Source organism: Pristiophorus japonicus, chromosome 1, assembly GCF_044704955.1.
Source record: "Pristiophorus japonicus isolate sPriJap1 chromosome 1, sPriJap1.hap1, whole genome shotgun sequence".
Classification (NCBI taxonomy): Eukaryota; Metazoa; Chordata; class Chondrichthyes; family Pristiophoridae; genus Pristiophorus; species Pristiophorus japonicus.
In genome coordinates, this window is record NC_091977.1 from 234,384,285 (window position 1) to 234,456,373 (window position 72,089).

General features: G+C 48.0%; 2 protein-coding genes across 2 annotated transcripts; both read right to left on the reverse strand.

Annotated features, from left to right (window-relative positions):
* Positions 1 to 21,398: 21,398 nt before the first annotated feature.
* On the reverse strand, positions 21,399 to 34,536 carry LOC139261465 (solute carrier family 46 member 2). The gene is given in 6 exon segments (XM_070877068.1): positions 21,399 to 21,559; positions 26,181 to 26,264; positions 33,384 to 33,492; positions 33,494 to 33,845; positions 33,885 to 34,395; positions 34,398 to 34,536. Coding segments are annotated over 6 exon segments (1,356 nt in total).
* Positions 34,537 to 34,786: 250 nt separating this feature from the next.
* On the reverse strand, positions 34,787 to 41,469 carry LOC139261625 (solute carrier family 46 member 2-like). Its single transcript, XM_070877079.1, has 3 exons — positions 40,974 to 41,469; positions 36,203 to 36,409; positions 34,787 to 34,878 (listed from the first exon to the last, which is right to left on the reverse strand). The coding sequence occupies exons 1-3, from the start codon at positions 41,467 to 41,469 to the stop codon at positions 34,787 to 34,789; spliced, it is 795 nt and encodes a 264-aa protein (XP_070733180.1).
* Between the last annotated feature and the right edge of the window lie 30,620 nt (positions 41,470 to 72,089).

Below are 72,089 nucleotides of genomic sequence, written 5' to 3' on the forward strand. Positions count from 1 at the left end.
ATGCAGGTTGCCCATGGGGGATCGGGAGTTGGACAAACCTCCCCCCAACCTGAAACGACCTAGAAGTGGGTCGACTAGGTGGGATGGTGGCCCCATCTGAGGAGAATTATTGTAAAAACTATTTTGGTATGCTCAGCTAACAATCGTGACCCGCACAAGAGAAAAGCTCCCTTGGGATGTACCCATCCACCAGAGGGGCCGTGGAAGTGAGTCCCAATAAATTTCATTTGGGCCCCTGCCCACCACTAAGGGCAATAAATACTGTTCAATCCTGGTGCATAATTTCAACAAATGGGAAGAAGCTTTTCCCTGCAAGTTGGTTACAGCATTGTAGACAGCTAAGACCCAAATCTCGGACGTATTCGTCAGATGGGGACTTCTTCAGGTGGGAGAATCAGATCAAGGCTTCATGGGTCAGGTGATGCAAGCCACTCTGAAATTGCTCGGAATTGAGGGACAGTAGCACGTGACCCACAATCATCTCTCTTTCTTTCTCCCCCCCCGTCTCTCTCTCTCTCTCTCTCCCTCTCCCTCCCTGTGTCTGTCTCTCTTCCCCCGTCTGTCTGCGTCTCTCTCTCTCTCTCTCTCTCTTTTCCCCCAGTCTCTCCTTTTTTCTGTAGGGGAGGGAAAAAAAAACCCTTCATTTTACCCAGAAGGAAAAGGGCTGTGGGATCTGTGCTGCAATGTGAAATTGAAACAGACGGTTTGACCTTGGCAGAGCAGTGATTGGACGGGGGAGGGCTAATGGTCAGCCTGAAGCATGGGGCTTTCAAGCCAATGGGAGAGCACTTGCTCAAACTGTGGGACTGACTCATCGCCATTATCGGGCTATTGTCTTCCCCATGTTTACACTATGGAAGGAAATTATGTCGACCTTCAGAAAACAAGGGAAACCAAGGGCCTACACAATGGCTACAGGAGGCCAACGCAATCAACACCTACTCAAACCTTAGGTAGGTTAACATCAGTCGAAAAAAACCCCGCAATAATCTAAAACTGCTGCATTTTTCAAAATCACAAAGCCCACCAATGGGAAGGATCGATTTCAGCACGAGAGGCGGACTGGATAATCTGGCTATAAAAAGGGGTTTCTGAAACATTATGTGTGGTTCCCTGCTCTCGTGATCCAACAACTAGCAAGCCTCTCGACACTGAAGGAAAACCAGTGTTCGAAGACACCGAAGATAGAAGAAACAAACCACCAGACTGCAGAAGGCACAGTAGTGAGTATAACCTCTGGTCCCTGGAACTCCCAACTCAGTTAGGCCAGGAAAGGTGGGAGGTTGGGCATTGTACTGCTAAACTTGTGTAAAGATTTTCGTTGTGTCCGTTTAGGGGGATTGTTTTGTTGGTGTATTACTGTTTGTTGAGATACACCTTGTCAAATAAATTAGAAGCCTAAGTTCCTCTTGGAATCACCTTGTCTCAGTTCTATTGTATTACATCTCCTGATCGTGAGTCTTATGTCAGAACAGTGTAAGGGAAGCTAGGAGCGCCTCAAACGCTCAACTGTGTGTCACAGGCTAGGGAAGAAGGGGTTAGGAGTGTTTGACACACTCAGGCTAGGCATAAGCTGTGGGGACGCACGAGTCTCAAAACCCCCTTCATAAGCTGTGGACACGGTCTCGCCAGGGGTGCTCTTGTAGCACTCAGTGTACCTCACAGGCCAGGCATAAGCTGTGAGGGCAGAAGCCCAGAGAGACACCCAAGGCACAGCAACACTCCCCGAGAACCCCTTACATTTTGCTACCCCGTTCTCTCTCTCTCTCTCTCTCTCTCTCTCTCTCACTTCCCTGCCCCCCCCCAGTGTCTGTGTCTCTCTCTCTCTCTCTCTCTCTCTCTCTCTCTCTCTGCCCCAGTCTGTCTTTCTCCCCCAGTGTGTGTCTCTCTCTTCTCCAATGTCTCCCAGTCTCTCTCTCTCTCTCTCATCCTCTCCCCCAGTCTCTCTCTCTCTCTCTCTCCCCCGCCGTCTCTCTTTCTCTCTCTCTCTCTCTCTCTCCCCCCAGTCTCTCTCTCTCTCTCTCTCTCTCCCCCCTGTCTCTCCCTCTCTCTCTCCCCCTCCCTCCCTCCCCCAGTCACTCACACTCTCTCTCTCTCTCTCTCTCTCTCTTACTCTCTCCCCCAGTCTCTTTCTCTGTGTCTCCCCAGTCTCTCTGCCCTGTGAAGTCCTGATTCTGCAGTACAGACTGACACGAGGCACATACTGAAGTCAAGGTCACTCTGGACCTGCACCTTTATTTCACAGCTCTCGAGTGCCACACTTGCCTGAGACCTGCCTTTATATACCTGTGTGGAACAGATATGCAGTGTCTCCTGCAAGTGCACCCCTGGTGGTAAAGTATGCTTGTGGCTATAGATAGTATCTAGTTAGAGTCATGTATAGCATAGTAAGATACAGTTATATCCAGTAGTGTGAGATACATGACATCACCCTCCCCCAAGGTCTTATTGTCTTTATAGATTCAGTCTTTCAAGTGGTCTATGCTCTCGCGTGGAGTGTCTTAGTTGTGTTTCAGTTGTTTGCCTTGGTGCCTGTTTTTGTTTCGGTGTGATTGCTGGTATCTCGCCTGGGCTGTTGAGATTGCCCTTTCCTCAGGTTGTTCCCTCTGTCTGTCCACCAGGTGTGGTGTGAGTTCCACATTGTAGTCTGTCTCTGGTTCTGCAGTGTTGTTGGTGAATCTACTTTTGACTTGGTCTACATGCCTCCGGCAGGTTTGGCCATTGTCCATTTGTACAACCAGTAGCCTGTTTCCTTCCTTGCCTGTTACTGTCCCTGCAAGCCATTTGGGACCCCTGCCATAGTTTAGCACAAACACTTTGTCCCCTATCTCATTACACCTCCCCTCTCGAATTTCGGTCATGGTACTCAGTTAGCTTCCGGTGCTTTGCCTCAACAATTTCATGCATGTCTGGGAGGATTAATGAGAGCCTAGTCTTTAATGTCCGTTTCATCAATAGTTGCGCGGGGGGAACCCAAGTCAACGAATGCGGACGAGATCTGTATGCCAGCAGCAGTCGCAACAGGCGGCTCTGCAGCGTGGGACCTTGGATTTTTAGCATGCGTTGTTTAACGATTTGCACTGCTCGCTCCACCTGGCCATTGGAGGCCGGCTTGAATGGTGCCGTCTTAACGTGATTTATGCCGTGGTCAACTATAAAATCTTGAAATTCTGCGCTGGTGAAGCATGGACCATTATCACTGACCAATATGTCAGGAATTCCGTGCGTTGCAAACATGGTTCTGAGGCTCTCCACAGTGGTGGAGGTGGTGCTCGAGTTTAAAATGGTGCACTTGATCCACTTTGAAAATGCATCGACGACTACAAGGAACATTTTGCCCATGAATGGGCCCGCATAGTCTACATGCACCCGGGACCACGGTTTGGTGGGCCAGGGGCTTAGGGGGGGGCCTCCCTGGGGGAATTACTGAGTTGGGCACAAATGGTGCACCGCCGGACGCAGAGCTCCAAGTCCGCGTCAATGCAGGCCACCAGACGTGGGATCTGGCTATGGCCTTCATAAGGACAATCCCCGGGTGCTCGCGGTGGAACTCCCGGACAAATGTCTCTCTGCCTCGCAAGGGCATACCTACTCAGCTGCCCCACATCAGGCAGTCTGCCTGTAGTGATAGTTCATACATGTGGCTATGGAAAGGTTTGATCTCCTCTGAGCAGGCATCGCCAGCCTCTGCCCAGTCACCAGTTAGGACACATCTTTTGACTAAGGATAACGTGGGGTTGCTGGTCATCCAGGCTCTGATTTGGCGAGCCGTCATGGGCGAACCTGTGGATTCAAAGGCATTGATTGCCATGACCATCTCACAGTCCTGTTCGTCAGACCCTTCCGTGGTCGCCAGGGGTAGCCTGCTAAGCGCGTCGGCACAGTTGTCTGTGCCTTATTGTGTAGTCGTAAGACGCCAGCATGAGTGCCCACTGCTGAATGCGTGCCGAGGCGTTGGCGTTTATTGCCTTGCACTCGGACAGCAGAGACGTGAGGGGTTTGTGGTTGGTTTCTAATGTGAACTTGGCCCCGAAAAGGTATTGGTGCATCTTTTTGACACCATACACGCACGCGAGCGCCTCCTTCTCAACCATACCGTACCCGCGCTCCGCCCGCGAAAGTGACCTGGAGGCATAAGCAATGGTTGTAATTTACCCGCGTCAATGACATGCTGTAAAACGCACCTGACCCCATACGCTGATGCATCACATGTAAGAACTAGCTTTTTACCTGGGTCAAAAAAGGCTAAAACACTCTTGGAACATAGAAGGTTGCGTGCCTTATTGAAGGCGCGTTCTTGGGCGTCCCCCCAAAACCAATTGCACCCCTTTCTGAGTAGCACGTGGAGAGGCTCCAGCAGCGTGCTCACATTCTGCATAATGTTCCCAAAGTAATTGAGTAGCCCGAGAAAGGCGCGCAGTTCAAAGACATTCCGGGGCCTGGGTGCCAGATGAATTGCTTCGGTTTTGGATTCTGTTGGGCGGATTCCATCAGCAGCAATCCTTCTGCCCAAAAATTCAACCTCGGGCACGAGAAACAGACACTTGGATTTCTTAACTCTTAGGCCTACCCGATCCAATCGACTTAGTACTTCCTCCAAATTGTGGAGATGGGAGTCGGTGTCCCTGCCCGTGATGAGTATGTCATCTTGAAACACAACCGTCCCCGAGATGGACTTGAGCAGACTCTCCATGTTGCACTGGAATATAGCAGCTGCCGACCTGATGCCAAATGGGCATTGATTGTATATAAAGAGGCCTCGATGTGTGTTGATGGTGGTGAGTAGCTTAGACTCTTCGGTCAGTTCTTGCATCATATATGCAGATGTGAGATCTAGTTTCGAGAAAAGTTTTCCTCCGCTCTGGGCAGCAGGTATTGGTCCTGTAGGGAGACTCTGTTTTTGGTAGACTTGTAATTCCCACAGATTCGTACGGATCCATCAGGCTTCATGACGGGGACGATGGGACTTGCCCAGTCATTAAATTCCACGGGTGAGATAATGTCTTCCCGCAGAAGCTGGTCCAGTTCGTGTTCAATCTTTTCCCTCATCACATAAGGCACAGCTCTAGCCTTGTGATGGACCGGTCTGGCATCCTGTGTGATGTAGATTTTAACTTTAGCCCCTTTGAAGGTGCCCACACCTGGCTGAAAGAGATGTTCAAAACGACTTAGAACTGTTGAGCAGGAGGTCCGTTCCTCTGACGACATGGCGTGAACATCATCCCATTTCCAACTTAGTTTTGCCAGTCAGCTTCTCCCCAACAGTGCTGGGAGATCTCCAGGGACAATCCACAGGGGAAGTCGCTTCACCGTCCCTTTGTGTGTGACTGAGAGCATGGCGCTGCCAAGGACTGGGACGATTTCTTTGGTATAGTTCCTTAGTTTGGTGTCGATCCTTGTGAGTTTTGGTCTGTTGCTTTTGTGCGGCCACAGCTGTTCAAATTGTTGGACGCTCATGAGAGATTGCCTAGCTCCCGTGTCCAGTTCCATGTTGACGGGTATCCCGTTGAGTAGGACCCTCATCATTATTGGAGGCATCTTGTTGTAAGAACAGTGGACATCGATCGTGTTGACCCGCTGTACCTCGGTGTCCCGGGCACTGTCCCCACCGTCTTCTGGTCCGCTTTCCGACCCTTCCGATTCGTATACCAGCCGAGCTGCTGTTTTTCTGCACATGTGAGCCAAATGCCCTGTATAGTTGCAGTTTCTGCAAACGGCATGCTGAAATCGACACCCCCTTGTTGAGTGCCTTCCCCCACATCTCCAGCACAGACCGCTTCCATTGTTTCCGAAGGATGAGCTGCGTCTGGCTGATCTCTCTTGAGCTTCTCACAGTCTGTAGTTGATTGCTCGCATTGTGGGTTGATGAGATGTGAACGGCCGTTCATGTGGCCCTTGATGGCTTCTGGCGCCACTGCCTGCTGTTGAAGGCCTGCTCTCCTGCCTTTGTCTGTGTGTGGGGGTAGCGGCTTGTTTCACGCTGTGAACCCCTTGTTCCGATATTTCGTTAGTTGTCGTACCCGCAGTATAGATCAACCTCGTTTCTTCTTCTCCTGCCAAGAATATCTGTGCGACCAGTGTAGCTGCCTTTAGGGTCAAGTTCTTGGTCTCTATAAGCTTTCGGAATATGCCTGCGTGGCCTATTCCTTCAATAAAAAAGTCTCTCAGTACTTCTCTCCTAAGTGCATCGGAGAACTCACATAAACTAGCCAGCCTCCGAAGTTCCGCTACAAAGTCGGGTATGCTCTGGCCCACACAGCGTCTGTAGTTGTAGAACCTGTGTCTGGCCATGTGTAGGCTGCTCGCTGGCTTGAGGTGTTCTCTCACCAGTGTGCTCAATTCCTCAAACTACTTGCTTGCTGGTTTCTCGGGTGCCAGCAGGTCTTTCATTAAGGTGTATGTTTTCGAGCCACAGCTGGTCAAGAGATGGGCTCTTCTCTTGTCTGCCTTATCGTCGCCCAACCAGTCTTTGGTTACAAAGCTTTGCTGGAGCCTTTCTATAAAGTCCTCCCAATTGTCTCCAGCATTGTATTTCTCATCTGAGCTGTTGGTAGCCATTCTGTGGATTATGTGATCCTGTAACTCGTCGCCACTGTGAAGTCCTGACCCTGCAGTACAGACTTACAAGAGGCACATGCTGAAGTCAAGGTCACTCTGGACCTGCACCTTTATTTCTCAGCTCTCGAGTGCCACACTTGCCTGAGAACTGCCTTTATATTCCCGGAACAGGTATGCAGTGTCTCCTGCAAGTGCACCCCTGGTGGTAAAGTATGCTTGTGGTTACAGGTCATATCTAGTTACAGTCATGTAGAGCATGGTAAGATACAGTTATGTACAGTAGTGTGAGATACATGACATACCCCAGTCTCTCTCTCTCTCTCTCTCTCTCTCTATCCGTCTCTCTCTCTCTCTCCTTAGCCCAGTCTCTCTCTCTCTCTCTCTCTCTCTCTCTCCCCCAGTCTCTCACTCTCTCTTCTCTCTCCCCCAGTCTCTCTCCCCAGTCACTCCCTCCCGTGTCTCTCTCTCTCTCTCTCTATCTCCCCATCTCTCTCTCTGTCTCGCAGTCTCTCTCTCCCCCCCCAGTCTCTCTCTTTCTCTCTCTCTCTCTCTCCCCCCCAGTCTCTCTCTCTCTCTCTCTTTCCTGCCCCCAGTCTCTCTCTCCATCAGTCTCTCCCTCTCTCCCGCAGTCTCTCTCTCACCCCCCCAGTCTCTCTCTCTCTTTCTCCCCCAGTCTCTCTCTCTCTTTCTCCCCCAGTCTCTCTCTCTCTTTTCCCCCCCCCCCAGTCTCTGTCTCTCTCCCCCCCCCGCCCCCCAGCCTCTGTCTCTCTCTCTCTCTCTTCCTGCCCCCCAGTCTCTCTCTCTCTCTCTCTCCCCCAGTCTCTCTCTCTCTCTCTCTCCCCCAGTCTCTCTCTCTCTCTCTCTCTCTCCTCCAGTCTATCACTCTCACTCTTCCCCCCCCCCGTCTCTCTCTCTCTCTCTCTCCCTCTCTCTCTCCCGTGTCACTCTCTCTCTCTCTCTCTCTCTCTCTCTCCCCTGTCTCTCTCTCGCTCGCTCTCTCTCTCTCTCCACCAGTCTCTCTCTCTCTTTCTTCCGCAGTCTATCTCTCTCTCTCCCCCAGTTTCTCTCCCTCTCTCCCCCAGTCTCTCTCTCTCTCTCTCTCTCTCTCTCTCTCTCTCCCTCCCTCAGTTTCTCTCTCTCTCTCTGCCCCCGCCAGTCTCTGTCTCTCTCTCTCTCCCCCAGTCTCCCTCTCTCTCTCTCTCTCTCTCCTAGTCTCTCTCACTCTCTCTCCCCAGTCTCTCTCTCTCTCACTCTCTCTCCCCAGTCTCTCTCCCACACTCTCTCTCAACTCCCCCAGTCTCTCCCACTCTCTCCCCCAGTCTCTCTCTCTCTCTCTCTCCCCCCCAGTCTCTCTCTCTCCTACAGTCTCTCTCTCTCTCGCTCCCCCAGTCTTTCTCTCTCCCCCCACACTCTCTCTCTCTCTCTCTCTCTCTCTCTCTCTCCCCCCCAGTCTCTCTGTCTCTCTCTCTCTCCACCAGTCTCTCTCTCTCTCCCCCCCCCCCCCCAGTGTTTCCCCTTCTCTCTCTCTATCCCCAATTTCTCTCTCTCTCTCTCTCTCCCCCCCAGTCTCTCTCTCTCTCTCTCTCTCCCCCCCAGTCTCTCTCTCTCTCTCTTTCCCCCCCCCCGTCTCTCTCTCTCTATCCCCCCCCAGTCTCTCTCTCCCCCTCCCCAGTCTCTCGCTCTCTCTTTCTCTCTCGCCCCCAGTTTGTCTCTCTCGCCCGCAGTTTGTCTCTCTCTCTTCCCCCCCCTGTCTCTCTCTCTCTCTCTCCCAGTCTCTTTCTCTCTCCTCCAGTCTCTCTCTCTCTCTCCCTCTCCCCCAGTCTCTCTCGCTCTCTCTCCCCCAGTTTCTCTCGCTCTCTACCCCAGTCTCTCTCTCTTTCTCACCCAGTCTCTCTCTCTCTCCCCACCTCAGTCTCTCTCTGTCTCTCTCACCACCCCAGTCTCTCTCTCTCTCCCTCTCCCAGTATCTGTCTCTCCCCCCCTTCCCCAATCTCTCTCTCTCTCTCTCTTCCCCAGTCTGTGTCTCTCATTAAAGTTAGCCTTGCAATAGGAATTAAACGAACAGCACATGAAGTGAGATGAAGTATTTCCCCTAATCCTGACAGGAATCCGTAGTAATAAATCTAAAGGGATTGGCTACTCCACTCATGAATTGGTAACCGGGAGATCCATGTGAACCCCCATGCATTTATTGGTCCGTACTCTAACTGACAGATTAAGGATGTGACTCGGGTCAAGTTCTTAAACGACCTTTGGGAAACATTAAAGAAATTGAAATTGAGGGCTGCCCAGCACATTGGGAGGGCACACCAACGTAATCGATTACATCTGGTCCCGAGTAAACCTCAAGAATGGGAGGTGGGAAGCCAGATAATGGTATGAAACTATGCGAGGGTGGGAGTGTTTAAATCCCTATACAAGGGACCGCATAGCATTGTTGACAAAGCCAGTCTCATGGCGTACGCGGTTTGGTTACCTCAGAAAATCAATTAGTTTCTTATTAACCAGATAAAGCTTTTTCAGCCCACCAGCAGCTGAAGAAGGACAAGCTACAACCATGAGCATGGTGAGCCGGATTCATCCTCTTCAGTGGGATGATGAAGAAGCGGTGCCTAATGGGACAGCCCCACCCAATGAGACGCTTCCACCGGAAAGGGCGCCTCCTCAGGTACAGGTATGATTCAAGTGAAGGTGGACAGGACATGGGAGCTGTGGCAATTTCACCGGCCCCAGATCCGGAATCACCTCCTGTCCACAGACAAGCCCTACAGCCACCACGACGTAGTAGGAGAAAGAAAAAGACATCCCTAAAATATCGTGTGTGGTCGAAGTAGGAACGGCCGAGGGTATAGTGTGGGTGCACATGGGATGCAAAACTGGAAGTAACACTCTGATTTTGTCCCTTGTCCCCCACAGGCAAGATGAATAGCATGAAGGAATTATTCTGGCCCATGATCGGGATTCTGCTTTATCTTGAAGATTCAACATCTGCCTCTTCGGCATACTGGAACATTCTTAGTCATTCCCGTTATAACAGCTCGATCACAATTGTCCTGGCGATACCACTCCAAGGCGAGGCTTGGAACGTTACCCTCCAGTATATTAAGGGTAATTGTGAAACCGTGTGCTCGGCTACAGTATGGGTCACCACCTATGAGTTTCAAGAAGGTAGGGGGAGGGGTATACATAAAATGCAACAATCGCCCTATAGTACATCTGAATGAACCAAAGGTGTGGTTCGTACAGGCGGAAGTGGGTGACCACACAAGGTATCACCAAGTACGAGACCCTCGCGGAAATGTAGATTACCCGACCCAATCCCAAGGCACTGGATATACCCAGTTGTGTTGGCCCCGATGGTGGGAAACTCATGAGGGAATTTACGACGTGTCAGCCCGAGGGTGAGAACCTGTGGGTTTAAATTGGACCCGGACAGTCAGGCTGCAGATCTGGAAATCAGGGAGGAGGTAACTAGCTGTACGATGTTTGATCACAATAGGGCCAGGGAACTCTATCAGTGGTATAGTAACAATACCAGTGTGCCCATCTATCATGTAAAGGGATGTGGTGATGAGAATGCAGGTATTCATGCAGTGGAATTAAAAGCTCGTCCAAGAGTTCCTTCCCCTCTGATTAAACACATTCACGGGAAAGATAACATGTAACTCAGGGCGTACACCCTAAACACACCCCAAGACCGACAAATGGGCTAGTGGTAATCCCAACTCGGATATTATACCATGATATGCATCATGAGGTGGTAGCTGTAATATTAAATCTGACTGAAGTGGGACTACCTGGTTGGTGCAAGGCTGTGATAGCGCTATTGGGAGATTGATACGGGAATTAATCAAGGGATTTTGGGAGAGGACCAGTATACCCTTGGCGGAATCAGAATTAAAACCGTTAAATTACATGGAATTGGAGAAGGACCACATTATGACCATTCATCTTCAGGATGTGGTTAAACATTTAGAATCCCGTACTAAAAAGATAAATCAGATTATAGAGAACGGGAAAGCCGTTGTATGTATAATGTATGGATCTTGGTTAGTGAAATAAGCCTGAGAAAACCTGCAGCGGATTGCTGAGGGGAAGCCCCCCTCGTGGGTGACTGATCAAGATCTGAGGGTATGCCCCGTTACCAACTTACCACAAATATGTTCCAAATCAGGAGGTTGGTACAGGTGCACCCGGTGAAACACGAGTGCCATCTACAGGAACAGAACAACATCGCCCTGTTAGGGACGGTATTATATTATCCCATACTACCCGAAGGAGCGACCCCAATTCCTCTGTTCCGTGTGGAGAACATAGGAGTACGTCATGGAGAGCATAGTGAACCTCCAAAGTATGTGACTTGGGTGGATGGGACTACATGGGTGGCCCCAGACCTTACCAGGTATGCTCAAGCTTGCGACACATTCATTTGCCCTTACGACGTAATCGAGCATCCAGCCCCTCCACGCGGGTTTGATTGGAATGAGAAAGTATGGAACATGAAGGTGATTGCGGGACAGCATTTCCCCGTACGATCTGCATATAGAGGGAAGGGTAAATATTGTGTGACTACCATGCACCGGGAATACCAGTACGGTAACAACTTGACTTGCCCTATCGTGGCGGGAACCTTTTGCTTTACCCCAGTCCAACCTGTGAGAATTGGGCCGCGGGTTTCATTAAGCATTTATTCGTATAGGCAAGTAGATATCGCTATAAAAGATGAGTTAAAATTACACCAGTATGTGACTCAGTTCGGCTATGACATTCCACCTCTGCCTAACACTTGGTAATGTTGATGAGACACGTTAGTCAGTCCCAAAAGCACTATTATACCTTGGTCCAGAAAAACCATTGTTGGAAACATGTATAAAACTGATACGAATGCTGTGTTTAAATCATTGTTTTGCATTGCAGACTGAAAGTCTATTCGAATCAGAGAAATGCTAATGTCTTGGTTTCTTACGGAGGATATACAATCTCCCTGTTGCTAAGCGATTATCTGTTGTTTTTAAGTTTAAGTCTTGAACCTTGTTTATGTATTTTACGTATATTGTGAAGGGTAGGATTTGAAGTTAGCTTAACAAAACTGCTAGCGAAGATAATGGATAGAAGTTGGGAGAGTTAACGTAAACATATTGCCACGTTGTAAAGGAGGTAACACTCTGAAGCGAGCAGTTTTCTGGTTTGGGCTTCAGTATTGTACCCAAACGAATATGGACAGGAGATGAAACGATTTCCACAGGAAGAAATCCTGGGTTAGTGTAAGCAGAGAGTGACGTGGTCAAAATCGTAAGACATCTTTAGGACGGGCTTTGTTTTGAGAATCGAGACAAAGAATTAAAAGCCTTATTGGATATTGAGTTTTTTAGGGAAACTTCTATAGGTCAAAAGGTCTTGTCAATATCCAGGGTCAGGCCCACTCCTAAAAATAGAATAAAGGTAGCCTCCTCAAGGTTGCTCTCACAGATGGTGTGAGGGGAGAGTGAAACAAAAATCGAGCTGGTCGAGCACTCTTCGAGTGATCCCATGCTTTACCGAAGGAAGCTCTAGACAGAGAAAGAGACTGCAAGCCAGAGAACTGCTCATGTGTGCCGGCCGTTTGTTTGATCGGGATGGGTATTAACTATTTGTTATGGTTATATGCTTTTGCTATATAACTAATGTGTTATATTCCGTCTTAAACTCTGATTAAACACAATATATCCACCAGATTGGTTTTACAGTCGATCCTGATTATCAAAGTGACCAGAAATTGGCTTAAATCGGCATATTCCCAACACCATGAACTGCGTAAAGACATGTTTAAGGTCGGGGACGATTTGTCCTGGTGTGACATTGGTATGAATATCGACCTTCATCCCTGGATAAGGATTATATCATACATTTTGGACATTGTGCAGTTAGGGATTGTATTGTATCTATTGATAATCTGCCGTGTTAACAGGAGACACAAGCTGTGTGAGTAATTCGAGGTGTTACAGAAGATGCCGAAGGAAGAAGACAACGACTACTAATTGTAAGTGCCTGTGACCCAGGATTTTGGTGCACAGCCACTTGAGGGTGGACTGTAAGAATACACCATTTTTGCCATACATTTTCTGGCACTTGACCAAACTGAAAAGCTTGACCAAATTAAATGAACCAGCATGCTTTGAGAAACCAACCTGATTCCTGAGAGAACTTCTATAAAATTGTTGAAGCAGCAAACTGTTTTTACAGATAAGGGAAGTAACTGACCTAGGACAGGAACGAACTGTTGAGCTATCACGAGGAAAACAAGACCATCTGTAGACAATGATTTCTTTCAATCCACTGATGTAAAGCATTTAATTAACTGACTGTTGATAAGAAGAAATTAAGAAAACAACTACCAGATGCAGGCAGTGGGCAAGTTACCAAGGTTTGAGGTATAAACAGTGCTGTGAAAAGACATTCGGGGCTACAGTCGAGCGCAACCTGGTCAGTTGCAAATTAAAGTCGTACGTCTAGTCATCACCAAACCGACCACTCGCTGGTGTTCGTAGGTATGTGGTGTTTGCTTATCATAGCTTGATTTTAAAGTAAGGGAATAATCCTGTGTATGCTGAAGTATAATCAAGAAGGTATTATACACAATAGTTTTATATGAACTTGCTTGTAATTTCTTGCTGATGTAAAAAGAAGTTTTTCACAGACTCATTGGATTTTGTGTTGTTCTGTTCCACAGATCCGAACTCTATAAACTGTTGGACGGTGTGAGGGATTATTTCCGCACATCGTACAGTACTCCTCCATGTTGTACACCACTTGGAAGAGGCACTGAGGATAGCAAGTACTGTGGGTGGGAGAATTAAATGTCCATCACCAAGAGTGGCTTGGTAGCACCACGACTGACCGAGCTGAGTCCTGAAGGAAATAGCTACCAGACTGGGCCTGTGGCAGGTGGTGAGAGAACCAACATGAGGGGAAAAACCTACTTGGCCTTGTTCTCACCAATCTACCTATCGCGGATGCATCTGTCCATGATAGCATTTGTAGGAGTGACCGCCGCACAGTCGTTATGGAGATGAAGTGTTGTGTGGCACGACCACCGTGCTAAATGGAATATATTCAGAACAGATCTCGCAGCTCAACACTGGGCATCCATGAGGTGCTATGGGCCATCAGCAGCAGCAGAATTGTATTCTGCCACAATCTGTAACCTCATGCCCCGGCATATTCCTCACTCTACCATTACCATCAAGCCAGGGGACCAACCCTGGTTCAAAGAGGAGTGTAGAAGAGCATGCCAGGAGCAGTACCAGGCGTACCTAAAAATGAGGTGCCAACCTGGTGAAGCTACAACACAGGACTATATACATGCTAAACAGCATGCTATAGACAGAGCTAAGCAATCCCACAACCAATGAATCAAATCAAAGCTCTGTGGTCCTGCCACATCCAGTCATGAATGGTGGTGGACAATTAAATGACTAACAGGAGGAGGATGCTCCGTGAATATCCCCATCCTCAATGATGGCTGAGTCCAGCACGCAAGTGCAAAAGACAAGGCTGATGTATTTGCAACCATCTTCAGCCAGAAGGGCCGAGTGGATGATCCATATCGGCCTCCTCCTAAGGTTCCTATCGTCACTGAAGCCAGTCTTCAGCCAATTCGATTCTCTCCATGTGATATCAAGAAACGGCTCAGTGCATTGGATACAGAACAGGCTGTGGGCCCGAACAACATCCCGGCTGTCGTACTGTGCTCCAGAACTAGCCAGACCTCTAGCCAAGCTGTTCCAGTAGTTACAACACTGGCATCCACCTGTGGATCGTGGGCCACCCTGACCTGTGAGGGACCACCACAGGTCGGGAGGATAAAGAGCTGGAGCGCCGGGCCCTGGAACATTGTGGGTCACCCCGATCTGCGAGGGAACACCACCGCAGGTCGGGAGGATAAAGAGCTGAAGCATTCCACTGCAGCTTCCAGCGCGAGCTGACACAAGAGTGCAACGGCTTTGAGGTGGGCGACTGGGTGACATCATCAGTACCCAGGTTGCCGTTTGCAGTATGGGCAGGAGCATCGGCGGGGCCCTAGTAAAGCAGAGGAGCAGGAAGGTCGTGGCGGATTTACGAGTGATTGGGGCGGATGAGTGATGAGGGATCGTGGCTGAGATTTGGTGGGTGATCATGACGGAGGTTTGGCGAATGTTTGGTGCGGTGGGAGATCGTGGCGGAGATGCGGTGAATGTTTTTGTGGTGGAGGGGTGGTGGGATATCATGGCGGAAGTGCGGCGAATGAGCTGAGGGCCCAGGGACAGCACGGGCTAGCCCACACTGCGATATGTGTGCGCACTCGGCCCATGCAGCAGAGCAGGTCTCCAGTCATGCTGGTTAATCCTTACCACTGGATAAAGGCCGAGCTCTGTCAAGCCCGTGTGGTGGCTGATGTGCAACGTTAAAAACACCACACGTTAAAAAAATCCACGCACAGGCATCTTCCACCCCCTCAATTGGAGTTCAGGACTGGAACATCAGGTCCTTCATTGAAATATCTGTGAACTCATGTGGAAGCAAGTCATCCTCGTTCGAGGGACTGCCTATGATGATGGCGATCCACCTGACAATGTGGAAAATTGTCCAGGTATGTCCTGTCCACAAAAAGCAGGACAAATCCAATTACTGTCCCATCAGTCTACTCTCAACCATCAGCAAAGTGATGGAAGGTATCGTTGACACTGCTATCAAGCGGCACTTACTCACCAATAATCTGCTCACCGATGCTCAGTTTGGGTTTCGCCAGGACCACTCGGCTCCAGACCTCATTACAACCTTGGTCCAAACACGGACAAAAGAGCTGAATTCCAGAGGTGAGGTGAGAGTGACTACCCTTGACATCAAGGCAGCATTTGACCGAGTGTGGCATCAAGGAGCCCTATTAAAATTAAAGTCAATGGAATCAGGGGGAAAACTCTACAGAGGAAGATGGTTGAGGTTGTTGGAGGCCAATCATCTGGCTCCAGGACATCGCTACAGGAGTTCCTCAGGACAGTGTCCTAGGCCCAACCATCTTCAGCTGCTTCATTAATGACCTTCCCTCCATCATAAGGTCAGAAGAGTCTAACCACACCCAGTGACATTCAAAGGCATTACCACCAATGAAACCCCCACCATCAACATCCTGGGGATCACCAGGAACTTAATTGGACCACACACAAATACTGTGGCTACAAGAGCAGGTAAGAGGCTGGGTATTCTGCAGTGATTGTCTTATCTCCTGACTCCCCAAAGCCTTTCCACCATCTACAAGGCACAAGTCAGGAGTGTGATGGAATGCTTTCCACTTGCCTGGATGGGTGCAGCTCCAACAACACTCAAGAAGCTTGACACCATCCAGGACAAAGCAGCCCGCTTGATTGGCACCCTACCCACCACCTTAAACATTCACTCCCTCCACCACCGGCGCACCGTGGCTGCAGTGTGTACCATCTACAAGATGCACTGCAGCAACCCGCCAAGGCTTCTTCGACAGCCCCTCCCAAACTGACGATCTCTACCACCTAGAAGGACAAGGGCTGGAGGCGCACGGGAACACCATCACCTGCAAGTTGCCCTCCGAGTCACACACCAGCCTGACTTGGAAATATATCGCCATTCCTTCATTGTTGCTGGGTCAAAATCCTGGAACTCTCCCGAAAGGCACTGTGGGAGAACCTTCACCATACGGACTGCAGCGTTTCAAGAAGTTGGCTCTCACTACCACTTTCTCAAGGGTAGTTAGAGATGGGCAATAAATGCTGGCTTTGCCAGCAACACCCACATCTCATAAATAAATTTAAAAAAAAATGCTAGGACAGACTGGGTTATTTTGGCACAAATAAGCTGCGATTAAGTAATCTGTCTGTCTGGTGTTTTTGCTGCAATAGTTTTGAGCTCTGTACACAGTACTTTTCTCACATCTCCTTGATTCACATCAGTCTTCTGGAATTCTGGAGTATCTGGATGGATCCGACAATCTGCGTTCTACAATGCTGCAAAGGAAGTGGAATATGTCAGAAGTCTGCAGGTAACAATAGAAAGAGCAAATACCAATTTTCTATTCTGCATTCACATGTTTCCTGTGTGATTAATATTTGTTAAGCCCGCCTTGCTGGCTACCTGGTCAATTAAGGAGAAGCCGGTCTGATGATATCATTTAATGACGTGTCATCAGCTGGTTTCCTTAAAGGTACCATGCCAACAATGATTTTGACAGTGTTCTGCAGTGCGCCCTCGCCGCACAGCACTTCCCCCCCCCCCCCCCCCCTCACCCCCAGTCATCCAGGTCCACGGTGCGGCCCGCCCTGGACAACGTGGACTATTTCCCATACCTCAGGAGCCTCTTATCAACAAGAGCAGACATTGCTGACGAGATTCAACACTGCCTCCAGTGCGCAAGTGCAGCCTTTGGCTGCCTGAGGAAAAGTGTGTTCGAAGACCAGGCCCTCAAATCTGTACAGTCAGCATTGAGGTGCTGCAAACACTGACAAGCACTGCACAGAGGGGCACGGCTGCACCAGGCTCTCCCATGACTGCTCCAGATGCTTATGGAGGGAGTCACAGCATGCAGGGAGGTTCACCACTTCCCCAGGACCCCAATGCAGCCTGCTTGCACATTGCACAGGGGGACCCGAGCAGGGATGTTAACAGGAGGACCAGGCTGCAGTGGCACAAACCTTTCAATGATCTCAGTAGATCACGAAACATCACTGCAAAGTCACAGTCAACCTCATCCTGCTGTGCCACTTATCACATCCCCATCACTCTGCCTTCCCTACCCTACTCCTGCATATCCTTACTCACACCAACTTACCTTGCACCCCCACCCATCCCTCTCTGTTCCCCATTTCACTAGCCACCCCTCACTCAACCGCATCCTTGTCCAATCGTACCAAATAACAACATTCAAGGGTAGCACTTGGGTCCTTTAGCCAATGTTCGTGTATAGTTAATGTTGATGTGTTGTCAAACATTGAAATCTTTATTTTCAGGACTTTGCATTGTTGGAGAGATTTGTGAGCACCTTTGTCAGTGGCTCAGTGAGTAGTGAATGGTGAGACATAACGATACCCCCCACAATGGTGATGAGTGTGAATGGAATGGTTTGGACATTGCAGGGATGCTTCATGGAGCTGGTGTGGGGTGGTGCCAACCTGGCGCATCATGTGACAGTCAGGGCGTACAGCATAAAGTGAAGTAAATGTGGCCATGGTGAGGCCATCAGCAGCAATGTGGTTGGGTGCTGATGCTCTGTGTACTGTGCAGCATCAGGTGTTTGCGGCGAAGTTTGGCTATCCTAGGTTGGCTATTGTGCGATGAGAAGGGGTTAATTAACATTCTTGTTGAGCGGGGTCCTTTAGGAAAGTGTGACCTTAACATGAATGAATTTCTTATTAAGATGGAAAGTGAAGTAGTCCAATCCGAAACTAGGGTCCTAAATCTAAACAAAGGAAATTACGAAGCTGTGAGAAATGAATTGACGATGATAGATTGGGAAGATTCATTAAAAGGCATGACAGTGGATAGGCAATGGCTAATATTTAAGGAAAGAATGCATGAATTGCAACAGTTATACATTCCTTTCTGGCGTAAAAACACAAAATGAAAAGTGGTCCAACCATGGCTAACAAAAGAAATTAAGGATAGTATTAGATCCAAAGAGGAGTTATGCAAAGTTGCCAGAAAAAGTAGCAAGCCTGAGGATTGGGAGCAGTTTAGAATTCAGCAATAAAGGGCCAAGAGATTAATTAAGAGGGGAAAAATAGAGTATAAGAGTAAACTTGCAAGGAACATAAAAACCGACTGCAAAAGTTTCTACAAGTATGTAAAAAGAAAAAGACTAATGAAGACAAATGTAGGTCCTTTACAGACAAACGGGAGAATTTGTAATGGGGAACAAGGAAATGGCAGAACAATTAAATAAATACTTCAGTTCTGTCTTCACGGAAGAGGACACAAATAACGTCCCAGAAATGCTAGAGAACCAAGGGTCTAGTGAGCAAGAGGAATTAAAGGAAATGATTATTAGTAAGAAAATAGTGCTGGAGAAACTAATGGGACTGAAAGCAGATAAATCCCCAGGGCCTGATGATCTGCATCCCAGAGTACTAAAAGAGGTAGCCATGGAAATAGTAGATGCATTGGTAGTCATCTTCCAAAATTCTATAGATTGTGGAACAGTTCTTTCAGATTGGAGAGTGGCAAATGTAACCCCACTATTTAAAAAAAGGAGGGAGAGAGAAAAAACAGGGAACTACAGACCGGTTAGCCTGACATCAGTAGTAGGGAAAATGCTAGAGTCTATTATAAAGGATGTGATAACGGCACATTTAGATAATATCAACAGGATTAAACAAAGTCAACATGGATTTATGAAAGGAAAATCATGTTTGACAAACCTACTAGAGTTTTTTGAGGATGTAACTGATAGAATAGATAAGGGAGAACCAGTGACGTAGTGTATTTGGATTTTCAGAAGGCCTTTGATAAAGTCCCACATAAGAGATTAGTGTGCAAAATTAAAGCACATAGGATTGGTGGTAATATATTGGCATGGATTGAAAATTGGTTAACTGACAGGAAACAGAGAATAGGAATAAACGGGTCTTTTTCGGGGTGGCAGACAGTGACTAGTGGGGTACCACAGGGATCAGTGCTTGGGCCCCAGCTAGTCACAATGTATATATAAATGATTTGGATGAGGGAACCAAATGTAATATTTCCAAGTTTGCTGACGGCACAAAACTAGGTGGGATTGTGAGTTGTGAGGAGAATGCAAAGACGTTGCAAGGTGATTTAGATAGGTTGAGTGAGTGGGCAAACACATGGCAGATGCAGTATAACGTGGGTAAATGTGAAGTTATCCACTTTGGTAGGAAAAACAAAAGGACAAAGTATTATTTAAAAGGTGATGGCTTGGGAAGTGTCGATGTACAGAGGGACCTGGGTGTCCTTGTACACAGGCCATTGAAAGCAAACATGCAGGTGCAGCAAGCAGTTAGGAAGGCAAATGGTATGTTGGCCTTCATTGCAAGAGGATTTGAGTACAGGAGCAAGGATGCCTTGCTACAATTATACAGGGCTTTGGTGACACTGCATCTGGAGTATTGTGTGCAGTTTTGGTCTCCTTACCTAAGAAAGGATATACTTGCCATAGAGGGAGTGCAGCGAAGGTTCACCAGACTGATTCCTGGGATGGCAGGACTGTCGTATGAGGAGAGATTGGGTCGACTAGGCCTGTATTCACTGGAGTTTAGAAGAATGAGACGAGATCTCATTGAAATGTATAAAATTCTGACTGGGTTGGATAGACTGGATGCGGAGAGGATGTTTCCCCTGGCTGGGAAGTCTAGAACAAGGGGTCACAATCTCAGGATACGGGGTAGGAAATTTAGGACCGAGATGAGGAGAAATTTATTCACTCAGAGGGTAGTGAACCTGTGGAATTCTCTACCACAGAAAGCTGTGGAGACGGTCACTGAATATATTTAAGAGGGAGATAGATAGATTTCTAGAAACAAAAGGCATCATGAGGTATGGGGGAAAAGCGGGAATATGGTGTTGAGGTAGAGGATCAGCCATGATCATATTGAATGGTGGCCTACCTACTGCTCCTATTTTCTATGTTTCTATGTGTTGGTGGTGATGCTGGTGTGTTTAGTGATGTTGGTATTGGGACTGATCGTGGTGGTATTCTAAGGACCAAGGTGAGATTTTTCAAGGGCACCGATGCTACTGGAATAGATGGCAGGTGAGGTTGAGATGACACAAGCGATCTGTCAATGGTGAGAGAGGTTGCTCCAAGGAGGCAACAGTGAATAGAGAGTTCACTGCAAACACTTCCAAAGTGCATACAGCTCAAAGGTCTCTTCCAAATCCTGAAGGCTTCAGCTTCAAACATTGGAAAGTGAACAGCTGTGAAATGGTAGCTTTTATACCACTTCTGCAGCTGTCAAATGGCCAAAGTAATAGGCACTGAGAACTCGATTCCACTTACCTGCCGTGTTCTCCGAGGCATGACAAGCCTGTCAAAAGGTTGGTAAAATTGTAAGTGCCTGCTTTTAATCCTCTTAACTAGCATTTAAGTACCTTTTTTAATGATGTTAATTACCTGTCCCACCACTTGCTGTCAGGTCTGCTATCCAAATACACATCTGACAGCTGAGAAACTCACACAGAGGCGGGTTCAGGGCGGGATCCCGACCTGCTGTCAATCAGGACCATTTTGATAGTGGGCCTGCCTCTAAACTCACACTCGCAGTGGAGCCATACTCGAGAAGGAATTGAGTCAGAAATGTGACTCCAGCAATGTATCTGGATGCTCTGACCTGTGCTGCCTTAAAACATAGCTCCCCCGAAGTGTGGCATTAGTGAATTTATCAGAATCGTATAGCACAAAAGGAGATCATTCGGCCCATCGTGCCTGTGCTGGCTCTTTGAAAGAACTATCCAATTAGTCCCACTTCCCCTGCTATTTCTCCAGAGCCCTGCAATATTTTCCTTTTCAATCGTATATATCCAATTACCTTTTGAGAGTTACTATTAAATCTGCTTCCCTTTCAGGCAGTCCACTCCAGATCATAACTCGCTGCGTAAAAAAAGAATTCTCTTTTCCCCCCTGTTCTTTTGCCAATTATCTGAAATCTGTGTATGCAGGCTACCAACCCATGTACCAGTATCTGGGATTCTCTTCCCCATCCCCCACCCCCTGCAATTTCCTCATCTTCTTCCTCCTGCACAACCCAATTGATTGGAGTGATCACTATGATAAAAACAACTTTCTTTACTTTAGTACAACTACAGCAGTAGAACTCAGTGTATTTATGGTTTTATTTTACTTACATTATGGGAATGATACTCAGGCAACTGATGACAGAAGACAGGCTGAAGCAGACAGTAGGGTACCAGTAGTGTGTCGACATGTAAATGCTGAGGAAGCTGGTCGAAGCAATGACTCCCGTCAACGTTAGTAAAATCTGAAGCCCGCCAAACACTTTTCCTTGAAATACAATTGCAGGATTCAAATGCTGTGCTTCATCATTTTTTTTTGTTAGCAACTATGCAGAACATGGCTTACACAGGACTCTACAGTGATATGGTAATGCAAAGATATTACTTGTTAATGCAAATCTCCAAAGATAAACATTGGGGGAAATTTTAACTTAGCCGGCCTGTCGGGAATCTGACGGGATCGGGTCGAACACACGGTCCGATTTTACTCTATACTGTTTGACCCAATCCCATTAGTTTCTGGCCAGGCGGGTAAGGTTAAAATTCCGCCAAACCGGCATGGAATCACAACATGTGCCTCCCTGACCTCTATGGCCTATGGATTTGGCAGTGCATCAACATTTTCTGGGCCCTAACTGGCATGCTAAGCTCCCAATATTATGTGTCAGCTGTGGCTCAGTGGGTAGCACACTCGCCTCTGAGGTGTGGGTTCAAGTCCCACTCTAGTACAGTATTGAGGGAGTGCTGCACTGTTGGAAAATATCCCAACAGTGGATAGTCAAGGGGCTATAGGGGAGGAGGAACTTACCACAATCACAATCACTAAGGAGGTGGTACTCAATAAGATAATGGGACTAAAGGTGGATAAATCCCCTGGACCTGATGGCTTGCATCCTAGGGTCTTAAGAGAAGTAGCGGCAGGGATAGTGGATGTATTGGTTGTAATTTACCAAAATTCCCTGGATTCTGGGGAGGTCCCAGCAGATTGGAAAACTGCAAATGTAACGCCCCATTTAAAAAAGGAGGCAGATAAAAAGCAGGAAACTATAGACCAGCTAGCCTAACATCTGTGATTGGGAAACTGTTGGAGTCCATTATTAAAGAAGCAGTAGTAGGGCATTTGGAAAAGCATAATTTAGTCAGAGTCAGCCTGGATTTATGAAGGGATGTCATGTTTGACAAATTTGCTAGAATTCTTTGAGGCTGTAACGAACAGGGTGGATAAAGAGGAACCAGTGGATGTGGTGTATTTGGACTTCCAGAAGGCATTTGACAAGGTGCCAATAGAAGGTTACTGCACAAGATAAAAGTTCATGGGTTGGGGGTAATATATTAGCATGGATAGAGGATTGGCTAACTAACAGAAAACAGAGAGTCTTGGGTTGGCAATCGGTAGCTAGTGGGGTGCCACAGGGATCAGTGCTGGGACCTCAACTATTTACAATCTATATTAACGACTTGGAGGAAGAGACTGAGTGTAACTGAGGGACCTAGGGGTCCTGGTGCATGCAACACAAAAGGTTAGTATGCAGGTACAGCAAGTGATCAGGAAGGCAAATGGAATCTTGGCCTTTATTGCAAAGGGGATGGAGTATAAAAGCAGGGAAGTTTTGCTACAGTTATACAGGGTATTGGTGAGACCACACCTGGAATAATGCGTTCAGTTTTGGTTTCCATATTTAAGAAAGGACATACTTGCTTTGGAGGTAGTTCAGAGAAGGTTCATTAGGTTGATTCCAGAGATGAGGGGGTTGACTTATGAGGAAAGGTTGAGAAGGTTGGGCCTCTACTCATTGGAATTCAGAAGAATGAGTGGTGATCTTATAGAAACGTATAAGATTATGAGTGGGCTTGACAAGGTGGGTGCAGAGAGCATGTTTCCACTGATAGGGGAGACTAGAACTAGGGGGCATAATCTTAGAATAAGGAGCCGCCTATTTAAAACTGAGATGAGGAGGAATTTCTTCTCTGAGGGTTGTAAATCTGTGGAATTCACTGCCTCAGAGAGCTGTGGAAGCTGGTTCATTGAATAAATTTAAGACAGAGATAGATAGTTTCTTAACTGATAAGGGAATAAGGTTATGGGGAGCGGGCAGGGAAGTGGAGCTGAGTCCATGATCGGATCAGCCATGATCGTATTAAATGGCGGATCAGGCTCGAGGGGCCAGATGGCCTATTCCTGCTCCTATTTCTTATGTTCTTATGTTCTTTCAAAGGAGACGTTAAACCGAGGCCTCGTCTGCCCCATCAGATGGACGTAAAAGATTCCATGGCACTATTTCGAAGAAGAGCAGGAGAGTTACCCCGGTGTCCTGGCCAGTATTTATCCCTCAATCAACATAACAAAAACAGATTATCTGGTCATTATCACATTGCTGTATGTGGGAGTTTGCAGTGCCTGCAAGTTGGCTGCCATCTTTCCTACATGACAACAGTGACTACACTCCAAAAGTACTTCATTGGCTGTAAAGGGCCACTGAATATATAGGGGCTGCAGGAGGGGTCAAAACTAAAAATCATGGTTTAAAAACGAGTATTAAAACACTCTACCTAAACGCACGCAGCATTCGAAATAAAGTAAATGAGTTGACGGCACAAATCATTACAAATGGGTATGATTTGGTGGCCATTACAGAAACGTGGTTACAGATATATAAAATGGAAAAGAGTGACTAAAGTAAATGTTGGTCCCTTAGAAGATGAGAAGGGGGATTTAATAATGGGAAATGTGGAAATGGCTGAGACCTTAAATAATTATTTTGCTTCGGTATTCACAGTGGAAGACACAAAAACCATGCCAAAAATTGCTGGTCACAGGAATGTGGGAAGGGAGGACCTTGAGACAATCACTATCACTAAGGAGGTAGTGCTGGACAGGCTAATGCGACTCAAGGTAGAAAAGTCCCCTGGTCCTGATGAAATGCATCCCAGGGTATTAAAAGAGATGGCGGAAGTTATAGCAGATGCATTAGTTATAATCTACCAAAATTCTCTGGACTCTGGGGAGGTACCAGCGGATTGGAAAGCAGCTAATGTAACGCCTCTGTTTAAAAAAGGGGGCAGACAAAAGGCAGGTAACTATAGGCCGGTTAGTTTAACATCTGTAGTGGGGAAAATGCTGAAACTATCATTAAGGAAGAAATAGCAGGACATCTAGATAGGAATAGTGCAATCAAGCAGACGCAGCATGGATTCATGAAAGGGAAATCATGTTTAACTAATTTACTGGCATTCTTTGAGGATATAATGAGCATGGTGGATAGAGGTGTACCGATGGATGTGGTGTATTTAGATTTCCAAAAGGCATTCGATAAGGTGCCACACAAAAGGTTACTGCAGAAGATAAAGGTTCGCGGAGTCAGAGGAAATGTATTAGCATGGATAGAGAATTGGCTGGCTAACAGAAAGCAGAGAGTCGGGATAAATGGGTCCTTTTCGGGTTGGAAATCGGTGGTTAGTGGTGTGCCACAGGGATCGGTGCTGGGACCACAACTGTTTACAATATACATAGATGACCTGGAAGAGGGGACAGAGTGCAGTGTAACAAAATTTGCAGATGACACAAAGATTAGTGGGAAAGCGGGTTGTGTAGAGGACACAGAGAGGCTGCAAAGAGATTTAGATAGGTTAAGCGAATGGGCTAAGGTTTGGCAGATGGAATACAATGTCGGAAAGTGTGAGGTCATCCACCTGGGAAAAAAAACATTTAAAGGGAATATTATTCGAATGGGGAGAAATTACAACATGCTGCGGTGCAGAGGGACCTGGGGGTCCTTGTGCATGAATCCCAAAAAGTTAGTTTGCAGGTGCAGCAGGTAATCAGGAAGGCGAATGGAATGTTGGCCTTCATTGCGAGAGGGATGGAATACGAAAGCAGGGAGGTCCTGCTGCAACTGTGTAGGGTATTGGTGAGGCCGCACCTGGAGTACTGCGTGCAGTTTTGGTCACCTTACTTAAGGAAGGATATACTAGCTTTGGAGGGGGTACAGAGACCATTCTCTAGGCTGATTCCAGAGATGAGGGGGTTACCTTATGATGATAGATTGAGTAGACTGGGTCTTTACTCGTTGGAGTTCAGAAGGATGAGGGGTGATCTTATAGAAACATTTAAAATAATGAAAGGGATAGACAAGATAGAGGCAGAGAGGTTGTTTCCACTGGTCGGGGAGACTAGAACTAGGGGGCACAGCCTCAAAATACAGGGGAGCCAATTTAAAACCGAGTTGAGAAGGAATTTCTTCTCCCAGAGGGTTGTGAATCTGTGGAATTCTCTGCCCAAGGAAGCAGTTGAGGCTAGCTCATTTTATGTATTCAAGTCACGGATAGATAGATTTTTAACCAATAAAGGAATTAAGGGTTACGGGGAGCGGGCGTGTAAGTGGAGCTGAGTCCACGGCCAGATCAGCCATGATCTTGTTGAATGGCGGAGCAGGCTCGAGGGGCTAGATGGCCTACTCCTGTTCCTAATTCTTATGTTTTTATGTTCTTAAAGCGGTTTGAGACGTCCAGTGTTCGTGAAAGATGCTATATAAACGGAAGTCTGTCTGTCTTTCTTTTTATGGTGGGCAGGAAATGGGCTCACATTTCTGGCTGGAAGTGTGTCGACCGTCATACTGGGAAAGGTACAGGCAAATAGTTAGCGCATTCACATTCCTTGCGGCTCTTTCCACCGTGGTTATTGGTGGAGGCCTCGGAACAGACTATCTTCCCAGATTCAGTTCAGGGATACTGCATAGGTTAAAGGAACCTGTATACAGAAAAAGCAGCAACAACATTAAAAAATCAACTTGTCAAACGTTTTTTCACTTGCATTAATGAATGAAAACTAACCTCTGCACAAGCTGATATTTTGTAAATTGGAGAAGATTATGAGGATCTGAGATACTAACCATATGAAGTGCCTCCGATCTGCTTAGAAATCACTGAGCGTATTGTAGTCAGCGGAATAAGGGCAAACATCATCACAGCTCGGGCTGCAAGATAAAAGATAGCAGGTTGAGGAGGAAGTGATTAATTGTTTCAGTAAGAGTTAATGTGATTGTGGGAATTCATTATTCTTCATTGGAATTCACTGGTCTTCTGCTGTTGACAGTCCTTATCAGTAATTACATGACTTAACCTCTTTATTATGGAACTGATAATTTATATTTTTCAAACCATTATTTGATTGCTTTGCTCTGCATACACAACATAGTATTAGACTACAAAAACTTGCATTTATATAGAATCTTTAATGTAAAACATTCCAAGGCTCTCCACAGGAGCATTACCAAACAAAATTTGACACCGAGCAACATAAGGAGATATTAGGGCAGGTGACCTTGGTCAAAGAGTTCGGTTTTAAGGAGCGTCTTGAAGGAGGAGAGTGAGGTAGAGAGTCAGAGAGGTTTAGGGAGGAATTCCAGAGCTTAGGGCCCAGACAGCTGATGGCACGGCCACCAATGGTGGAGCGAAGAAAATCGAGGATGCGCAAGAGGCCAGAATTGGAGGAATGCAAAGATCTCAAAGGATTGTAGGGCTGGAGGAGGTGACAGAGATAGAGAAGAGCGAGGCCATGGAGGTATTTGAAAACAAGGATAAAATTTTAAAATTGAGGTGCTTTCGGACCGGGAGCCAATGTAGGTAAGCGAACACAAGGGTGATGGGTGACCGAGACATGGTGTGAGTTATGATACGGACAGCAGAATTTTAGATCAGCTCAAGTTTACAGAGGCTGCAAGATGGGAGGCTAGCCAGGAGAGCATTGGAATAGTCCAGTCTAGAGGTAACAAAGGCATGGATGAGGATTTCAGCAGCAGATGTGCTGAGGCAAGGACGGATATGTGCGATGTTACAGAAATGAAAATATGTGGTCTCGGTGATGGAGAGGATATGGGGTCGGAAGCTCAACTCAGGGTCAAAGAGGGCACCAAAGTTTGTGAACAGTCTGGTTCAGCTTCAGACAGTGGCCAGGGGGAGGGATGGAGTCGGTGTGTCAGGACTGAGTTTGTGGTGGGGACTGAAGACAATGGTTTTGGTCTTCCCAATATTTAACTGGAAGAAATTTCTACTCATCCAATACTGGAGGTTGGACAAGCAGCGAGACAAATCAATGTACAACACTGTATACACAACTCAGATATGCTCACACAGCAGTAAGATCATTTGTGAGTAAATAGATACTGTGGTGTACACTATTCAAATATATTTCAGCTAAATGTTTGGACACCTCGGTTCCACAATCAAGAGGGTTGATGTCTATTAGCAAAATACTGTATACTTCTATGAAAATGGGTTAACCGAAAAATCTATGTGGCTAAAGTTTTGTGCCTGGTCACCTTTGATCTTTTCTATTAAAGTGACAGAAACATCTGTGATGGTTACATTTTACACAAAAATGCTTGAGAGGGTGCAATTGCCCCTCGCACTAATTGGGGGTGATAACCTTCCGGGGCTGGGGCAATGACGTCATAGCCGGTTGCATGCTGGCCCGGGGTGCTAACCGCGGGGTGCAGCACTGCCGGGACAGCACCCCCCAAACCTCCGGGGCAATTTCCCGCGAGGTGGTAGTGTCCTCATCGCCTGGGCGAAAATGACATTGCGCCCCGTTAGCACTCCCCTGGAGGTGGTAATGGGGCTATAAAAAGGGACAATTTTGCCCCCTTAGACTATACTTCAACTGCAAAATTGCCAATGCACTTTAATATATGCATTGTTTGGAAACTTACTGCTAAATTCTGAACAGTAATTTAGAACCATATTGTCAGTAGAAATTTAGCACTGTTATATAATTTTAAATTATTATAAAATTAAATACATGCATCTTAGTAGCGGAAATAAGACCAAACTGAAAATATACTGCAGGATATTTAGAATCCATGGCTAAGTTATATGAGTGCAAATTTGCATACTATTAATGATACACATGGTCGTTTGTAACTTTTTTGTAAAGAATTTTTATTGCACTGTTTTATAAACAGCCAACTCAAAATCTAAAGTCCAAATATTTGGTTGAAATTACTGAGAGCTTATCAGGGACAGTCAGCACTGATTTATAAAAGGCAGCTGGTGCTTTGCAAACTTCACTGATTTTGTTACCCTGAGCGGATAGATAAAGGAGTCCAGTCTATGATGGATTTTCAAAAAGCATTGATAAGTATAATGTAAAAGACTTATGGCAAAAGTAATGAATGGCATGTGGAACTTTGCAGATAATGGAAACATGGATAGAGATGGTTGGAGAAAGAAAAGAAAAAACTTGCATTTATACAGTACATTTTATGTCCTCCGGATGTCCCAAAGAGTTTCACAGCTAATAAATTACTTCTGAATTGTAGACACTGTTGCTATTTAGACAAATACAGTAGCCAATTTGTGCACAGTGGGATCCCACAAACAGCAATGAGATAACCATCTAATCTGTTTCAATAGTGTTGGTTGAGGGATAAATGTTGACTGGGGGGCAGTGCTGTGTGGCGAGGACAGGCTGGTGGAGGACCTTTGTCTTACGGATGTTTAGCGTAAGGCCCATGCTTTCGTACACCTCAGTAAATACGTTGACTATGACTTGGAGTTCAGTTTCTGTATGTGCGCAGACGCAGGCGTCGTCCGCGTACTGTAGCTCGACGACAGAGGTTGGGGTGGGCTTGGACGACGAAGGTTGAACAGGTTCCCACTGGTTCCGTAGTTTAGTTCCACTCCAGCGGGGAGCTTGGTGACTGTGAGGTGGAGCATGGCGGCGAGAAAGATTGAGAAGAGGGTTGGGGCGATGGCGCAGCCCTGCTTGACCCCGGTCCGGACGTGGACTGGGTCTGTAATGGATCCGTTGGTAAGGATCACAGCCTGCATGTCGTCGTGGAGCAGGCGGAGGATGGTGACGAACTTTTGGGGGCATTCGAAACGGAGGAGGACGCTCCATAGACCCTCGTGGTTAACAGTGTCAAAGGCCTTTGTAAGGTCAAAGAAGGCCATGTATAAGGGCTGGTGCTGTACCCTGCATTTTTCCTGCAGCTGTTGTGCTGTAAAAATCATGTCCTTTGTGCCCCGCCACACAGCACTGCCCCCCAGTCCTCAAGATCCACGGCACGGCCCTGGACACCGTGGGCCATTTCCCATATTTTGGGAGCCTCTTATCAACAAGAGCAGACATTGACGACGAGATTCAACACCGGCTCCAGTGCGCCAGTGCAGTCTTCGGCCACCTGAGGAAAAGATTGTTTGAAGACCAGGCCCTGAAATCTGTCACCAAGCTCATGGTCTACAGGGCTGTAGTAATACCCGCCCTCCTGTATGGCTCAGAGACATGGACCATGTACAGTAGGCACCTCAAGTCACTGGAGAAATACCACCAACGATGTCTCTGCAAGATCCTGCAAATCCCCTGGGAGGACAGACGCACCAACGTTAGCGTCCTCGTCCAGGCCAACATCCCCAGCATTGAAGCACTGACCACACTTGATCAGCTCCACTGGGCAGGCCACATTGTTCGCATGCCTGACACGAGACTCCCAAAGCAAGCGCTCTACTCGGAACTCCTTCATGGCAAATGAGCCAAAGGTGGTCAGAGGAAACATTACAAGGACACCCTCAAAGCCTCCCTGATAAAGTGCAACATCCCCACTGACACCTGGGAGTCCCTGGCCAAAGGCCGCCCTGAATGGAGGAAGTGCATCCGGGAGGGTGCTGAGCACCTCGAGTCTCATCACCGAGAGCATGCAGAAATCAAGCGCAGGCAACAGAAAGAGCATGCAGCAAACCAGTCCCACCCACCCTTTCCCTCAACAACTATCTGTCCCACCTGTGACAGGGACTGTGGTTCCCATATTGGACTGTTCAGTTACCTAAGGATTCATTTTTGGAGTAGAAGCAAGTCTTCCTCGATTCCGAGGGACTGCCTATGATGATGATGATGAAATGTTGGCCAGGACACTGTTTCGCTTCCAATATTGTCATGAAATCTTTACTGCCTCACTTTGACATCGCATTGATAAGAGGGCACCTCTGTTAATGCTGCACTGAAGTGTTAGCCTAGATTACATGCTCAAGTCGCTGGAATGGGACTTGAACCCACGATCTTCTCACTCAGAGGCAAGAGTGGTACCCACTGAGCCGAGCTGACGTGATACAGGAAGTAAAGGGTAAGGATAAAGGAAGATTCTAGACAGGAAAAATATGCTACAAGAGTGTATTGGGGCTGTTCGCACTTACTGGACACATAAATTATCTGGACTTGGGAATTGAGGGAACAACATTAAAATTTGAGGATGACACCAAATTGGGGACATAACAAATTGTGAAAGACTGCAGGAAAAAATAGATCGGGTAGCAAGATGCGCAGCTAGATAGCAGATACAGTACAATAAAATGTGACACAATATATTTTGCAAGTAAGAATAGGGAAAGCAAATATACCTTAAATGCCAAGATTTTAAATGGAGTAAAAGACTTTGATGTGCAGATATACAGGTCATCTAAAGGTGGCAATGCAAGTAGATAAGGCCATTAAAAGGGAAAGTGGAATCCTTAGTTTTATACCTAGAGGTAGAATACAACTTCAAGGGCATGAAATTCTCTGGACTCTGGGGAGGTACCATCGGATTGGAAAGCAGCTAATGTAACGCCTCTGTTTAAAAACGGGGGCAGACAAAAAGCAGGTAACAATAGGCCGATTAGTTTAACATCTGTAGTGGGGAAAATGCTTGAAGCTATCATTAAGGAAGAAATAGCGGGACATCTAGATAGGAATAGTGCAATCAAGCAGACGCAGCATGGATTCATGAAGGGGAAATCATGTGTAACTAATTTACTGAAATTCTTTGAGGATATAACGAGCATGGTGGATAGAGGTGTACCGATGGATGTGGTGTATTTAGATTTCCAAAAGGCATTCGATAAGGTGCCACACAAAAGCTTACTGCAGAAGATAAAGGTACGCGGAGTCAGAGGAAATGTATTAGCATGGATCGAGAATTGGCTGGCGAACAGAAAGCAGAGAGTCGGGATAAATGAGTCCTTTTCGGGTTGGAAATCGGTGGTTAGTGGTGTGCTGCAGGGATCGGTGCTGGGACCACAACTGTTTACAATATACATAGATGACCTGGAAAAGGGGACAGAGTGTAGTGTAACAAAATTTGCAGATGACACAAAGATTAGTGGGAAAGCGGGTTGTGTAGAGGACACAGAGAGGCTGCAGAGAGATTTAGATGGGTTAAGCGAATGGGCTAAAGTTTGGCAGATGGAATACAATGTCGGAAAATGTGAGGTCATCCACCTGGGAAAAAAAAACAGTAAAAGGGAATATTATTTGAATGGGGAGAAATTACAACATGCTGCGGTGCAGAGGGACCTGGTGGTCCTTGTGCATGAATCCCAAAAAGTTAGTTTGCAGGTGCAGCAGGTAATCAGGAAGGCGAATGGAATGTTGGCCTTCATTGCGAGAGGGATGGAGTACAAAAGCAGGGAGGTTCTGCTGCAACTGTATAGGGTATTGGTGAGGCCGCACCTGGAGTACTGCGTGCAGTTTTGGTCACCTTACTTAAGGATATACTAGCTTTGGAGGGGGTACAGAGATGATTCACTGGGCTGATTCCGGAGATGAGGGGGTTACCTTATGATGATAGATTGAGTAGACTGGGTCTTTACTCGTTGGAGTTCAGAAGGATGAGGGATGATCTTATAGAAACATTTAAAATAATGAAAGGGATAGATAAGATAGAGGCAGAGAGGTTGTTTCCACTGGCCGGGGAGACTAGAACTAGGGGGCACAGCCTCAAAATACGGGGGAGCCAATTTAAAACCGAGTTGAGAAGGAATTTCTTCTCCCAGAGGGTTGTGAATCTGTGGAATTCTCTGCCCAAGGAAGCAGTTGAGGCTAGCTCATTGAATATATTCAAATCACAGATAGATAGATTTTTAACCAATAAGGGAATTAAGGGTTATGGGGAGCGGGTGGGTAAGTGGAGCTGAGTCCATGGCCAGATCAGCCATGATCTTGTTGAATGGCGGAGCAGGCTCGAGGGGCTGGATGGCCTACTCCTGTTCCTAATTCTTATGTTCTTATTAATGTTGGGGAAGTCCAGAACCAGGGGTAATAGTCTAAGGATAAGAGATGAGGAGAGACTTCTTCGCCCAGAGAGTGGTGAACCTGTGGAATTCTCTGCCACAGAAAGTTGTTGAGGCCAATTCATTAAATATATTCAAAAAGGAGTTAGATGTAGTCCTTACTACTCGGGGGATCAAGGGGTATGGCGAGAAAGCAGGAATGGGGTACTGAAGTTGCATGTTCAGCTATGAACTCATTGAATGGCAGTGCAGGCTCGAAGGACCGAATGGCCTACTCCTGCACCTATTTTCTATGTTTCTATGTTGAACTAATACTAGACCTGAATTTGGCCACCATTAGAAGAATATAAAAGAAATGCGGAAAGTACAGTGTAAATTCAATATGATGTTACCAGAAGTCAAGGGTTAGAGTTATGAGGAGAGACATGAGAAATTAAGGCTTTTCTCAATTGTACTGAGCAGGTTGAGAATGATGTAATAGAGGTCGTCAACATTATGAAGGGTTATGATAAATACCTACAGGTTGTTTGCACTGGCTGGAGAGATTACAACAAGATGGTACAAAATTAAGAAAATTACAAAAGTAAAGAAGCGTTTACAAAAAATGCCTTTATGGCAGGAAAGTGGAGTTGATGTAGAAGTTCAGCCATGATTTTACTGAATGGCGGACAGCCTCGAGGGGCCATATGCTCCTATTTCTTACGTTCTTATGCAGAAGATGATTAAAATGTGGAAATTTGTGCCACAAGCTATTTTTGAAGCAGAGTCCATTAAATCCTTTCCAAGGAAACTAGTTGCTTGACAAAGAGGAATATTAAAGGATGTCGGGAGTGAGCAGGAGATTGGAATTAAACTTCATAGCTCAAGAAAAACACCAGCTAAACTTGATGGGTTGTAAAATTGTATGATTCTCCCAGAGCTTCCTCATTTTCTTTCTGTTGCTAACAGTGAAAAATACAAATGACATCCCATGCACGACACAATGGATAATAATACTTGGCTTTAAAAGGTTTAGTCCAGAAAAGTCCCAGAATGCTGGCGATGATTCTTACCAATAAAAAATAGGAAGGTCCACTTCATGAAGGCCATGATTAGCATCCCGCTGGAAAATGACACCATTCCCATCACAATCAAGGAAGTATCCTTCAAACACCTGGAAAAAAACTACTACACCTAGGAAGCTGGTCAGGAAGATGGCGTACCCTGCTGCATTACCATAGCCCACCCAGACAGCATTCCAGTTCAGTGGATCCTTCAGTACAAATATGGGCAACACATCCACTCCACCTGTCACGCTCAGGTCATACAAAACCCCAGCTGTAAACAGCAGTGCAATAGTGATTTTATCCACTGACGTGTTATATCTAGGGTTAGCTTGAGCTTTTGTAATGTCCTGTAACCTTGACGTTTCACTTTGGCTTTCATTCTCGGTTGTATTTTCTTGCCCAACTTCATCTCCATCAGCAGCTCGATTGACAGACAACCCATTTCCATGCTGACCTTGATCCAATAGGCTGGCAGAGTCAAGAGATGTTGTGCTGCTAAACTGCTACTTCCCCAGAGACCCAGGTTGCATTTGTTCCGGTGACATTTTTAGATCCACGGTGCTATAAAGTAAACTGAAAGCGTAAAAAATACAGCTCCAGGCTACCAACACTGCACCCTGGTGATGTGAGTATTTGAAATGAATAAATATGTGTCCGGATGCAATACTTCCAATCATCCCTGTCACTCCATAGGTCAGCTCAACTGTAATAAGTCTGATGGACCTCTTCTCCTCTGAGGAGGTGTCTGAGGTCAAGGCCATGACCCCGGTCCAGTAAGTAAATCCCCCACTCAGGCCATTCAGCACAGCGGTGCCAAACATCACCTCCAAAGGCAGATGGAGCAAGATCACAAAGAGCAGCAGGGACCTGGACACCAGGTAGCCCAGAAGAGGCACACAGATGGTGATCTTCCTGGATATTTGATCTCCAAGTTTGGCCAGGGAGAAGGTGACGAGCAGAGGAGTAATCCCCAGCAAGAGGTTGTAGATCATGTAAAACTCAGAGACAGCTGCTTGGCCTGGCCTTCAGATGTTGTGTTGGAGGAGTTGGAGCGCTCATAGACCACCATCAGCAGAGTGGTGTCGAAGAAAGCACCGGCGATCTGGTGCAAACCTACAACGATTTCGATGAAGGAGCACAGCTTTCGACACATCTCCATTCTTTATTTTAAACGCACGTTTCCACTTCTTTCCTTTTTGTAGAAAAAAAACAACAGCCAGCGATCCCCGGAATGTCTCCTTTGCCCAACTGTGACCTCTCACTGCCTGGGGAAGTCAAGTGCTTTCTCACTTCCGACCGAACAGGACTGCAACAAGCGACAGCGCTACTTCCCCATTCCTAACCCATTGGCTTTACTCATCTGCTTGGTTGGTCTGGATCAAACCCAAGCTCTGAATCAGCAAGCGTCTCTAACCGGATTTCGCAATGGTTGGCTGCAGGACTCGAGTCTCCAGTTTCTCGATGCTCAGGTACAGCGAGGGCAGGAGCCGGAACTGGCCAGCTCCTCGCACAGGGCATTTGCAGAAGAGGGCAGGCAATGACATTGATCGCCCGAGCCGATGGATGGGCAAAGGGAGGGGAGCTGAGGGCCAGAAACATCTGCACCGTGTGTCAGCAAAATCCACATCAGTTCAACCAGACTCGGAAATGCTTGTGCCAGACAATTTTCAACCTGTTGGCTGCACCTTATTTTAAGATTTTTTTTAAAAAAGAAAAAAGTGATTTTACAACATGTTAATGTTCTTAGTATCTGAAATTACCCTGCGGGATACTAACACCGAAATTATACTCGGATGTGTTCAGGAGCTAAACGAATGCTAGTTTTATTTTTTCTATTTGCCCCTCCTGTCGTCAAGCTATGATTCCATGGGCCTCCAGGTCCTCTCCAGATCCTAACCAGATGGCCATTATTCATTACCAAGCCTTGACAGCGAGTGCCCACAGGCTATTCCACTGCAGGGCAAATGAGAAGCACAACCAAGCTCATCTGACATCCACAGACGCACATTTTCAGTCGGGATTGCTCGATTGTGATCAGGAGTCCAGGTGGCTCCTTCGTTATCCCTTCTCTATTCACCTTCTAAAGCCCGGGTAAACTCCCTGTGACCACAATACTCAAATTAGGCAGGTTCAAAAATGTGGGGATGTATGGGGGATGGCGACAGATTCATTACAGTGTGCTGGAACACCAAAAAACACAACCCTTGCATCTATACTTATTTACTATTAATAAATAGTGTTAAGAACAGCAAAATCACTGCTTTGGAATGTACGTCACTGCTGATTCTTACCAATGAAATACAGGTAGGTCCACTTCACGAAGGCCATGATCAGAATCCCAGCAGAGAAGGAAACCATTCCAATCACTATCAATGAGAAGTCCTTGGTCCATTTACAAACCACCACCAAGAAAACTGGTGAAGTGGATGACATATTCTGATGTGTTCCCATACCCAGCATCCCACTGGAGAGGCTTCTTCAGCACAAAGATGGGCAGCACATCTATTGCCCCTTTTGTAGCCATGTCATAGAGAATCCCAGCCCCAATAAGGAGGGAGATAGTGAATTTGTCCGGACAATGTTTATCTTTAAGAGCATCTGCATCCAACAAGCTTGGCTTGTTGTGGTGAGCTATATCCATTCCCCTTGACATTTCCCCTGCTTGTCCATTCATAGCTGTTAGATTTTCTATCTCCTTATTACCCTCAAAACCGAAATGTTTTCAGTTTCGCCGACAGATGGTCTTTTAGCATGTTGAGCTTCATGAGTTAAACCTTTAAGTCCCGGTTTATCAGAAGATCCTATAGTCACACATTGTGACTTACCTGCAAATCGTGCATTTTCCTTATCAACTTGTTTGTCACTATGAAGTTCAGATGCTTTAATTTCGGGTGGAACCTTTAATACCAAAATGCAATAATACAAGCTGAAAATATACAGAGCAAGAGAACAAGCAACCAATATGCTGCTTTTGTAATATGAGCTCTTAAAATGGAGGTAGATGTAGCCTGATAATATGCTTCCTATGAAACCTGTGTTGTGTATCTGTAAAGCATGCACTCCCATGTTCCGCTACCAGGAAGCTCATCCCCTGAAGTCCCAAGGGATCCCAGCATCCCTTGGTAGCACTGTATATAAGCCGGCCCCTAAGGCCTGTTCCTCACTCTGGGGTGTCTTAGTAAAGACTGAGATCACTTTAACCTCCCTGTGTGCAGCCTCATCTGTGTTAGGAACACAATAAATGGCGACGGGAATACGAATCCAACGCAAAGATGCAGCAAACTGTGGGCATCCTGGAGAAGTTCTCGGAGGGTGAGGACTGGGAAGCCTATGTCGAACGGCTAGACCAGTACTTTGTAGCCAACGAGCTGGACGGAGAAGGAAGGGCTGCAAAAAGGAGAGCGGTCCTCCTCACAGTCTGCGGGGCATCCACCTACAGCCTCATGAAGAATCTTCTGGCTCCGGTGAAACCCACAGATAAGTCATATGAGGAGCTGTGTACACTGATTCGGGAGCATCTTAACCTGAGGGAGAGCATGCTGATGGTGAGGTATCGGTTCTACAGCTGCCAGCGATCTGAAGGTCAGGAAGTGGCGAGCTACGTCGCCGAGCTAAGGCGACTTGCAGGACAATGTGAGTTTGATGGCTACCTGGAGCAAATGCTCAGAGACTATTTTGTACTAGGCATTGGCCACGAGACCATCCTACGAAAACTTTTGACTGTAGAGACACTGACTCAGTAAGGCCATTGCGATAGCACAGGCGTTTATGTCCACCAGTGATAACACCAAACAAATCTCTCAGCACACAAGTGCTAGCAATGTTCATAAATTAACTGGAACTGTGTTTGCAAGCAGAAATGTACAGGGCAGAACCCACGAATCCACAACTGCCAGCAGGCCTCAGGTGACCCAGATGACTGAGTCCCCAACAAAGGATGAATGCAAGGCAATTCACACCTTGTTGGCATTGTGGAGGCTTCTATTCAGCCTATTCATGCCGCTTCAAAGGGTATGTTTGCAAGAGCTGTGGAACAATGGGGCACCTCCAACGAGCTGCAAGCTCGGTAAAACTTGCTAACCACCACGTGGCAGAGGAAGATTGGTCCATGGTGGATCAAAGCAATTTCGAGCCTCAGAGAGAGGAGGCAGATGCTGAAGTACACGGGGTGCACACATTTTTGACGAAATGTCCACCTATAATGCTAAACTTAAAAATGAATGGCTTACCCATAGCCATGGAACTGGACACTGGCGCTAGCCAATCCATCATGAGTAAAAAGATGTTTGAGAGACTGTGGTGCAACAAGGCACTCAGACCAGCCCTGAGCCCCATCCACACAAAACTGAGAACGTACACCAAAGAGCTTATCACTGTCCTGGGCAGCGCCATGGTCAAGGTCACCTACGAGGGTACAGTGCACGAACTGCCACTCTGGATTGTCCCGGGCGATGGCCTCACACTGCTTGGAAGGAACTGGCTGGGCAAAATACGCTGGAACTGGGATGACATCCGAACGCTATCACATGTCGATGAGGCATCATGTACCCAGGTTCTTAACAAATTTCCTTCCCTTTTTGAGCCAGGCATTGGAAACTTTTCCGGGGCGAAGGTGCGGATCCACTTGGTCCCAGAGGCACGACCCATTCACCACAAGGCGCGAGCGGTACCTCACATGATGAGGGAGAGAGTGGAAATCGAGCGGGACAGGCTGCAACGCGAGGGCATCATCTCCCCAGTGGAATTCAGCGATTGTTCCAGTACTCAAAAGTGATGGCACGGTCAGGATTTGTGGCGATTATAAAGTAACTATTAATCGTTTCTCGCTACAGGACCAATAGCCGCTACATAAGGCAGATGACGTATTTGCGACGCTGGCAGGAGGCAAGACGTTCACCAAGCTCGACCAGACTTCGGCCTACATGACGCAGGAGCTGGAGGAGTCTTCGAAGGGCCTCACCTGCATCAACACGCACAAGGTACTGTTCATCTACAACAGATGCCTGTTTGGAATTCGGTCGGCTGCAGCGATCTTCCAAAGAAACATGGAGAGCCTACTCAAGTCGGTACCACACACGGTGGTCTTTCAGGACGACATATTGGTCACGGGCCGGGACACCACCGAGCACCTACAAAACCTAGAGGGGGTCCTCCAGTGACTGGATCGCGTAGAGCTGCGGCTGAAGAGGTCGAAATGCATCTTCATAGCAACAGAAGTGGAGTTTTTGGGGAGGAAGATCGTGACAGACGGCCTTCGGCCCACAGACACCAAGACAGAGGCTATCAGAAACACGCCCAGGCCACAGAATGTCACGGAGCTGCAGTCGTTCCTGGGACTCCTCAACTATTTTGGTAACTTCCTACCGGGGTTAAGCACCCTTTTAGAGCCCCGACATGTATTATTGCGCAAAGATGAGAACTGGGTATGGGGAAAAAAACAAGTAATTGCTTTTGAGAAAGCCAGAAACATTTTATGCTGCAACAAGCTGCTTGTATTATACAACCCGTGTAAAAGACTTGTGCTAGCATGTGATGCGTCGTCGTACAGAGTCGGTTGTGTATTACAACAAGCTAACATTGCGGGGAAGTTGCAACCTGTCGTCTATGCTTCCAGGAGCTTGTCTAAGGCCGAGAGGGCCTACAGCATGATTGAGAAAGAGGCATTAGCGTGTGTGTTCGGGGTAAAGAAAATGCATCAGTACCTGTTTGGCCTCAAATTTGAGCTGGAAACCGATCACAAGCCCCTCACATCCCTGTTCGCTGAAAACAAGGGAATAAATACTAATGCCTCAGCCCGCATACAAAGGTGGGCACCCGCGCTATCAGCGTATAACTATACCATCCACCACAGGCCAGGCACCGAGAACTGTGCGGATGCTCTCAGTTGGCTACCATTGCCCACCACGGGGCTGGAAATGGCGCAGCCTGCAAACTTGTTGATGGTGGCGCAGCCCACAGACTTGTTGATGGTCATGGAAGCGTTTGAAAATGATAAATCACCTGTCACGGCCCGCCAGATTAGGATTTGGACCAGCCAAGATCCTAGTAAAAAACTGTGTACTGCATGAGAGCTGGGCCAGCATCCCCATTGAAATGCAAGAGCCAATCAAACCGTTCCAGCGGCAAAAGGACGAGCTGTCCATTCAGGCAGACTGCCTGTTGTGGGGTAACCGCGTAGTGCTACTAAAAAAGGGCAGGGAGTCGTTCATCTCGGATCTCCACAGCACACACCCGGGTATAGTAATGATGAAAGCGATAGCCAGATCCCACGTGTGGTGGCCCGGTATCGACTCTGACTTAGAGTCCGGTGTACGGCAATGCAGCGTATGTGCTCAGTTGAGCAACGCGCCCAGAGAGGCACCACTAAGTTTGTGGCCCTGGCCCTCCAGACCATGGTTGAGGATCCATGTTGACTATGCGGGCCCGTTTCTCGGTAAAATGTTCTTGGGGTGGTGGATGTTTTTTCAAAATGGATTGATTGTGAAATAATGTCGGGAAGCACTGCCACCGCCACCATTGAAAGCCTGAGGGCCATGTTTGCCACCCACGGCCTGCCTGACATACTGGTCAGTGACAATGGGCCATGTTTCACCAGTGCTGAATTTAAAGAATTCATGACCCGCAATGGGATCAAACATGTCACCTCGGCCCCGTTTAAACCAGCCTCCAATGGGCAGACAGAGCAGGCAGTACAAACCATCAAACAAAACCTTAAACGAGTCACAGAAGGCTCACTCCAAACCCGCCTGTCCCGAGTACTGCTCAGCTACCGCACGAGACCCCACTCACTCACAGGGTACCCCCGGCTGAGCTACTCATGAAAAGGACACTTAAAACCAGACTCTCGCTGGTTCATCCCAACCTGCATGATCAGGTAGAGAGCAGGCGGCAGCAACAAAATGTAAATGATGGTCGCGCCACTGTGTCACGGGAAATTGATCTGAATGACCGTGTATGTGCTGAACTGTGGACATGGTCCCAAGTGGATCGCGGGCATGGTGATAGCTAAAGAAGGGAATAGGGTGTTTGTAGTCAAACTAGACAATGGACAAATTTGCAGAAAGCACCTGGACCAAACGAGGCTGCGGTTCACAGACTGCCCTGAACAACCCACAGCAGACACCACCTTTTTCGAGCCCACAACACACATCCAAAGGATCAACGACACCACACCGGACCAGGAAATCGAACCCACCACGCCCAACAGCCCAGCAAGGCCAGGTTCACCTCACAGCCCTGCAGGGCCAACAACACGCCAGCCCAGCGAGGGCACAGCCAACACACCAGAACAGACATTTGTACCGAGGCGGTCCACCAGGGAAAGAAAGGCTCCCGACCGCCTCACTTTGTAAATAGTTTTCACTTTGACTTTGGGCGGGGGAGTGATGTGTATTTGTAAAGCATGCATTCCCATGTTCCGCCACCAGGGAGCTCATCCCCTGAAGTCCCAAGGGATCCCAGCATCCCTTGGGAGCACTATATATAAGCCGGCCCCTAAGGCCTGTTCCTCACTCTGGAGTGTCTCATTAAAGACTGAGGTCACTGTTACTTTAACCTCCCTGTGTGCAGCCTCATCTGTGTTAGAAACACAATAGCCTGCTAGCCCACAAGTACATTCAGTTGTGATAAGCCTGATGGATCTCTTGTTTTCTGAGGAGGTAATGGAAACCAATACCATGACTCCAGCCCAATATGCGGTAAACCCTCCATTCAGACCATTAAACGTTGCTGTTGCAAACATCATTTCCAAGGGTAGGTTCCAAAGATTGACAGGGAGAAGCAGAGACCTGGAGATAAGACAGCCCAATAGAAGCACAACAATGGTGATCTTCCTAGACCTGAGGTCTCCAAGCTTGGCAAAGTAGTAGATGGACATAACGGTGATCAGCCTCACCAGAGTATTGTAGATTATGTAGAAGTGAGAAACACGATCTAGCTCTTCATCCTCTTTGCTACCATTAGCTGATGTAGAAGAGTTTACTGCACAATACCTTTCTTGTACCATCATCAAGAGAGCTGTATCATAGAAAGAACTGGCAATCTGGTCCAAGGCTACCACAGGCTCAATGAAAGAATGCAGAAATTCACACATTTTACCAGTAATGTAATTGCTGAAATGATCTGGTCTGCATTTCACCTCAATAGTTGAGGAATGTAAAGATAGCTGTTTGTTTCCAGCGCATGACTATTATTGGGAAGTGATGTCATAAAGTCTGCTAAATAGCCTTTCAAAAATAGAATAGATGGTTCCTTGTTAAATGTATTTGCCATTTTGCGAATACTGCACTAATTTCTCCTTGTTTTCAAGATATTGTACAAATGATTTTTCCGAGTTGCATTTATAATTAATGAACTAACTGACGAATGAACTAACTAACGTAGTTAGCAGCTATTGTGTAGAGAACAGCAGTGTCAGCAAAAACTGAATCCTGTTAGTAAAGCCAGAACAAATCTTAGTTAAAATGCTAGGAAGCCAGGACATGTATAGGAATTCGATTGGTGCAGGCACACAACAACAACCATCTGTATTTAAATGGCACCTTTAATGTAGTAAAACCCTCAAGATGCTTCACAGAAGTATCATAAGCCAAAAATTTTGACACCGAGCCACATAAGGAGAAATTAGGTCAGGTGACCAAAAGCTTAGTCAAAGAGGTAGGTTTTAAGGAGCGGCTTAAAGGAGGAAAGAGAGGCAGAGAGATTTAGGCAGTTAATTCCAGTGCTTAGGGCCTCGGCAACAGAAGGTACGGCCACCGATGGTTGAGCGATTATAATCAGATGTTCAAGAGCACAGAATTAGAGGTGCACAGATATCTCAGGGAATTGTGGGGCTGGAGGAGAGTACAGAGATAGGGAGGGAGTGAGGCCGTGGAAGGATTTGAAAACAAAGATGAGAATTTCAAAATAGAGACAACCAGGAGCCATTGTAGGTCAGCGAGCACAGGGGTGATGGGTGCACGGGACTTGGTGCGAGTTAGGACACTGATAACCGAGTTTTGGATCACCTCAAGTTTACGTAGGGTAGAATGTGGGTGGCCAGTGTAGGATTTGGCCGGTGCCAACATCAGTGTGTGCATGGGTGGGAAGGACTTTTGGACTTTTAAAATGGCTTTGTACTCTTTTAAAATGGAGACGCACATGGGCTGCATTTCAAAATGGAGTTTGGATTTTTGGACTTAAAAGGACTGATTTTGGGTTTCTGTGAAGAATAGCAGGAGCTATCTGTCTTTTGGGTTGCCATGGGACTAGTCTCAATGCTGACATCATGAAAGGCATAGGCCTTTTCATTTCCAACTTTGTATGATTTGTGGAAGAACACCTTTTGTTCATGGAACTGGTATGTCTGGATGGACAATGACATTGCAGGCCAAATGTAACACCTCTGGACTCTTTCAATGAAGGAGCAGTCAAGAACTCAACAAACAGTTAGCACTTCGAGAACTGCTCATCTACAGAAATGGCCTATCATTGTTTTCATCAAGATGACCAATCCAGGACAGAGATGTCACCAGGAAGACCAACTAGCATCTCTGCTACTATGGTAACCAGGAATTGCCAAGCCAGTTTTGTGCATTATACGGGGTATAAATATGCTGAACTTTGGGGAATTCAGTGCTTACTTTTTCTCTACCATCTGGATCGGGGTTCCCCACATGACTACGCATCCATCAACTCTCCAGGAACGCCCGAAGTGAGTGCTTCGCCATACCGCCTGAACTTAACTCCCTAGGCCTCATCGCATGCCTCTGTTAGGCACGGTTTTGTCTTTAGGGTTGAACGGACCTGGGACCACATGAATCAATGACAAGGGCTGATAATTATATTCAGCATACACCTCTAGAAATCCCCAAGACCGCCAGCGTGTTTGGCTGCTAAGGAACTACAAGTGTCTAAGACGCTAACACGTGTGTGAGGAGGCTTCCAAGTGTGGGTTCTGACCAAACCGGAAGAGGGGTTTAGTTAGAAGTGTTTCCATTATCTTGGCTTAGATTCTGGGAAGGGGGTTGGTTCGGCATAACCGACCGGGTGGGTATTTAGTCTAAGGTTTTAAGCTAGTGTCCACAGTCACGTACTCTTTAAGCGTAAGCGAGAGGAGTCGGTGTTGTCGTTTTGTGAATGTAATAAAAGGAATCGATCTTTGACCAACCTGAACCATTTTGTTTTGTCTGAGTCAATTATAATCTATCCATAGTAACTCCTTGGGTCTGAATATAGGGGTTGTGGGGCTTGTGGTTCGCGGTATAATTCGGAAGGGCATCCGCTCACGGCCATGTTACACAGTAATCTGCTGGGGACGCTGCGCATCGTGCATAGGGGAAGACCTATCTGACCTTGGTCTCTCTCTCTGTGTGATTACCTGCTAAATGACGGACTAGGCAGGAACTATTGGCAAAAGCTTCTACCGTCCAAAGGGAAGCAACCTGAACCGAGGAGTTTTAAAGCACAGGTCGACTCAAGACAGAGTCATAGAAACACGAGGCACACAAAACACCCTACAGAAATGGTGACCATGGCAGGACACATGGGTAGTTCAATTGACTGTAAGGTTGAAATGGTTCGGTCAGGTTTGGAAGATAGGATTGCGTCCTACGTGTTCACCAAAATTAACGTGTCCCAGGAGTGGGTGCTGGACTTGTTACACTCAAACAGTCCTCAGAATAGGGCAGCAGAGTGGACAGGGGGAAAGGAGCATAAGAAGTCCAAAGAAAAGGCAATTTGGCTGATATGCTTGCAAAAACAAGTTCAGTTGTTAAGGACGCAGGTAAACAGGCTTCAGGGGCAGCTGGAAGAGTCTGAAAGGGAATCAGATGCACGGGGTGTAGTGGGTCGGCAGTTAGTGGAGGAATTAGCTCTAGAAAAGCAGGAAAGGAGGGCTGTATAAGAGTCTTCCTGGACGGTCGGGGAGTATTTACAGTGCCAGGTTACCAAGGCTAAGTTCAATGAACAAGTCCTCCGAGAAGAAAATTCCGGACTAACAGCGAAAGTGGAAGGGCTGGAAAGCCAGTTTAATGACATCTAGACCATTTACAGAGGAGCTAGGAGTAAGGGTTTTGAGGATTGTAGTCACGATCAGTGCAAGGAAAAGATCAGGAAACTACAAAGGGCTGTGGCTAGGGCTAGAGGCATGGTGTGCTTAATGGCACCAGGTGGATCCCAGTTAGACCGGGAAGAGGATAGGCCCCCAGCAGAAGTACCGGTAGCAGTACAGGAAGAAGCTCCACCAGTGGGCAGGGAGCAGACGGGACCCATGTGTCCATTGCGGCAGTAGGTATGGTCTGCCGGCACCCAACGGTGACGCGGGCCCCTCCAAAATGACTACGTGGTCCCGTTCACGACTCCTCAGCTCCAAATGATGGTGGAGGGGCTGGAAAAACTTAGTATCAAAGGTGAACCCCACAATCCATTTCGTTAAGGTAGAACAGATAGGGGGCTTAAACGAGTGTAACGATGTGGAAACACATTGGTTACTTTTATTCTCCCTAGAAGGGATACTATGCCAAAGCCTATCCGCTGCCTCTAAGGCAGGACGAGGCACTATAGTGGGGCTCAAGGAGGAAATCCTACGAGCCATGGGCCATACACAGGGGAGTCCATTTTTCCTAGTTGAGAATACCCTTTTGATGCCCGGAGAAGCACCAATTGCATTTGCCGACAGGCTCTGGTCCGTCTATGCCAAGACCGCAGTGGGCACACTGGGCCGAGCGCAACTGCTAGAGGAGGTCCGTAATCACTGGTTAAGGACCCTGGTTGCGAAAAGTCTCCCAGGTATTCGAGCCAAGGCCGATGCCTGGTTCGATGCCTACGGACCTCGCTAACACCGAGGCTGGGGTGCTTAGAAAGCTCCCCATAGCTTTCACGTCCCTGGGTGGGCAGGAGGCGAAGCAACAGGCTAGGGTCAGTGAGATGAAGGCCGGTAAGGGGGAAAGGAAGGAATGGCGTCAGGAAGGGCCCCACACTAGCGAGTCAAAAGCTTGTTTTCAGTGTCACAGATGGGGCATTAGAGGCAGGAATATCCAACCCAGAAAGGGGTACCCGGCCGAGGAGGGTCTCCCGGAAGAAGTCCCCAAACACCGACACGAAGAAGACCAGCCAGCAGTCAGGATATGAGATCCTAGTGGCTGCCCTCCATACGGTGATGGGTAAGGACATCGGTAGACTTGATGCTGCAGTCAGCAAGGTCATTCCGAGCGCTCCAGTGTGTCCCCAGTCATCCTGACTAGAGCGCGCTCAGCCGGAATACCTGTGCCCGCTCATCTATGATGTGTAGGGCAGGCCCTGTGTGCGGATGGGGGTGGAAACAGTCACGGGGAAGTACCTGATAGACACCGGAGCTTCGAGCATGGTGATCCATTCCAAGGACCCAGCCCATTCACCCTGGTCCAATAAAGTCCCCTTCAGTTTGATGGGGTTCACTGGGGATGAGCAGGCGGGAGTAAGGTCTACTCCGTTTACCATTAAGCCAAGTTCCCTCACCACTAAATGGGCGTGCTTTCTCATGAAGTGGGATCAGCCCGGGTGGGGAGTCCTTGGCTCCGACTTCATGTTGGCCCATAGGATCATTGTAGATTTTCGGAACCATTGCTTGTGGGGAGTGGTGGGTTCCGATAAGGTGATGAGGTAGTGGTAATACCCAGAAACAAGGGGGAACGAGGGAGCGTCTGCAGCATGAAGCCCCGGGGTAGTTATGACATAGAGGTTTTGGTCAGTAACACCCTGCTCCAGTACCAGGCAGAGGTGCAGAGCAATTTAGATGCTTTCGCCACCCACAAGCATGACTGCGGACGGGTGACTAGGGTAGAGGTTAGAGTAGACGGGGATCCCATGTCTAGGCCCCAAAAACAGTATAGTTTTCCCAGCGAAGCGGAGGCAGACTTAGAGACGGCACTGGGTCCCCTGGTAAAGCAGTGTGTTGAGACCGATTACCACCCATGTGAACTCTCCTCTTTGGCCGGTCAAGAAAGCCGACGGGTCATGGAGCGCCATGGAGGAATATCGGGTCCTCAACAATAATATCCCAGCCTGCACGCCCACAGTCGTGGCTGTAGCAGATCTAATTGAAAATATTCCAGCCACTGCAACCACGTTCTCGGTGCTGGATATTTCAAATGGTTTCTGGTCGATTCCCCTTCGACGGGAAGGCTAGTATTAGTTCGCCTTTACGTTTAAGGGCCAACAGTATACTTGAATGTGTCTTCTCCAGGAGTTTCATAACAGTCCTTCCGTCTTCCACCAGAGCATGGCTAATGCTCAAGAATTTTAGCCAGCCCCAGTAGATCGTTTAGTATGTGGCTGACATTCTCCTGTTCTCTCGTGATAGAGAGGAGCACGGGCCATCGCTGAGCGACCTGCTGAAGTTACTCAGGGATGCGGGTTTCAAAGTCAACCCAAAGAAGGCTCAGGTCAGTCAGAAGGAAGTAACATTTCTCAGGCTGACTGTCTGAGCAGGTGAAAGGGCGATCGATGATGCCTGACGAAAGGCAGTACAGGAGCTCCCAGCCCCCAAGATGGTGTCAGGGGTGAGGTCTTTTCTGGGGCTCACAGGGTACTGCTGGGATTTCATCGAGGGATATGCAGCCACAGCAGCCCCTTTATTTCGGTTCCTCTGCAAGGGAGTCGAGTGGGATTCCAACTGTCAGGCCGCATTCACCCAGCTGAAAAGGGACCTCCAAACGGCAGCTGCGTTGGGTGCGATTAATCAGGGGGAAGAGTTCCCTCTCGAGGTAGCAGCCAGCAGGGACCGCTTGAGCTCGGTGTTACTCCAGGAGCGACATGGCAAGCTGAGACCCGTAGTATACTCCTCCAGGGTGCTCACAGATGTGGAGAGAGGATACTCCAATTGCGAAAGGCACCTTTTAGCCACGCATTGGGCCGTGAAGCACTCGCAGCTCTTCATGGGATCCTCCCCGCTAGTCCTCCTAACGCATCACACGCCAACCCAGATGCTTTAGGATGGGCAGATTAAGGACAGGACAGTGAGCAGTGCTCGCATTGCTCGCTGGACCCTCCTGCTCTCGCAGCTTAATCTCAGAGTGCAGGGGTTGACTGAGCCGAAACTTGCAGGAAACATGTTGTACCCCGGGACGGCGCACACATGCACAGTGGAAGGAGTATGGGACATGGAGGAGGGACTCAGGGCCGGGACATCTATGTGAATGGTTCCAGTACCATGTCCAACGGGAAGCGTCTCACAGTTTGTGGGATTTATGACCCGACTGCTCAGATAGAGAAGGTCATATAACTCCCCAGCACCATGAGCGCTCAGCACGTTGAACTGGTGGCCGTGGCCTATGTGGTGACTCACCCAGAAGAGTTGCCCCCTCCAAATACCATTTGCTCAGATTCAATGTTTACGTGCGATTCTTGCCCTGAATATTTGGCAATTTGGACAAGGCGAGGGTTTAAATCCGCCGACGGGAGACCCCTGGCCACAGCATGGATGCTCCACAAAATCTTAGAAGCCACTAAGAATAGAGGAGATTATTATATCCACAAGGTAAAGGCCCATTCAAAGACAGAACCCCGTGGGGAGGGGAAGCAGAGGGCAGACGAATTAACAAAGAAGGGAACTAGTGAGGGAAACATAGCAACATAGAAACATAGAAACATAGAAAATAGGTGCAGGAGTAGGCCATTCGGCCCTTCTAGCTTGCACCGCCATTCAATGAGTTCATGGATGAACATGCAACTTCAGTACCCCATTCCTGCTTTCTCACCATACTCCTTGATCCCCCTAGTAGTAGGGACTTCATCTAACTTCTTTTTGAATATATTTAGTGAATTGGCCTCAACAACTTTCTGTGGTAGAGAATTCCACAGGTTCACCACTCTCTGGGTGAAGAAATTCCTCCTCATCTCGGTCCTAAATGGCTTACCCCTTATCCTTAGACTGTGTCCCCTGGTTCTGGACTTCCCCAACATTGGGAACATTCTTCCTGCATCTAACCTGTCTAACCCCGTCAAGATTTTAAACTCATTCTTCTGAACTCCAGTGAATACAAGCCCAGTTGATCCAGTCTTTCTTGATAGGTCAGTCCCGCCATCCCGGGAATCAGTCTGGTGAACCTTCGCTGCACTCCCTCAATAGCAAGAATATCCTTCCTCAGGTTAGGAGACCAAAACTGTACACAATACTCCAGGTGTGGCCTCACCAAGGCCCTGTACAACTGTAGCAACACCTCCCTGCCCCTGTACTCAAATCCCCTCGCTATGAAGGCCAACATGCCATTTGCTTTCTTAACCGCCTGGTGTACCTGCATGCCAACCTTCAATGACTGATGTACCATGACACCCAGGTCTCGTTGCACCTCCCCTTTTCCTAATCTGTCACCATTCAGATAATAGTCTGTCTCTCTGTTTTTACCACCAGTGGATAACCTCACATTTATCCACATTATACTTCATCTGCCATGCATTTGCCCACTCACCTAACCTATCCAAGTCGCTCTGCAGCCTCATAGCATCCTCCTCGCAGCTCACACTGCCACCCAACTTAGTGTCATCCGCAAATTTGGGATACTACATTTAATCCCCTCGTCTAAATCATTAATGTACAGTGTAAACAGCTGGAGCCCCAGCACAGAACCTTGCGGTACCCCACTAGTCACTGCCTGCCATTCTGAAAAGTCCCCATTTACTCCTACTCTTTGCTTCCTATCTGACAACCAGTTCTCAATCCATGTCAGCACACTACCCCCAATCCCATGTGCTTTAACTTTGCACATTAATCTCTTGTGTGGGACCTTGTCGAAAGCCTTCTGAAAGTCCAAATATACCACATCAACTGGTTCTCCCTTGTCCACTCTACTGGAAACATCCTCAAAAAATTCCAGAAGATTTGTCAAGCATGATTTCCCTTTCACAAATCCATGCTGACTTGGACCTATCATGTCACCTCTTTCCAAATGCACTGCTATGACATCCTTAATAATTGATTCCATCATTTTACCCACTACCGATGTCAAGCTGACCGGTCTATAATTCCTTGTTATCTCTCTCCCTACTTTTTTAAAAAGTGGGGTTACATTGGCTACCCTCCACTCCATAGGAACTGATCCAGAGTCAATGGAATGTTGGAAAATGACTGTCAATGCATCCACTATTTCCAAGGCCACCTCCTTAAGTACTCTGGGATGCAGTCCATCAGGCCCTGGGGATTTATCTGCCTTCAATCCCATCAATTTCCCCAACACAATTTCCCGACTAATAAGGATTTCCCTCAGTTCCTCCTCCTTACTAGACCCTCCGACCCCTTTTACATCCGAAAGGTTGTTTCTGTCCTCCTTAGTGAATACCGAACCAAAGTACTTGTTCAATTGGTCCGCCATTTCTTTGTTCCCCGTTATGACTTCCCCTGATTCTGACTGCAGGGGACCTACGTTTGTCTTTACTAACCTTTTTCTCTTTACATATCTATAGAAACTTTTGCAATCCGTCTTAATGTTCCCTGCAAGCTTCTTCTCGTACTCCATTTTCCCTGCCCTAATCAAATCCTTTGTCCTCCTCTGCTGAGTTCTAAATTTCTCCCAGTCCCCAGGTTCGCTGCTATTTCTGGCCAATTTGTATGCCACTTCCTTGGCTTTAATACTATCCCTGATTTCCCTTGATAGCCACGGTTGAGCCACCTTCCCTTTTTTATTTTTATGCCAGACAGGAATGTACAATTGTTGTAGTTCATCCATGCGGTCTCTAAATGTCTGCCATTGCCCATCCACAGTCAACCCCTTAAGTATCATTCGCCAATCTATCCTAGCCTCATACCTTCAAAGTTACCCTTCTTTAAGTTGTGGACCATGGTCTCTGAATTAACTGTTTCATTCTCCATCCTAATGCAGAATTCCACCATATTATGGTCACTCTTCCCCAAGGGGCCTCGCACAACGAGATTGCTAATTAATCCTCTCTCGTTACACAACACCCAGTCTAAGATGGCCTCCCCCCTAGTTGATTCCTCGACATATTGGTCTAAAAAACCATCCCTTATGCACTCCAGGAAATCCTCCTCCACCGTATTGCTTCCAGTTTGGTTAACCCAATCTATGTGCATATTAAAGTCACCCATTATAACTGCTGCACCTTTATTGCACGCACCCCTAATTTCCTGTTTGATGCCCTCCCCAACATCACTACTACTGTTTGGAGGTCTTTACACAACTCCCACTAACGTTTTTTGCCCTTTGGGTTCTGCAGCTCTACCCATATAGATTCCACATCATCCAAGCTAATGTCCTTCCGAACTATTGCCTTAATTTCCTCCTTAACCAGCAATGCTACCCCACCTCCTTTTCCTTTTATTCTATCTTTCCTGAATGTTGAATACCCCTGGATGTTGAGTTCCCAGCCCTGATCATCCTGGAGCCACGTCTCTGTAATCCCAATCACATCATATTTGTTAACATCTATTTGCACAGTTAATTCATCCACTTTATTGCGGATACTCCTTGCATTAAGACACAAAGCCTTCAGGCTTGTTTTTTTAACACCCTTTGTCCTTTTAGAATTTTGCTGTATATGGCCCTTTTTGTTCTTTGCCTTGGGTTTCTCTGCCCTCCACTTTTCCTCATCTCTTTTCTGTCTTTTGCTTTTGCCTCCTTTTTGTTTCCCTCTGTCTCCCTGCATTGGTTCCCATCCCCCTGCCATATTAGTTTAACTCCTCCCCAACAGCACTAGCAAACACTCCCCCTAGGACATTGGTTCCGGTCCTGCCCAGGTGCAGACCGTCCGGTTTGTACTGGTCCCACCTCCCCCAGAACCGGTTCCAATGCCCCAGGAAATTGAATCCCTCCCTACTGCACCACTGCTCAAATCACGTATTCATCTGCGCTTTCCTGCGATTCCTACTCTGACTAGCACGTGGCACTGATAGCAATCCCGAGATTACTACTTTTGAGGTCCTACTTTTTAATTTAGCTCCTAGCTCCTTAAATTCGTTTCGTAGGACCTCATCCCTTTTTTTTACCTATGTCGTTGGTACCAATGTGCACCACGACAACTGGCTGATCTCCCTCTCTTTTTAGAATGCCCTGCACCCGCTCCGAGACATCCTTGACCCTTGCACCAGGGAGGCAACATACCATCCTGGAGTCTCGGTTGCGGCCGCAGAAACGCCTATCTATTCCCCTTACAATTGAATCCCCTATCACTATCGCTCTCCCACTCTTTTTCCTGCCCTCCTGTGCAGCAGAGCCAGTCACGGTGCCATGAACTTGGCTGCTGCTGCCCTCCCCTGATGAGTCATCCCCCTCAACAGTACCCAAAGCGGTGTATCTGTTTTGCAGGGGGATGACCACAGGGGACTCCTGCACGACCTTCCTTGCACTGCTCTTCCTGTTGGTCTTCCATTCCCTATCTGGCTGTGGACCCTTTCCCTGCGGTACGACCAACTCGCTACACATGATATTCACGTCATTCTCAGCATCGTGGATGCTCTAGAGTGAATCCACCCTCAGCTCCAACTTCGCAACGCGGACCGTCAGGAGTTGGAGGTGGATACACTTCCTGCACACGTAGTCTTCAGGGACACTGGTGTCGTCCCTGAGTTCCCACATGGTACAGGAGGAGCATAACACCCGACCGAGCTCTCCTGCCATGAATTAATCCTTAGATACACTTAAATTGGCAACAACAATGTTAAAAGTTACTCACTGTTATAGAAGAGAAAAAAGAAAAACTACTCACCAATCACCAGCCAATCACTTACCTCCTTGGCTGTGACGTCACCTTTTGATTTCTTTCTACTTCTTTTTTGCCTTCTCTCACCGCTGCAGCTGCACAGGTACGCCTCTCGCTGCCGCTGCCTCTCACTGCCGCTGAGCCTTTATAGACCTCACCAACGCCAGGAACTCCCGCCTCTCGGACTGCCGCCGCCTCTCACTGCCTCACCAACGCCAGGAACTCCCGCCTCTCGGACTGCCGCCGCCTCTCACTGCCTCACCAACGCCAGGAACTCCCGCCTCTCGGACTGCCGCCGCCTCTCACTGCCTCACCAACGCCAGGAACTCCCGCCTCTCGGACTGCCGCCGCCTCTCACTGCCTCACCAACGCCAGGAACTCCCGCCTCTCGGACTGCCGCCGCCTCTCACTGCCTCACCAACGCCAGGAACTCCCGCCTCTCGGACTGCCGCCGCCTCTCACTGTGGGATCCACACCAGGGGTCGCTCTAGCCCGGACCTTAAACAGTCACAGGCACAGGACTCCATTCTCAAGGCCATCTTACTAGGTAGGGAGAAGGGGGAGGAAATAGAAGGTCCATTTGGCGCTGTTATGTATGCAATATAGGTACAAACTGAGTACTGTTTAACTGCACAAGGTATACCCTTGGCTCTGCTTTATTACGGCCCAAAATGGCTGGCCTTTTATACCAGAGCAGCACCATGTGCATGCTGCTCAGTGGCCTCCAACAATTACACCATCTGGTGGCTACAAACAGCATGTACATACATGACAATACCCTCCTCTCAGATCTAATCACAGTCTTTCACAGGCTGAGACGGTCCGGTGCTTTACCGTCTCAGTTCGATTTCAGCCTTGGGTGAATGTTCGGAGTCTATTGTGGCTGGTGGCTGGATGACTGACTTGTTGGGGGTGGCAGTGGCCATTTCAGGAATTGCAAGTCCATTTTTATTGAAGAAGTCCGTGATGGAAATTCCGGATTCATTGATGACCCTTGAGTCCACAGAAGGCTGCTGGTAGGTTGGTTGGTCATCGACGGTTTCTTCGTCCAACTGTTCTGGCTCGTCTGTGTGCCTCAGCTTTGTTTAATCCATGTTTCCTGCACGTTTGCCCGTTCTTGAGCTTAATAACAAACTCTCTGTTGCCCTCCTTGGCCATGACTGTACCAGCAATCCATTTGGGACCCTGACCATAATTCAACACATATACAGGATCATTCACAGAAATCTCGCGTGACACGGTTGCGCGATCATGGTACCCTTGTTGACTCTGTCTTCTGTATTCAACATGATTACTTAAATCCGGGTGTACAAGAGATAACTTGGGCTTAAGACCTCTTTTCATCATGAGTTCAGCAGGCGAGACCCCTGTGAGTGTGTGGGGTCTTGTCCTGTAACTCAGCAGTATGCAAGACAAGCGGGTCTGCAGTGACCCTTGGGTTACTCTCCTCATGCTTTGCTTGATCATTTGTACTACATGTTCTGCTTGCCCGTTGGACGTAGGCTTGAATGGTACTGACCTTACATGTTTTATGCTGTTAAGTTTTACCAACTCCTGAAAATCCTGACTGGTGAAGCACGATCCATTGTCACTCACCACTATGTCAGGCAGACCATGTGTCGCAAACATGACATTGAGATTTTCTATGGTTGCCGTGGACGTACTGGATGACATGATTATGCATCCTATCTACTTTGAATAAGCATCCACCACCACTAAAAATATCTTGCCCAGGAAGGGACCTGCAAAATCTACATGGATCCTGGACCAAGGTTTGGATGGCCATGACCACAGACTCAGTGATGATTCCGCTGGTGCTTTGCTGAGCTGCATGCAGGTGTTGCACTGATGCACGCATGCTTCCAGCTCAGAATCAATTCCTGGCTACCATACGTAGGACCTGGCGATGGCCTTCATCATCACTATATCAGGATGTGTGCTTTGTAATTCACGCACAAACTTCTCTCTCCCTTTCTTAGGCATTACAACACGATTGCCCCACAATATGCAATCTGCTTGAATAGACAGTTCGTCCTTCCGACGAATGTACGGTTTGACCTCCTCGTACATTTGCTTAGGTATGGCAGACCAATCCCCTTTGAGGATGCAACCATTTACCACTGATAATATCGGGTCCTGGCTGATCCAGGCCTTAACTTGTTGAGCCGTGACAGGGATACCTTCACTCTCGAAAGCATCCATGATTAACATTAAATTGCCGGTTGTGGCGTTTCCACCTCCGGTGTGGGCAACGGCAACCGGCTCAAAGCATCAGCACAATTCTCTGTGCCAGGTCTGTGGCAAATGACATAATCATAGGCAAATAATGTCAGCGCCCCCCTTTGGATGCGGGATGAAGCGTTGGTATTGATACCTTTGCTCTCGGAAAACAACAAAATGAGCGGCTTGTGATCGGTCTCTAATTCGAACCTCAGACCGAACAGGTATTGATGCACACACGCTAAAGCTTCTTTTTCTACCATACTGTAGGCTCTTTCTGCTTTAGACAAACTTTTGGATGCATACGCGACAGGTTAAAGTTTCCCCGACTCATTGGCTTGTTGTAACATGCAACCAATTCCATATGACGATGTGTCACAGGCCAAAACTAAACATTTACATGGGTCATAATGTACCAGCAGCTTGTTCGAGCAAAGCAGAATGGTGGCTTTCTCGAAAGCTCTGTCTTGCGATATGCCCCACACCCAGTTGTTGCCTTTTCTCAATAGCATGTGCAGTGGTTCAAGTAAGGTGCTCAATTTAGGTAGGAAGTTACCAAAGTAGTTGAGTAGACCCAGGAACGAACACAGCTCCGTCATGTTCTGCAGCTTGGGTGCATTTTTGATGGCTTTGGTTTTCACGTCAGTAGGTCTGATGCCATCAGCGGCGATTTTCCTCCCGAGGAATTCGATCTCTGATGCCATGAAGACGGACTTCGAACGTTTAAGTCTGAGTCCCACTCTGTCCAAATGCAGTAGAACCTCTTCCAGGTTGTTCAGGTGTTCCTTGGAGTCACGACCGGTGATCAGGATGTCATCTTGGTACACGACGGTTCTGGGAATGGACTTCAGTAGACTTTCCATTTTCCTCTGGAATATTGCTGCAGCCGAGCGAATTCCAAATTGACACCTGTGGTAAATAAACTGTCGTTTTTGCGTGTTAATCCACGTAAGTCCCTTCGACATCTCGACCAACTCCTGCATCAAATAGGCCGATGTCAAGTCCAGTTTTGTGAACAAATTCCTTCCGGCTAGCGTCGCAAACAAGTCATCAGCCTTCGGTAACGGGTACTGATCTTGTTTTGAAACTCTGTTGATTGTAGCCTTGTAGTCTCCACAGATTCTGACTGTGCCATCACTTTTCAGCACAGGAACAATGGGGCTGGCCCATTCATTAAAATCAACCGGTGATATGATCCTTTCACACTGGAGTCTGTCCAGTTCAATTTGGACCTTCTCCCTTATCATATACGGCACTGCCCGAGCTTTATGATGGACAGGTCTTGCATGTGAATCCACGTGGATCCGCACCTTGGCTCCCGTGAAGTTGCCGATACCCGGTTCGAACAGCGAGGGGAACTTGCTCAATACTTGGGCACATGTAACTTCCTCTGAGGTTATCCACTTTGGTGGTAAAAACAGAGAGACAGACTATTATCTGAATGGCAACAGATTAGGAAAAGGGGAGGTGCAACGAGACCTGGCTGTCATGGTACCTCAGTCATTGAAGGTTGGCATGCAGGTACAGCAGGCGGTTAAGAAAGCAAATGGCATGTTGGCCTTCATAGTGTAGGGGAGGACGAAAACCCCCTAATTTTACCCAGAAGGAAAAGAGCTGTGGGATCTGTCTGTGCTGCAATGTGAATTGAAACCAAGACGGTTTGACCTTGGCAGAGCAGTGATTGGACGGTGGAGGACACCGGAGGTGGGACAGAGTCAGCCCGAAGCATGGGGCTTTCAAGCCAATGGAGAGCACTTGCTCGAAAACTGTAGGACTGACTCATCGCCATTATCGGGCTATTGTCTTCCCCATGTTTACACTATGGAGGGAAATTATGCAGACCTTCAGAAAACTAGGGAATCCAAAACAAACCAAGGGCCTACACAATGGCTACAGGAGGCCAATGCAATCAACACCTACTCAAACCTTGAGTAGGTTAACATCAGTGGAAAAAACCCGCAAAAACTAAAACTGCTGCATTTTTCAAAATCAAAGCCCACCAATGGGAAGGATCGATTTCAGCAGGAGAGGCGGATTGGATATCTGGCTATAAAAAGGGGTTTCTGACCCAGTGTGCTCTCGTGATCCAATGACCAGCAAGCCTCTCGACACTGAAGGAAAACCAGTGTCCGAAGACACCGAAGATAGAAGAAACAAACCACCAGACTGCAGAAGGCACAGTAGTGAGTATAACCTCTGGTCCTCGGAACTCCTAACTCAGTTAGGCCAGGAAAAGTGGGAGGTTGGGCATTGTACTGCTAAACTTGTGTAAAAATTTTCGTTGTGTTCATTTAGTGGGATTGTTTTGTTGGTGTATTGCTGTTTGTTGAGATACAACCTTGTCAAATAAATTGGAAGCCTAAGTTCCTCTTGGAATCACCTTGTCTCAGTTCTATTATATTACATCTCCTGATCGTGAGTCTTATGTCAGAACAGTGTAAGGGAAGCTAGGAGCGCCTCGAAAATGCTCAACTATGTGTCACAGGCTAGGGAAGAAGAGTGTTTGACACTCACAGGTGCCTCACAGGCGAGGCATAAACTGTGGGGACGCACGAGTCTCAAAACCCCCTTCATAAGCTGTGGACACGGTCTCGCCAGGGGTGCTCTTGTAGCACTCAGTGTACCTCACAGGCCAGGCATAAGCTGTGAGGGCAGAAGCCCAGAGAGACACCCAAGGCACAGCAACACTCCCCGAGAACCCCTTACATTTTGCTACCCCGTTCTCTCTCTCTCTCTCTCTCTCTCTCTCTCACTTCCCTGCCCCCCCCCCAGTGTCTGTCTCTCTCTCTCTCTCTCTCTGCCCCAGTCTGTCTTTCTCCCCCAGTGTGTCTCTCTCTCTTCTCCAATGTCTCCCAGTCTCTCTCTCTCTCTCTCTCATCCTCTCCCCCAGTCTCTCTCTCTCTCTCTCTCTCTCTCTCTCTCTCTCTCCCCCGCCGTCTCTCTGCTTTATTTAGGCCCAAAGTGCCTGACGCACAAAATGGCTGGTCTTGCTATTGAGGGAGTGCAGCGAAGGTTCACCAGACTGATTCCCGGGATGGCGGGACTGACCTATCAAGAAAGACTGGATCAACTGGGCTTGTATTCACTGGAGTTCAGAAGAATGAGTTTAAAATCTTGACGGGGTTAGACAGGTTAGATGCAGGAAGAATGTTCCCAATGTTGGGGAAGTCCAGAACCAGGGGACACAGTCTAAGGATAAGGGGTAAGCCATTTAGGACCGAGATGAGGAGGAATTTCTTCACCCAGAGAGTGGTGAACCTGTGGAATTCTCTACCACAGAAAGTTGTTGAGGCCAATTCACTAAATATATTCAAAAAGGAGTTAGATGTAGTCCTTACTACTAGGGGAATCAAGGGGTATGGCGAGAAAGCAGGAATGGGGTACTGAAGTTGCATGTTCAGCCATGAACTCATTGAATAGCAGTGCAGGCTCGAGGGGCCGAATGGCCTACTCCTGCACCTATTTTCTATGTTTCTATGTCATTCCAGTCACATCTGATTTTCTCCAACTAGCTCCTGCCGAGCAGCATTGGGCCATTGCCTGGAACAATCCACTGCGGTAACTCGTGAACCGCACTGTTATACGACACATTAATTTGTGCACTGCCAATCACCTTCATCAGTTCTTTGGTGTACGTGCGCAGCTTGGCGTTAACAGGGCTCAGCCTGGGCCTCACAGTATCCCACAACTTGTTAAATGCCCTCTCGTTTTTGATCGATTGACTCGCCTATGTGTCCAGTTCCATCGATGCCGGTATCCCGTTAAACTTCACATTAATCAAAATTGGTTTACTCTTGGTTATAAAAGAGTACAGTCCATACACTTCCTCCTTTGGCATCTCGGATTGCGTATCCGGATCCACACTAGTCTGACTCTCATCCTCCACATGGTGTGTCGCAGCTCGCTTGCTCACCTGCGGACACTTGCGCTGGAGATGCCCCACTCTCACACAGCCTTTGCAACTATATTGCTTAAATCGGCACTGCTGGTGCCGATGATTTCCCCCACAACGCCAACACGGAGAAGCCGGATACATTCCCGCTGGTGGACTTTGGACAGCCACAGGTTTCGCGAACGCCCTGCCATGTGCCATTCTGCAGAACGCCGAATCATTCGCGAACACAGCCGGATAGGCCCTGCCATGTGCTGCTCTGCCGAACCAATCGCATTTACAGTACTTGCCGAGGTTCGGTTCTTCACTGATATTTGCTTTAAACTCCTGTCCATCGTCATACATGAATGAGTAATCTGGATGGCCCTTTTTAAATTCAATTCCTGCACTGCCAGAAGTCACCTCGTGGTTGATACCGATAACGAAGAAGTCCCGCAGCACGTCTGCCAACACCGTCCTGAACTTGCACGGTTCCACTAAACGTCTCAGGTCGGCAACAAATTCCGCTGCGCTCTGGCCCTCTGATCGAACATGTGTATAAAACCTGTATCTCGAGATGATGATGCCGTCGTCTGGCTTGAAGTGCTCCCGTACCAATGTACACAACTCCTTGTACGTTTTCTCTGTTGGATCACTAGGCATGAGTAGATTCTTTATCAGACCGTAGATCTTTGAACCGCACACAATGAGGAACACGGCCCGGCGCCAATCTGCATCGCCAACCTCCTTCATTTTGTTGGCCACAAAGTACTGGTTCAAATGGCTCACAATGTCTTCCCAATCTTCTCCCTCCACGAATCGCTCTAAAAATCCAATCGTGCTCATTTTGCAAACAAAGGTTCTTGTATTCTCGTTGCCAAATGTTATGTATGAAATAAAGATACAAACTGAGTACTGTTTAACTGAACAAGGTACACCCTTGGCTCTGCTTTATTTAGGCCCAAAGTGCCTGACGCACAAAATGGCTGGTCTTTTATACCAGAGCAGCACCATGTGCGTGCTGCTCAGTGGCCTCCAACAATGACACTATCTGGTGGCTTCAAACAGCATGTACATACTGTCAAGGAAGTGTTCTCAAGGTGGGGGCTGCTCCAGGTGGTGGAATCTGACCAGGGGAGCCATTTTACAGGGCAGGTTATGCAGACGACCCTTAAGCTCTTGGGGATAGAAGGGAAGGGATTGCAGAGCGCATGAACCGGACCCTGAAGGTTGAGGAAGGAGGTGAGCCAGTTCCCAAAGTCATGGGACGAGGTCCTGCCTCTGATCCTCATGGGGGTCCGGGCCAGCCCTCCAGGGTATTCCCCATACGAGGTAATAACCGGGAGGACCATGCGTACTCTAACCTACGTGTTGGCGCCGGTCCTCACTGAGTCTCAGCTCCAGGAGGTCGACCAGAATAAGTTCGTTCAGAACTTGTACACGACCTTAAAACAGGTCTACAGGCGAGCAGCCCACAACTTGGGGATACAACATTGCCAGAACAAGTTGTTGTTAGAGCTTCAGCACACACACACGAGTGGGAGATAGGGGATCAGGTCATGGTCCATAACTATGCTCGGGTAGGGCCTTTATACATGGGACCATACGCGATTGTGGACAAAGCCAGTCCTATGGTCTATGCCATAAAACTCCCTAGGCACACGAAGTGGTTCCACATCAATCAGTGCAAGCTGTTTAAGCCCGAGGAGGGAACCGCATGGGCCGTGCGCTACAAAGGTACAATTATGAGCCTGATTGAGACGAGTCTCCCTCCCTGGATGTGGGATGAGGATGACCCACTACTGGATAATCCGGTAGCAGGGATAGTAAGGGGCAGTTGAGTCCAGCGGCCATCTTACTCACCCCCAGTCAGCCGCAAGACGTAGGTTGTGGGGCTCTCTTGGGCTGGGGCCAGCAGGCCCAGCTTTGTACATTTTCCGTTCTTTAAGGTTGCGTTTGCGGGTGTTTTGTTTGTTGTATATTTTGTTTTGTTAACCTTCGGATATGTGGAGGAGAAACACCCTCTCACAGGGCAGAATTGTTTGGTTGTTTGTTGTGCAGGTTTTTTTAAGGGAAGGAAGAAAGATGAACGTGTTCTCTGTGACAGTAATTGTGGGAATCTTCTGGCTGTGCAGCATGGAGAGAGTGGACACAGAGGAATCCTTCCTCTACAAGTGCACAGTGGTACAGGGGGGGTAGGACGGGGGACACCGACGGTGTGGCAGCCTACTTCCATGAGGGAAGATGGGCGGAGGGCTGGGGTTCAATTTCATCCAGTACTCCAGCAGCAAAGGTTTCACGTATGGCGAAGCTTCCATACCGTGGCCCGAGCTGCAAGTCACGGCCACACGGGTTAGGGTGACCGAGGGAAGGCGCGTATGCTTGCGGTGCGAGGGACACATACCCCTGGGATGGTGGTGATGGCTCAGGAAATTGAGCCAAGATAAGGGCAATCGATCCGCGGACTGGGAACGGCTGGGGGATGATGTGTACCGTCAGATTACGAGGGCGAAGGGAAACGTTGAAGTGTGCTGGCACAAATGGTGGAAAGAAGACGAAGGAATTTGCATATGTATGTGGGGGTCTGAACGGGTCTGCCCAATGGCTGCGTCAGTCACGTTTTCGCGATGGTGGCAAGACTCCGGGACCGAGATTGGTTGGGGATGGAATATGCACTCCTGTGTGACCCCAGACCCTCCAGATACCGTTGTTAGCACACGAGATAGAGCCCCTACCCACAGCCCCACCGATACAAGAGATGGAGGTTAGATGCCCCACCACAACCCCTGGGCCTAGAAATGGTTTAGTATTAGTCCCCACCGATAAGGTCTTATACCACGATGTACACTACTTGGTTGCCTCAGTGATTTAAAATTTGACCCAGGTGGTGTCCGACAGAAACAAAGCGCTTGTATGAAGTACTGCTCGAGGAAATGTTTAGAAAGTTTTATGAATTGAGTTACGATGGCATGGATCGGGATGGTTTATACGATGTACATCGCGGGGGTTCGGGGAGGTATAAGCGAGGGCTGGCACGTCCTTTATTAACAGTTTGGATGATGCTCAGTTGCAAATGCAGGTAAATAACTTAAGGGACCGACTGCGAAAGATACTGGGAGAGGGTAATGCTATAGAGGGGTCGGAGTTGCAGGAAGACCAGGCCATGACTATTCACCTGTAGGAGGTCATAACAGAGCTGGAGGCCCACGCTCAGACTATCAACAGTCTGATTCGTGAAGATCAAAATGCCTCAGCTCAGGCAGCACGAAATGATGTGTGTGTGTTGTACGGTGCTTGGTTGCTGAATTAAGGATGAAGTATTTTGGAGGACCTTCAGCAAGGTCGCGTTCCTTCATGGGTCAGCAACAGGCACCTCACCGCGCTCAGCCCGTACAAGGAGTCGATGAGCCTGTGCCAACTCCGACTGGCTTCGGTGGCATACCCAGTCCTGGTTGATTGCGGCCGGTTGAATTTTACTGTGATGGGGGACTGTGCTTAGGATGCCGGTGATGAGCGGTTTATCGCAGCCAGCTCTGGTGTACTGGGTGCAAAATATTAGAGTGATAAGGGATGGAGTGCACATGCGGCACCATGGGGCTCCGCTATTTGTCGTTAAATGGGGGTCCACGATAGCAGGCACAGACTTTAGCGAGTGCCAACATCGGGGAGCACACGTTGTACTCTGTCCCCAGAGATTACATTTGTTCAACTGACCGGTGTGTGGGTTTGAATCGATGGGTGCGGAGGCCATTAATTGTGTAATGGAGGTGATGACCCAGGGACACGTTCCACCTCAGGTGGCGTTCATAGGTAGGGGGACATACAGTATTATGACCAGCGTGACTCAGTACAGGGTCCACAATCAGACCTGGTGTCCAGTTCCCGATCCGACCTTCTGCTTTATACCCCACATGGAGGTTCAGTTTGCTCAGGAACGGATTTTCCCCATCACAGAGCCCTCCACGGTGCATCTTACCATAAATTATTCCGTAACTAATTTATACGAATATGTAACACAGTTCGGGTATGACATTCCACCTCTGCCCGAACATCTCACAAAGCTGCTGAAGGAGGTGGAATTGTCACAGAAGCACTTTTATACTTTGCAACAGCGTAACGGGGAGATCGAGAAGGAGATCACTCAGCTGGTGTCTCCTCCATGGTAGGGTGTTGGGCTAGGCATAGAAATCCCACCGTGGATTCGAGTAGTCTCTCACGTTTTGGTGATTGTGCAGTGCGTCATAACTTTGTATTTGCTTTACGTGACCTGCAGGCAACGAGGGAAGGCAGTTGGAGATCGGTGGCTAAGACTGCTGCATCATCAGCCCTGGACTTCACACGCTGCTTTACTGTTGCTATAAATGTGTTGTGCAATGTACTGTCGGATGTATGTGTTTTGGGTGGCGGGCAGGGCCGACCCAGTCTGTTGTATATATTGTGTCGGGTGTGGTGCGTGGGTTTTAATGCGTTTACGGGAATGTACAAGAGTGCCCGAAGTCTGGTCGTCTAGTGTAATTAAAATTAAACCTGCCTTAAGTTCATTTCTGAGAAATGCTGTGGGGAAAAACGACTTACTTTTTCCCTTGTATTGTTATGAATTACTCAGGGAGGCGGGCTTTTCTGCCTCCACCTTGTAACAAGTTTTAAAGATTTGGGGACATTGGACTTTCAGGGAACTGTTTCATTGTCTACGTTTTGGGACTGTTTGTTTTAGTTTAGGAAACTCCCGGGAAGGTAGTTATGATTTGGTCTGAAGACATACTGGGGTCTCCATACACACACCGGTTGCGTGATAATTCTGCTGTAGCTTCGGTGGTGTTATTATCACAGGGGGGCGGGTGTAGGATTTGGCCGGAAGGATGTTTGGACTTTTAAAATGGATTTGTACCCTTTTAAAATGGAGACGTACATGGGCTGCGTTTCAAAATGGAATCTGGACTTTTGGACTTAAAAAGGACCAATGAAGTATAGAAGGAGCTGTCTGTCTTTTGGGTTGCCATGGGACCAGTCTCAACCCTGACGTCATGAAAGGCAGAGGCCTTTTCATTTCCAACTTTGTGTGATTTGTGGAAAAACACCTTTTGTCCATGGAGCCAGTATGTCTGGATGGACAATGAGGTTTGCAGGCCAAATGTAACACCTCTGGACTCTTTCAATGAAGGAGCAGTCAAGAACTCAACAAACAGTAAGCACTTCGAAAACTGCTCATCTACAGAAATGGCCTACCATTGTTTACATCAAGATGACCAATCCAGGACAGAGATGCCACCAGGAAGACCAACTAGCATCTCTGCTACTATGGTAACCAGGAATCGCCAAGCCAGTTTTGTGCATTATACGTGTAAAATCCTGTCCCTGCAGTACAGACTCACAAGAGGCACATGCTGAAGTCAAGGTCACTCAGGACCTGCACCTTTATTTCACAGCTCTTGAATGCCACACTTGCCTGAGACCTGTCTTTATACACCTGTGTGGAACAGGTATGCAGTGTCTCCTGCAAGTGCACCCCTGGTGGTAAGGTATGCTTGTGGTTACAGGTCATATCTAGTTACACTCATGTATAGCATGGTAAGATACAGTTATGTACAGTAGTGTGAGATACATGACACCACCCTCCCCCAAGGTCTTATTGTCTTTATAGATTCAGTCTCTCAGTGGTCTACGCTCTCGCGTGGAGCGTCTTAGTTGTGGTTCAGTTGTTTGCCTTGGTGCCTGTTTTTCTTCCGGTGTGATTGCTGGTATCTCGCCTGGGCTGTCTGTTTCGTTCAATATGATTGTTGGTATCTCGCCTGGGCTGTCTGTTGAGATTGCCCCTTCCTCAGGTTGTTCCCCCTGTCTGTCCACCAGGTGTGGTGAGTTCCACATTGTAGTCTGCCTCTGGTTCAGCAGTGTTGTTGGTGAATCTACTTTTTACTTGGTCTACATGCCTCCGGCAGGTTTGGCCATTGTCCATTTGTGCAACCAGTAGCCTGTTTCCTTCCTTGCCTGTTACTGTCCCTGCAAGCCATTTGAGACCCCTGCCATAGTTTAGCACAAACACTTTGTCCCCTATCTCATTCCACCTCCCCCTCGAATTTCGGTCATGGTACTCAGTTAGCTTATGGCGCTTTGCCTCAACAATTTCATGCATGTCTGGGAGGATTAATGAGAGCCTTGTCTTTAAGATCTGTTTCATCAATAGTTGTGCGGGGGGAACCCCAGTCAATGAATGCGGACGAGATCTGTATGCCAGTAGCAGTCGCGACAGGCGGCCCTACAGCGTGGGACCTTGGATTTTAAGCATGCCTTGTTTAATGATTTGCATTGCTTGCTCTGCCTGGCCATTGGAGGCTGGCTTGAACGGTGCCGTCTTAACGTGATTTATGCCGTGGTCAACGATAAAATCTTGGAATTCTGCGCTGGTGAAGCACGGACCATTATCACTGACCAATATGTCAGGAATTCCGTGCGTTGCAAACATAGTTCCAAGGCTCTCCACAGCGGTGGAGGTGGTGCTCGAGTTTAAAATGATGCATTCGATCCACTTTGAAAATGCATCTATGACTACGAGGAACATTTTGCCCATTGATGGGCCCGCATAGTCTAATGCATCCGTGACCACGGTTTGGTGGGTCAGGGGCTTAAAGGGGCCTCCCTGGGGGCATTACTGAGTTGGGCACAAATGGTGCACCGTCGGACGCAGAGCTCCAAGTCCGCGTCAATGCCAGGCCACCAGACGTGGGATCTGGCTATGGCTTCATGAGAACGATCCCCGGGTGCTCACGGTGGAGCTCCCGGACAAATGCCTTTCTGCCTCGCAGAGGCATAACTACTCGGCTGCCCCACATCAGGCAGTCTGCTTGTAGTGATAGCTCATGCATGCGCCCATGGAAAGGTTTGATCTCCTCGGGGCAGGCATCGCCAGCCTCTGCCCAGTCACCAGTTAAAACACATCTTTTTACTAGGGATAACGTGGGGTCGCTGGTCGTCCAGGCTCTGATTTGGCGACCCATCATGGGCGAACCTGTGGACTCAAAGGCATTGATTGCCATGACTATCTCACAGTCCTGTTCGTCGGACCCTTCCGTGGTCGCCAGGGGTAGCCTGCTAAGCGCGTTGGCACAGTTGTCTGTGCCTGGTCTGTGCCTTATGGTGTAGTCATAAGACGCAACCGTTGAATGTGCGCTGAGGCGTTGGCGTTTATTGCCTTGCTCTCGGATAGCAGGGACGTGAGGGGCTTGTGGTTGGTTTCTAATGCGAACTTGGCCCCGAAAAGATATTGGTGCATCTTTTTGACACCGTACAAGCACGCGAGTGCCTCCTTCTCCACCATACCGTACCCGCGCTCCGCCCGCGAAAGTGACCTGGAGGCATAAGCTATGGGTTGTAATTTACCCGCACCATTGATATGCTGTAAAACGCACCCGACCCCGTATGCTGACGCATCACATGTAAGAACTAGCTTTTTACCTGGATCAAAAAAAGCCAAAACACTGTTGGAACATAGAAGGTTGCGTGCCTTATTCAAGGCGCATTCCTGGACGTCCCCCCCAAAACCAATCACACCCCTTCCCGAGTAGCACGTGGAGAGGCTCCAGCAGCGTGCTTAAGTTCTGCATAAAGTTCCCAAAGTAATTGAGTAGCCTGAGAAAGGCGCACAGTTCCGAGACATTCCAGTGCCTGGGTGCCAGACGAATTGCTTCTGTTTTGGATTCTGTTGGACGGATTCCATCAGCGGCAATCCTGCCCAAAAATTCAACCTCGGGTGTGAGAAACAGACACTTGGATTTCTTAACTCTTAGGCCTACCCGATCCAACCGCTTTAGTACTTCCTGCAAATTGTGGAGATGGGAATCGGTGTCCCTGCCCATGATAAGTATGTCGTCTTGAAATACAACCGTCCCCGGGATGGACTTGAGCAGACTCTCCTTGTTGCGCTGGAATATAGCAGCTGCCGACCTGATGCCAAATGAGCATTGATTGTACATGAAAAGGCCTCGTTGTGTGTTGATGGTGGTGAGTAGCTTAGACTCTTCGGTCAGTTCTTGCGTCATATACGCAGATGTGAGATCTAGTTTCGAGAAAAGCTTTCCTCCAGCCAATGTGGCAAATAGGTCCTCCGCTCTGGGCAGCGGGTATTGGTCCTGTAGGGAGACTCTGTTTATGGTAGATTTGTAATCCCCACAGATTCGTATGGATCCATCAGGCTTCATGACTGGGACGATGGGACTTGCCCAGTTGCTAATTTCCACGGGTGAGATAATGCCTTCCTGCAGAAGTCTGTCCAGTTCATGTTCAAACTTTTCCCTCATCACATAAGGCACAGCTCTAGCCTTATGATGGACCAGTCTAGCACCCTGTGTGATGTAGATTTTAACTTTAGCCCCTTTGAAGGTGCCCACACCTGGCTGAAAGAGATGTTCAAATCGACTTCGAACTGTTGAGCAGGTGGTCCGTTCCTCTGACGACATGACATGAACATCATCCCATTTCCAATTTAGTTTTGCCAGCCAGCTTCTCCCCAACAGTGCTGGGAGATCTCCGGGGACAATCCACAGGGGAAGTCGGTTCACTGTCCCTTTGTGTGTGACTGAGAGCATGGCGCTGCCAAGGACTGGGACGATTTCTTTGGTATAGGTCCTTAGTTTGGTGTCGACCCTTTTGAGTTTTGGTCTGTTGCTTTTGTGCGGCCACAGCTGTTCAAATTGTTGAGCGCTCATGAGAGATTGACTCGCTCCCGTATCCAGTTCCATGTTGATGGGTATCCCGTTGAGTAGGACCCTCATCATTATTGGAGGCGTCTTGTTGTAAGAATAGTGGACATTGATCGTGTTGACCCACTGTACCTCGGTGTCCTAGGCACTGTCCCCACCATCTTCTGGTCCGCCTTCCGACCCATCCGATTCGTATATCAGCTGAGCTGCTGTTTTTCTGCACATGCGGGCCAGATGCCCTGTATAGTTGCAGTTTCTGCAAATGGCATGCTGAAATCGACACCCCCTTGATAAGTGCCTTCCCACACATCTCCAGCACAGACCGCTTCCATTGTTTCCGAAGGATGAGCTGCGTCAGGCTGATCTCTCTTGAGCTTCGCTCAGTTTGTAGTTGATTGCTCGCATTGTGGGTTGATGAGGTGTGAACGGCCGTTCCTGTGGCCCTTGATGGCTTCTGGCGCCACTGCCTGCTGTTGAGGGCCTGCTCTCCTGCCTTTGTCTGTGTGTGGGGGTAACGGCTTGTTTCACGCTGTGAATCCCTTGTTCCGATGTTTCGTTAGTTGTCGTACCTGCAGTATAAATCAACCTCGTTTCTTCTTCTCCTGCCAAGAATGTCTGTGCAACCAGTGCTGCTGCCTCTAGGGTCAAGTTCTTGGTCTCTATGAGCTTTCGGAATATGCCTGCGTGACCTATTCCTTCAATAAAAAAGTCTCTCAGTACTTCTCTCCTTAGGTCATCGGAGAACTCACATAAACTAGCCAGCCTCCAAAGTTCTGCCACAAAGTCGGGTATGCTCTGGCCCACACAGCATCTGTAGTTGTAGAACCTGTGTCTGGTCATGTGTAGGCTGCTCGCTGGCTTCAGGTGGTCTCTTACCAGTGTTCTAAACTTTTTAAACGACTTGCTTGCTGGTTTCTCGGGTGCCAGCAGGTCCTTCATTAAGGCGTATGTTTTCGAGCCACAGCTGGTCAAGAGATGGGCTCTTGTCTTGTCTGCCTTATCGTCGCCTAACCAGTCTTTGGTTACAAAGCTTTGCTGGAGCCTTTCTATAAAGTCCTCCCAATTATCTCCAGCATTGTATTTCTCATCTGAGCTGTTGGTAGCCATTCTGTGGATTCTGTGATACCGTAACTCGTCGCCACTGTAAAGTGCTGTTCCTGCAGTACAGACTTACACGAGGCACATGCTGAAGTCAAGGTCACTCAGGACCTGCACCTTTATTTCACAGCTCTCAAATGCCACACTTGCCTGAGACCTGTCTTTATATACCTGCGTGGAACATGTCTGCAGTGTCTCCTGCAAGTGCACCCCTGGTGGTAAGATATGCTTGTGGTTACAGGCCATATCTAGTTACATTCATGTATAGCATGGTAAGATACAGTTATGTGCAGTAGTGTGAGATACATGACAATACGGGGTATAAATATGCTGAACTTTGGGGGATTCAGTGCTTACTTTTTCTCTATCATCTGGAATGGGGTTCCCCACGTGGCTACACATCCATCAACTCTCCAGGAACACCCGAAGTGAGTGCTTTGCCATACCGCCTGAACATAACTCTCTAGGCCTCATCATATGCCTCTGTTGGGCACGGTTTTGTCTTTAGAATTGAACGGACCTGGGACCGCGTGAATCAACGACAAGGGTTGGTAGTTATATCCAGCATACACCTCTGGAAATCCCCAAGACCACCAGCGTCTTTGGCTGCTGAGGAACTGCAAGTGTCCAAGATGCTTGCTTACACGCGTGTGTGTGAGGAGGCTTCCAAGTGTGGGTTCTGACCAAATCAGGAGAGGGGTTTAGTTAGAAGGGTTTCCATTATCTAGCCTTAGATTCTGGGAAAGAGGTTGTTCGGCGTAACCGACAGGTTGAGTATTTCGTCTAAGGTTTTAAGCTAGTGTCCACAGTCACCTACTCTTTAAGCCATAAGCGAGAGGAGTAGGGGTTGTCGTTTTGTGAATGTAATAAAAGGAATTGATCTTTGACCAACCTGAACCATTTCATTTTGTCTGAGTCAATTATAATCTATCCATAGTAACTCCTTGGGTCTGAACTTGGGGGTTGTGGGGCTTGTGGTTCGCGGTATAATTCAGAAGATCAACCGGGTGGCATCCGCTCACGGCCAGTTAACACAGTAATCCCACTGGGGACGCTGCACATTGGGCATAGGAGGAGACCTATCTGACCTTGGTCTGTCTCTCTCTGTGGGATTATCCGCTAATCGACGGGCCAGGCAGAAACTATTGGCAAAAGCTCTTACCTTCCAAAGGGAAACAACCCGAACCGGGGAGTTTTAAAGCATGGGTCGACTCAAGGGAGAGTCATAGAGACACGAGGCACACAAAACACCATATACCAACCAGGAGTGCATTGGAATAGTCAAGTCTAGAGGTAACAAAGGCATGGATGAGGGATGAGGGATGAGCTGAGGCAAGGGCGGAGACAGGCGATGTTACGGAGGTAGGTGGTCTTAATTATGCTGTGGATATGTGGTCAAAAGCTCATTTCAGGGTCAAATATGACATCAAGGTTGTGAACAGTCTGGTTCAGCCTCAGACAGAAGTTGGGGAGAGGGTTGGAGTCAGTGGCTAGGGAACGGAGTTTGTGGCAGGGACCAAAAACAATGGCTTCAGTCTTCCCAATATTTAATTGGAGAAAATTTCTGCTCATCCGGAACTGGATTTCAGATAAGCAGTCTGACAATTTAGAGACCGTGCAGGGGTCGAGAGAAGTGGTAGTGAGGTAGAGCTGGCAGCATACATGTGGAAACTGATGCTGTGTTTTTAGATGATGTTGCCAAGGGGCAGCATGTAGATGAGAAATAGAAGGGGGCCAAGGATAGATCCTTGGGGGACACCAGAGGTAACAGTGCAGGAGCAGAAAGAGAAGCCATTGCAGGTGATTCTGTGGCTACGATTAGATAGATAACAATAGAACCCAGGCAACAGGAAAGATGTTGTCATGTATGTAGACCATGTATACTAACTGTATAGTCACATAAGGTGTGCCATCAGAGGGCACTGCGGTGGGAGACCTGAGGGTCACCTGCATAGGTGTGCAGGGCCCAGTATAAAAGGCTGCCCACCATGCTTGTGCCTCACTCTGGAGTTACAATAAATGAAACTAAGGTCACAACAGCTCAAATACAATACTAGACCTCGTGGAATCATTCATAAGAGTATTAAAGACATAACAACTGGCGACGAGATTACGAACTTTCATGCAAAAATGACTAACGTTGGTGCATTAGAAAAGTTCTTAGAGGGTGAAGATTGGGAAGCCTTTACGGAGCGGCTCGACTAATATTTCGTAGCAAATGACCTGGTAGGCCATGATCCGACCATGCTGGCAGATAATCGCAGAGCTATCCTGTTGACCAGTTGTGAGCCCGCGGTCTACGGCTTCGTTAGGGACTTGCTTGCACCAGAGAAAACAACCACCAAGTCATACGAGGAGCTGAAAGTGCTAATTCGGGACCAACTCAAACCGAAGGAGAGTATCCTCACGGCCAGGCATCGATTTTATACACACCGCCATCCGAGGGCCAGGAAATCGAGAAGTACATTGCCGACCTCAAGAGGCTGGCAGGACCGTGTGAATTCGGTGCATCCGTCGCCGATGTGTTGCAGGGCATCTTCGTAATTGGCATCGGTCATAAGGCCCTTCTTCACAGGCTACTGTCTGCCGAAACCACCGTCACTCTGCAGAAGGCCATCAGCATCAACCAAGCATTCATGACCTCAAGCTGCAGCTCCAAGCAGGTGATGACTCACTCTCAGGACTCAAACCCAGAAAGTACTGTAAATAGTATGGCGCCTTTCACATGCAAAACTGTTGAACATGGCAGAGCGTACAGGCCCCCGAGTCTTTTAACTCAGAGTCTGCTGAGGGGTGCAAACGTAAGTCGAGTAGCACCATGCTGGCGTTGCGGAGGTAATCACAGGGCTCATCAGTGTCGGTTCAGAGACTATGTGTGCAAAGGCTAGAGCACAAAGGACCACCTCCAGTGAATGTGCAAAAGAGCTGTGACTCACCACGTGGAAGAGGAGTCAGCAGATGGCTGTGAATCCAGCGCGGATTATGAGGAGATGGCTAGAGAGGCAGCTCAGTCCCAGGACGAAGTTTATGGAGTATATACCTGCACCACAAATTGTCCTCCAGTGATAATGGAAGTCAAGATAAATGGTGTTCCAGTCTTCATGGAAGTGGACACGGGGGCGAGTCAGTCAGTAATGAGCCAGGAAGCCTTTAAGAGGCTATGGAACGATCAAATTGAATGACCTAAGCTGATCCCGGTTCAGGCAAAGCTGCGCACCTACACTAAGGAAGTGATATCAGTTGTTGGTAGTGCGGATGTAAGTGTATCCCATGATAGCGCGGTGCACAATTTACCATTGTGGATTGTTTCAGGTGATGGATCAACGCTACTTGGAAGAAGATAGATGGGGAAGATTCATTGGAACTGGGAAGACTTCATCCCTCCAGCGATCGACGTCCCCTGTGCTCAGAGGCAGAGCAAGCCTCCACCTTCGGTTGGACTATGCACTGGAGAGCAGATCCGCACAGCCCCCGAGGCACAGACCGCTTATCACGACTACGTGGCGATGATCCGGCCGAAACGACCCGAACGCACCTCCTGGTTTCAGTGGCAGGACTCCTGGGGAGGAAGATTGGATCTGAGGGCGCCTTCCCAGCTTCAGTGGCAGAATTCCTGAGAAAGAAGATTGCGGCAGTCGACATAATGGACAGGGAAAAGATGGCGTCCAAACCATGAGGTGCAGCGCTAATGGAACAACGACACGTGGTAAAAGTAGTAAGGCCATTTTAAAGGAGGCCAGCAACCCGCCATTTTTGAAAGAACTGCTTGAAATTCGTAACCAATGTAAAAGTCCAGCAAAATGTTGTAACGAGCAAAATGTTGTTGAGCGATGTCGGGTGCAAATTGCAATCAGCCAATGTAGCGGGCTAACACCTAACAGTCGTATACAGGTCCAGCGGGCTACCCAATGCTGTAGCCTGTGTTCCCGGGACCAGAACGATGTATCATAAAGTGTCCCCACAGCTGACAGAAGTAGACAAGCTGCAGAGTAAACGATCCCCGGAAAGCAGAGGCACCGGTAGTGATACCCTGCCTCAGATCGGTTTAACATTGCAGGCACCCCATGGCATGAACGACCACGGGCCAGAAACAGTAAATTGCGCCTATGCTCACAGTCGGCCACCACCCGGGTGGAAAAGGCGCAGCCCACAAATCCACTC

What these genes read in the sequence shown, in the direction of transcription:
- LOC139261625 (XM_070877079.1), bottom strand. Translation starts at nt 41,469, where the DNA reads ATGTGTGAATTTCTGCATTCTTTCATTGAGCCTGTGGTAGCCTTGGAC. An exon ending in ATGTACTTGTGGGCTAGCAG is followed by an intron (nt 36,410 to 40,973) that starts GCTATTGTGTTT and finishes TACACAACACAG; the next exon opens with GTTTCATAGGAAGCATATTA. An exon ending in GGAAAATGCACGATTTGCAG is followed by an intron (nt 34,879 to 36,202) that starts GTAAGTCACAAT and finishes CTGTGCGAGGAG; the next exon opens with CTGGCCAGTTCCGGCTCCTG.